The sequence below is a fragment of the Apodemus sylvaticus genome, chromosome 11 (genome assembly GCF_947179515.1).
Source record: "Apodemus sylvaticus chromosome 11, mApoSyl1.1, whole genome shotgun sequence".
NCBI classification, from domain to species: domain Eukaryota; kingdom Metazoa; phylum Chordata; class Mammalia; order Rodentia; family Muridae; genus Apodemus; species Apodemus sylvaticus.
In genome coordinates, this window is record NC_067482.1 from 36,666,902 (window position 1) to 36,738,713 (window position 71,812).

General features: G+C 44.7%; 2 protein-coding genes across 3 annotated transcripts; both read left to right on the forward strand.

Annotated features, from left to right (window-relative positions):
• The first annotated feature begins 3,094 nt into the window (after positions 1–3,094).
• On the forward strand, positions 3,095–17,701 carry Sgcb (sarcoglycan beta). 2 transcript variants are annotated; one of them, XM_052198957.1, is made up of 6 exons: positions 3,095–3,160; positions 6,217–6,426; positions 9,411–9,596; positions 10,306–10,497; positions 10,777–10,908; positions 14,878–17,701. In XM_052198957.1, the coding sequence occupies exons 1-6, from the start codon at positions 3,122–3,124 to the stop codon at positions 15,079–15,081; spliced, it is 963 nt and encodes a 320-aa protein (XP_052054917.1). In that variant the 5' UTR covers positions 3,095–3,121; the 3' UTR covers positions 15,082–17,701. The 2 variants fall into 2 exon arrangements, with proteins under 2 accessions (XP_052054917.1, XP_052054918.1); XM_052198958.1 differs by lacking the exon at positions 14,878–17,701 and adding an exon at positions 11,326–11,716.
• Positions 17,702–20,709: 3,008 nt separating this feature from the next.
• Positions 20,710–46,373, forward strand: Lrrc66 (leucine rich repeat containing 66). The gene is given in 5 exon segments (XM_052198590.1): positions 20,710–21,146; positions 37,385–37,554; positions 42,333–42,522; positions 44,012–45,765; positions 45,767–46,373. Coding segments are annotated over 5 exon segments (2,700 nt in total). The 5' UTR covers position 20,710; the 3' UTR covers positions 45,917–46,373.
• Positions 46,374–71,812: the final 25,439 nt, after the last annotated feature.

A 71,812-nucleotide genomic window follows, 5' to 3' on the forward strand; every position in this document is an offset into this window, starting at 1 on the left:
GATGACCTACCATCTGCCTCAAGTATAAAGTGAAGTCAGAATGGCTTTCAGCTCCTTGGGATCTCACAATCAGTAAGAGACCTAAGAACCGTGATTCAGGGTACAATGCACTAATAGGACTATAGATAATGATTCTTCCTTCCCTGTCTTCTTGGAAGAAGATGACATTCAGAGACAACTCCGTAAGAATGGAAGAGTCTACTAGGAAGAGACAAGAAAGCAGATGCAGAGAAATAAAGCCACAAGGGTAAGAAGCAGTAATGTCCACTGTAACTACAGAGTCTGCAGCATGCCAAGAATTGTCCTGGGTCTGGTACAATGAGTCTTGCATACCAAGAGATTAATGTTTATTTCATAGGCAGTGGAAAGGCAGCCAGGGATAGAATCAGAATAATATGTAATTGGATGTCTTACATGTCATATGGAAGGTTCTAGAAGAGGTGGGACTGGCCTTGGCAAGAGTTCTTAGGAGGCATTGAGTGATGGGAATGCGGTCTTTCTCTGGGGTATTGTATATCGAGTGTGAAAGTAAATCTATGTCAGAGATACTTAAGACAGTTTATATTCACTGAAAAGGACCAGTATTGAGTCATCAAAGCTATTTGGTATTTAGTGTGTATTTGTTTCCCCCCTATGATCAGGACTTGAAGTAATATGTAACAATATACTGCACTCAGTTTGTAAGGAACACATAAGTCTACTGAGGAGAAAATTATGTTAAAAGAATAATAATACAAGATAAAATACTGAATATCAAGTAGGTGTTATAGTAAACTGGTGTAATTCCAGTTAAAATAAGACCGCTATGAGAATCAAAGACATTGCAAGTATACAGCATCCTCCAAATATTTCAGAAAGGAAAGAAAATTTTTCAAAACATCATTAGACATGACTAACTCTGCCCTTGTGGTTAATTCAATGAATTGGTGCTCATGGTTTTTTTTGGGGGGGGTTGTTTGTTTGTTTGTTTGTTTGTTCTTATTTCACTCCAGATTTTATACCTCTCCCGGTCCACCCTCTGACTGCTCCACATCGAATACCTCCTCCCCATCCCATTCCCCCATGCGATCTGTCCTCTAAACTCCCTGAGGCCTCCAGTCTCTTGAGGGTTAGGTGCATCTCTGACTGAATCCAGACCCAGCAGTCCTCTGCTGTATATATGTTGGGGGCCTCATATCAAGCTGGTTTATGCTGCCTGGTTGGTGGTCCAGTGTTTGAGAGATCTCGGGGGTCAAAGTTAATTGAGACTGCTGGTCCTCCTACAGGGTCACCCTCCTCCACAGCTTCTTCCAGCCTTTCCCTAATTCAGCCACAGGGGTCAGCAGCTTCTGTCCATCAGGTGGATGCAAATATGTGCATCTGACTCTTTCAGCTGCTTGTTGGGTCTTTCAGAGGGCAGTTGTGATGGGTCGGAGGGGTGGCTCAGCGGTTAAGAGCATTGACTGTTCTTGCAGAGGTCCTGAGTTTGGTTCCCTGCACATGTTTGGTGGCTCATAACTGTAACTCCAATCCTAGGGGATCTAACACCCTCGTCTGACCTCCACCAGCATCAAGCATGCAGGTGGTGCACATACATATCTTCAGGGAGAACATTTCATACACATACAATATCAAATCTTTAAAACAACAGCAGCCAAAAGACACAGTGGCAATGAGAAAAACTGGGGGTCCTGCCAGTAATGCATCAGCAAACAAGGAATCCAAGGAGAGTAGACTCATCTTCAAACAGCCAAGGGGCATCTGACTTCAGAAAAACCCATTATTAAGGTACCTATGTGGAGACTAGTTAAGAAAAGCAAGGTGGGGCTTCTTTTCTTCTTAGAATCTGGAGTGCCAGGCAGCTCTGGGAGCCATTTAACAAGTTTCGTTATTGTGAGTGATTGAGACATGACGCAAGATTAGAAACAGAATACTGCTGACCAGTGTTTGGGAGGCTCTGAAGGGAATGCGACATTTGATGGGTTCTTGGGAACACAAAGGAATATATCTGTCAGGGAAAAAAAGGGGGTGGGGAGACTTGGACGTAGTGAACAGTGATGCACAGGAGCCCAGGATCAGTCAAAAGCCACATTGTCAAAGTTGATAAATAGGACCAGAGCCAAGCTATTAGACACCGCCAATGCTCAAACCTGTGGGTTGTGATTTATAGTCTTCCTGACTAAAATTCATGTTTGTCCCAATGATGGATCCAGGCATTTTCAGCAGTTGGGGAAGAAGACAGGAGCAGGCAAATGACCACATAGACAGCTTATATCCAAAATCAGACACGGGGGTTAGGGAGGAGGTTGAGAGACATTTGTGTCAGAGTATTTAATTTCACAGCCACCCTCAGAAGTATGCAAAGCAGGGAAGTTAAACTACAAAAGCAAAATGATCCAGCACCTGGAGAAAAAGCTGAGTCAGACATCTCCCCTGGGTGGCCTAGGGTACTTTCTGGAAACTATTCATGATCTGAGGAACAGTACTTGAACTTTGGATGCTACTCGTTCTATTGTTCTCAGATTATTATAACAGAACAACCACTGTGCACCGGTTCCCTACAGTTCTTGAGTGTCTTCCTGGTGCTATGTGTCAAGTTACATTCCTAAGGCCCTAATATAGTCAGCACATCTCCAATATTATATGGACAGACAATCTGCCTCTAATGCCTCAAAGAAAGTGCCAGACTTGACTTCATAGTCCTCTGGGGGTTGGCGGGAGGGGACTAGTTTGATTTAAGCTACCTCAAGTTTCCACTTGATCTGCACCCAAGCCTCACCCACCAGTACACTCAATAACATCTCTCCTTTGCAATTTGTCACAGCTCAGGATACAGCTTTGCGTACAGTTTGCCAAAATGGGGAGTTGATAAAAGATAAAGGCATGTTTTGAATTTTGAGGGCGTCCTTTCCGAAGAACCTGAGGATGCCCCAGAGCACGTGAGATTCCTGCCACGCCCATTCAACCCGCCGGCGACTCACGGTCGGTCGCGAGTGACCGGCCTCCAAGGATCTGAACCTACACAGACTTGCCAACTCTGGATTTCTTTCAGGGGCGTGGCGAGGGCGTGGTAGGGCGTGGCCATCGAGGGTGTGAGCCCCACCCCTGGCTAGAGCGCAAGCGCGGGCTGCGGCGGGCCAAGATGGCGGCAGCGGCGGCGGCAGCGGCGGCGACCGAGCAGGTCTGTGAGCCTGCTGCGGCCGAGGGCGTGGGAAGCCGGGTGGCGGGTCGACCCCACAGAGGGCGGGGACGAGGGCTCGAGGGCTGGGCTGGGGCGGCGGAGCAAGGCGGCAGGGCGGGGCAGCAGGGCGGGAGCTGTCCGCAACCGAGATGCTGGCGAAGGCCGGGCTGGACCCTGGGCAGCAGCTCCCATCGGAGAGGGGAGCTGTCCCTCCGCGGGAGTGACACCGGTCATGGGCTGCGGAGCCTGCGCCTGGACGTGCCTTTCCTAAGCCAGAAACCGTGCGGATAAAAATAACGTCAGCTGGGGCCGGGAGGCTGCCCGATACCAGCCAAGTCGTGGTCAGCTGTTGGCTGGCGTGGATCGTGGCCAGGTCCTGTTCCTGCCATGCCCGCTGTGCAGACGGCCCAGATTGCCCCGCCCACTTTGGTTTCTCGGCGATTCAGACACCAACCTAAAACTGACCCGTGTCTAGTGGGTTTAAGATGACTTTTAAGAAATGTGTTATCAAATGTTTCCTGGTCTCGTAGTAAGCCTAGGAGAGCTTAAAGGCTTCCCCTTCAAATATCAAGTTGTGCTTGAGCATGCACGAATGTGTTTGTGCGTGAAGTGGGTGAATACATGCTTGCGCATGTAGCTGCCAAAGTGGCTTAAATAAAAAGCTATTTTTGTGGTCACTTTACTGTCGTTTCCCTTTTGTAAGTAACCAGTAAAGTGCTTTTCTTTAAAAGTCCCATTCTTCCACATCACTGCGGGGAGAGAGTGAACAAGTGAGGTTGGTAATATTCAATTGGGAAATATTTTCCTACGTGGCTAACATTTTAGCGACAGACCTGTTAAGTCTATGTTTCTGGAGGACTCGTTCTAGGCAGTAGGAAAAATAGACACGGGATCTGCTAAACAACCGACACAGTCCACTGTGACAATAGGCAAGTACAACCAGATTAAAATGAACAGGAGTGAGTGAAGCTGAAACAACGGTGGACTTGTTGGGACTGAAGCTCTCCCTTGGTTTTCCGAGTTTACCCCGTAATTAAATCAGCCTCTGGGTTAGAGGAGCCTTTGTTCCCCGCATGTGTCTTGATGCTCTGAGTTATACAGAAAAGTTACAGAGGTCTGCTCACTGGGCTACCCTAACCAGAGCCGGGCTGACTGAAGTGAGCAGAGGGGGAACACACATTGTGCTTAACATGAAAGATCGCTTTTGTGTTTGGGGTCCCACTCACGATGTAATCTGTTCTGTTTGGGAGCCATTGTAGCCCCTGCTGTGTCCCAGTCACTGGGTCCTGGCAGTTCTGTCTCTTCAAGATTGTCCCCCGGCTCCATCGACAAAGGAAGATGTTGGTATCTTCCTCTCCAGCTGGTCCTCTCCGGTTCTCAGTTAGAGCATGAGTTTGCTTCAACGTAAATGTCTTCTGGAAGGGCTGGCAAGAGGGCTCAGTGATAAAGGTGACAGCCCAAAGTCTGTCAACTTAGTTCCTGAGTTCAATCCTGAGACCCATCATGGTGAAGTGAGGTCCGACTCCCAAACGTTGCCCTTTGACCTCCACATGCGTATATCATGGTGCAGGTGCCCCTCACATGGTAAATAAAATAAAAGAAAGGAATGCAGAAGAAGAGGAGGAAGAGACTGGGAAGGAGGATGGAGAGGAGAGGGAGGAAGATTAGGAGGAAGAAGGGGAGGAAAATTAGGAGGATTAGGGAGGAAGAGAAGGAGGCCACCAGCAGAGCAGCCTCACAGGCACTGCCCCAGGATCAAGTTCATCATCTCCCGTATGGTGACACTGTTGCCAGTTACCACATCTTTCCTCTTCACTTTTCCCTTTCATGTGTTTCTCTAGCCCACCCAGTTCATCTCCTCATTACCTCAAACCTCCATGGCCACATTACGGGCAGGAGCCTGCTGACCTCTGTAACGTGTTTGCCTAACAGTCAACATGCTGAAACACACATCCCATGTGTGCAGTAACCTCCAGTGGCTCCTGGTTAAATAGAACATACGATTAGAAGAGTCTTTACCCCACCGAGAACTGGCTCAACCCGGCGCTTCCACCTTTCTTCCCCAGTGTTGCCATATCTGACCTGCCCGCTCCCCCTGTTCCCTGACAACTCCGGAGTGCTCCCTGCAGTGTGTGTCACCTGTACTCCTGACTCAGGCACTCTGACATACTCTTGTATTTGTATATCGTGACAGGATTGCTAAATGACACTTACGGTCAAGTTGGGAAGCTCTCAAGTTTTTTATCACAAACTCTACTTATCGTAACTATCTGTTGATATTTGCCATATTAGAAACTAACCTGAGAAATTGTGAAAACGATGGAATGCCTGAGCAAATATTTCTTTTTTTTTTAATTTCTTATTTATTTTCTATAGAGCAAATACTTCATTAACTCTTAGAATGATGATGTTATTGTAAATAGTCACATGGCCTCTGGAGACACCAGCGCTCATTCAAAAGAGGGAGTTAAAAAAACAAACAAACAAATCTTAATGTTGTTTTTAAAAACATGTCTGACATTTCAAACCCTAAAGAAAATTCAGTTGACATCCCTCCTAAACATATATCCTCACACAACTGCCCCTGAACACTTCAAAAACTACTGATATAGACTAATATAGGCTTTAATCCATTGGGTTATAAGTAGCGGTCTATGTCAATCATTCCAAAAACCTTTTCATGTAAGTAAAAAAAAATATGAGTAAAAATCTAACAAATCATTAGTAAAGTAATATCAACTGCAATGTGTGTGTGCACTCATTAGTAAAGATAATATTATGAACTGCAATGTGTGTGCATGTGTGTGTGTGTGTGTGGGTGTGTGCACCAGCTCTGCCCAGAAGTGAGCTATACCGGTGTTGACATCAGGATGACAGGAAGCAGAGAGAAAGGGTGCTATATGACAGTAATGACAGTGACCCTGAAACCTGCAATGCAGTGTGACTTGCAACTTATTTATGGGGCATAACCAATTCAGCTTGCTTGAGTTGTGAATTTGAATTTAATAAACTCGTCAATAGGAGAATATAGCTGCTGCCCTCTGTTTTGTTTTTAGCAAGGGTCCAATGGGCCAGTGAAGAAGTCCATGCGGGAGAAGGCTGTGGAGCGAAGGAACGTTAACAAGGAGCACAACAGCAACTTCAAAGCGGGGTACATCCCCATCGATGAGGACCGTCTCCATAAAACTGGGCTGAGGGGCAGAAAGGGCAACCTAGCCATCTGCGTGATTGTCCTCCTGTTCATCCTGGCTGTCATCAATCTACTTGTGAGTATGTGGGACGTTGTACTCTCTCTGGAGTTACCTTGGAAGAAATTTTCATCTTTTTACCATGAGTTCATAGATTCTGCTTGCATGCTCTGTTTGGGGACCAGCTCATCTCTTCTGTTAATGCACTGCGTTTGGGGACAGTCCGTCTGATCTTCTGCTTCTCTAGATGTGTTTTATCTCCTTTGGACTTTAGTTGGTCTTGAACATAAAAATCCTAATAGGCCTCTCTCTCCAGTCCCACAAAAATAAGTAAACAAAACTGAAGATAACTAGTAAGATAATATATCCATATTTTAATCTCATCTAGAAAAACATTGATGGATTTTTCCATTTAAAGGAGTTGTCTTTTAAGAAAGGCTGTGTAAAGTTGGTAGAAGAGAACTTCACTGTGACTTTATTGTCCCTTTTCTCTCCTAAAAAATACAACGGCATTCAATGTTTGTAAAACATGAGCGTTCTGGTGCCTCTGACAGTCCAGTCCGTGTCTTATAGCCTCAGGCTCCAGCGTCAAGCGGAGGGCTCTGCCAGGCCCATTCTTACTGAGGGTGAGGCCCTAGCCTGTGCTTTCCCCTGGATAGTTAATGTTTTGAAGAAGCAGCTTTTTAATATGGTGTTGTAACTCTGGTGGTTAACCCTGGAACCTCTGGCACCAGCTTCTCCATGAATGATACAGTCTATTAAAAAAGAGCCAGTGATTCTCTCCCTCTCCCTCTCCATCCCTCTCCCTCTCCCTCTCCCTCTCCCTCTCCCTCTCCCTCTCCCTCTCCCTCTCCCTCTCCTCTCCCTCTCCCTCTCCCTCTCCCTCTCCCTCTCCCTCTCCCTCTCCCTCTCCCTCTCCCTCTCCCTCTCCCTCTCCTTTTTCCTCCCCCTCCCTCTCCCTCCCTCTCCCTCCCTCTCCCTCCCTCTCCCTCCCTCTCCCTCCCTCTCCTTCCCTCCCCCTCCTCTCTCTCTCTCTCTCTCTCTCTCTCTCTCTCATGTTCTTGAGAAGGCTTTGGACTCCATGTTCTTCCAAAACATTTGTGCCTAATCCCCTACTGAGGTTAGAGCTGTCACACAGTTTAAAGAAAGTTCCATAAATAGCTTTCCTTGTCATTCTAAATTTATTGTGCCTTATTGGAGACTTCTGGCAAGGATGGCTGAATTAAGGCACTTCAATCCCCTTCTCTAAAGTAACAGTGTCAGGAAACAGAGTTATATTTGAAGGGAATGAAGAGTGGACTGAATCCTAAGGTACATTCTGGGAACCTTCTAATAAAAGAAGATTCAAAAAATGAGAACAAAGAAAGCATTGCAGGAAAGAAATCAAATAAAATGATTTTAAGAAAATTCTCTGAAGCCCAGTGTTGTAGCAACAATACTTTAATTCCAGTTCAGTTCTCAGGAAGAAGAAGCAACATCTCTGTGAGTTCAAAGCCAGCCTGCTCTACAGGGTGAATTAATTCCAGGACAGCCAGGGCTAGAGTGAAATCCGCATCAGCTTAAGAAAGGAGAGAGAGAGAGAGAGAGAGAGAGAGAGAGAGAGAGAGAGAGAGAGAGAGAGAGAGAGAGAGAGAAGGAGGGAGAGAGAAAGAGAAGGGGAGAGAGAGGGAAGGAGAGAGAGGAGAGAGAGAAGGAGAGAGAGGAGAGAGAGAAGGAGAGAGAGAAGGAGAGAGAGGAGAGAGAGAAGGAGAGAGAGAGGAAGGGAGGGAGGAAGAAAGGAAGGAAGGAAGGAAGGAAGAAAGGAAGGAAGGAAGGAAGGAAGGAAGGAAGGAAGGAAGGAAGGAAGGAAAGAAAGAAGAAACAAGAGACAGGAAGAAAGAAAAGAGAAATGGAAAGAAAAGAAAAAAGAGAAGAAGAGAAGAGAAAAGAACAGAAAAGAAAAAAAAAGAAGAGAGACTTTTCTGTAGAAAAATTGAAACCAGTCTGGGCTTGGTGTGATATATTTTAAAAGAGAAGGCAACAGAAGGAGGGAGAGACAAACAGACAGACCACACTATCACTATAAAATTTAAGAAAGCTGTAAGTAAAGAAAATATTTAAAACGTTTCTAGAGAGGTGATAACGCGTTCTGTGGGAAGAATATAAGTGCAGAATGCCCCTGGACCTGCCGCGAGCATTGGACAGAGCAGGGCGATAAGGCTGCGGCCTTCAGAAGTCAGAGGTCAGAAGCACGTCTAGCCAGATTGTCTCACAGACATGAGGGACTGTAAGACTGTCTTACCACACACATGTACCAAACATTTTTCCTTTTAAGTAAGCCTCTTTGCTACCAAAAGAAAGTCCTAAAGCTAGAACTTCAGAGATGCCGATACAGGAAACTGGGCATCTCATGTGTGAGAAAGAATGAGAGAAGGAAAGTTCACAGTTCCATCCTGTGGGTGGCTCAGAGACTGGCCAGTCCCCAGGGGAGCAAAACACCAGGTTCAGGAAAATCAACTAGAACCAAAAAACAGAACTGACATTGTCTGAGCAGCTCGAAAATTTATCTTACTGGGAGATTTGCAGAAATATACAAGTGTTTGAGATTTAGCTCAATTTTTCAAATAAAAGACAATATTGAACTATGAAAACATAAATATTAAAAGAAGAATTAGAGTATAGTGTCTGGTATGGTAATGAACAGTAGTTACTGGGTCATAATCAGTAAATGCTGATACATATTTGACTGAATCTGTTTGGAGTTAGAAGACACACAAATTAACAGTGAGCCCAAATTCTCTTCTGCTGAAATAGGAGATAAATCAGAGAAAACCTTATTTGGTAAAGGAAGAAACACAATATATGTTATTTAGAAATAGAGAGATGGAGTCTAGATGAGATAGCGTAAGTTGCTGACCGTGGTTGGTTGTCCTTGGGGAAGCAATGAGGGGAGAACAGGAAACAGTAACATTGCCGTTTATGACGGACCTTCCAGCACGCCTGGCTCTTAGCTGTGCTTAGCGTCTTGATAAAAATGTCCTCTAAGGAGACCTCCAGGTAGTGTAGACACGCCTGTCTTTCAGATCACGCTTGTCATCTGGGCCGTGATCCGCATTGGGCCAAATGGCTGTGACAGCATGGAGTTTCATGAGAGCGGCCTGCTGCGGTTCAAGCAAGTATCCGACATGGGCGTCATCCAGCCGCTTTACAAGAGCACGGTGGGGGGAAGGCGGAACGAAAACCTGGTCATCACTGGCAACAACCAGCCAGTAAGTCGCCACACTAAGGGCAGGGTGTGGAGGTAGAGGGGTGTGGACAACAGTTCTCAAGAGAACCCACAGATTAAAGCTGGAATCTTCCGGTATCTTTTTTTAAATATGCATTATGTACACTAACGTATCCATTTTTATAAATACTCAACAGTCAGTAAGAGTCTGTTGTTGGCTTTATAATCTTGCTAGAGTTAGGTACTTAATATTCCAGGCTTTTTTTTTTCCAGTAGAACCACTGACTGATGTAAGAGTGTGTAGATCACTATTTTCTCTTCCACCTGACAAAGCCATTGTAAAAGGCCCCGTCCAGATCAGAAAGCCCAGATTCTGGGAATCAGGAAGAGAAATGCTACTTGGTGACAGACAAGGCCCCGTGCTGCTAGAGCCCAGCGTTTAGCCAAATGAAACCTCCAGCATGTGTTTACCTTCACCGTGGCCGTCGTAGGGCCCAGCCATGTTCCCCATGACCCGTGCTGTTGTACAGTGGGTCATGTGTAAGCACAGGAGTGTATACGCCTGCCTTTTAAAGATGTATATCATGCGGGGTCTTATGAGCAGGGGCAGTCAAAAGAATTTGAAGTGTGACTGTTACTACCATTTTAGATTCTGCCCTTACTGGTCTGTAGTACTCTTAAAAACAAGTCTTCATTAATTTTGTTTGTAGCATTCTTTGAAAACATACTCATAATAAAACATTTTTCTCAAGATTGTTTTTCAGCAAGGGACAACCAAGCTGAGTGTTGAAAAGAACAAAACCTCCATCACCAGCGACATTGGAATGCAATTTTTTGACCCAAGGACACAAAATATCCTATTCAGCACGGACTATGAGACTCACGAGTTTCATCTGCCAAGCGGAGTGAAAAGTTTGAACGTTCAGAAAGCATCGACGGAAAGGGTTCGGTTCACTCTTTTATGATCCCTAGAGGGGGAATTTGTCAGCAGCTACTCCCTGGGGGGAGGACTTAGGCCACCTGAGAACATGACTTCCAGACCATTGAAGGGCTGCAGAAGCCCTGGCCTTAGCCTGAACGTGCACTAATAAGTCATCTCTTTGTGTTAATCCCCACAATTATAAACCTGCCCTTCATAGCCCAGAGTTGAGACGCTCCCTTCTCTACAATAACGATTCCCTCACTACCCACAAGCTCTCCTTAGTACATGCTTTCATTTCTAGATTACCAGCAATGCTACCAGTGACTTAAACATCAAAGTCGACGGGCGTGCCATTGTGCGTGGCAATGAAGGCGTGTTCATCATGGGCAAAACCATTGAATTTCACATGGGCGGGGATGTGGAGCTAAAGGCCGTGAGTATATTTTTCTGTGTGAATTTAAGATGATTTATTTTGGAATAGTATATAATTAATTACATGTAGAATAGTATATAAATACTGAAAATGACTTTTGTCATGATGAGAAGTTCAAAATAGATTGTGAAATGAAAGAAAATTATAAAATAATTTAAAAGGTATCATTTCTTTCAGAACATGTGCAGTTTATAAAATCTGGAAGAATAAAGAAAAATAATAATATTTAGCTAAGAGTGGAAGAATAACAGGTGATTTGATTTGTGATTGTGCTTGTTTGCACTTTTATGTTATTTTAAAAGGAGAAAAACCATAGCCCGAACAGACCTTCTGATAGAGAATTCTAGGAGACCAAACCATGTGTCCCTGAAATACCGGCTGCTGTTTCACTGAAGGCTATTCCTGTTCTTTTCCAAGTTTTGTGTCCAAGGCTATAAGAAGAATCCTTGAATGGGGCCACATGCTTTTACCGACACCTGTTAGCTGTGAGGGAGAAAGTCTGTCATCACTGTGACGTTTACTTCAGCTTCACAGACTTCCCCAGAGCTTCCTTCATATGGAGGAGTCGCCGCCACTCCCTTCTCACTAGCTTGGAGTTTCAGGCAGAGTGGAGTTCCCAGCATGCTTCTGGGCACCATGCTCCGGTTGCTTACCGAGGCCTGAGGACATTTGTGTTACCAAAGAGCATATGGCGATAGCAGCCGTAAACCCGAGCACTTAGAAGTCGTTCTCCCCTCTCAGAAACAGTTCAGTATTATAATTCTCAGAAATAATAAACTTTAGAAAGGAAAGTAGGTGTTTCTCTTTGACAGTTCCCCATCTCTGGATGATAAAGATGAACATGAGTTAGAACTCCTGCCAAAGCTGTCACAGCCACCTGAGGAGGCGTCACTGTGCTGTGCTAGGGAGCTCTCTGAGGAGAGACAGGCGGCCACACCTGAGGGTTGCAGTTGACACTAAAGGTCAGAGCCCTTTGTGTAGAGAACGTGTGTAGAGAACATGGAGCAACCCATGGCTCCAGCCGCATGTGGGGCAGAGGATGGCCTTGTTGGACATCAGTAGGAGGAGCAGCCCTTGGGCCTGAGGGTGTTCGATGCCCCAGTGTAGAGGAATGCCAGGGCAGGAAGGCAAGAGTGGGTGGTGGGGGAACACTCATAGAGGCAGAGGGAGGGGGAATGGGATAGGGGTTTCCAAAGGGGAAACCCATTGAAATATAAATAAAGAAAATATTCAAGAAAAAAATTCAACATTGGGAAAGATTTAAGTAAAAAGAAAAACAAAAAGAATAAAGTAAGGCAAATATGAAAAAAAGTAGACACAGAAATACACAAAGTGAAGAAATGGAAAAAGACATAAGAAACATGAGAATTTAAATAGGAAAATTAATATTAATTTTAGATAAGTTTAAAGCAAAATTCCTTAAATAGTACAAATAAAGTTGTTTTATATTTAAATATTACAGTTCAATAAGAATATATAACAGGAAACTTTGTTAAATACCAGAACATTGAAATGCACAAAAAAGGTTCTTAGTAATGCAGCAGATAAGAACAATTTGGACTAGTGGCTAATGTGCTGATAGAAAAACATTAGCTTGGGAGTAAATTATAAAATCCATGGTAGCCACTTTATTTTATGATATATAAAATTCACAATCATTTGGCTAAATGTGATATAAAACTAGTGTTTTTTGTTCTTCTCACAATTTTTTTGAATAAACTATTATCCAAGATTAAAAAAAAAAAAACAATTAAAAATATTTTTTTCAAGAAAGTAAAATTAAATGACCACAAGATGGCAGCATAGAAACAAAATCTGAAACAGCCCTTAGCACTGCATTTCCTACATGCAACTTTCAGGATAATACTGAGTGCTTTGTTCTGAAAAGTTGCATGTTCTCTCAGTAAAATCCATGCAGGTATTCCAAAATAAATAAACTCGGAAGTATGAAATGGTTCTATTCCAAATGCTCTAGACGAAAGCCTACTCATAGCAGTGGCCATTCTGCCCCTCTGGCAGTTCCCGCCCCTCCCTAAAGTGATGGCACCCATGCTCACAACCTCTGCGCTGGCCTTTTCTGTTAAGTAGGGTTCTCCAGTCCAGCTGCCTGCCTCCTTTCCCCACTTCCACACACGCAGGCATCTGGACTCATCCTGGCTCCTAACCAGATGTGCATTTCTATCCGCGTTCTGCCCAACAACCATTGGCAACGCTCGGCTGCACCTGCCGGGCACCTGCAGCCCCTGGCTGCTTCCGGCCAATGTGGCGTATGTGGGCAGGCTACTACACTGCCTGGCGGTCGGAGCAGCCTGTGGGCTGCCCCTTGCTGCTCATCCATTAGTCATGAGCTGCTTCTCTACACAGAAACTAGTAGACACTGGCATTTTTTATGACATAGGGTCTCACCTGTACCTTAGGCTGGCTTGCACCCAAATCCTCCTGCCTCTCAAGCGCCGAATCAGAATGCTGGGGTGCAGATTGTGCCACGGCACCTGCTCCAAAGGAACCTTTCAAAGAGACCCCGTCTCTTATCACCCTCTAAGTGGGCTTTCCTCCCAGATAAAACCCTAAGTCTGTCTCCCAGCCTTGCAGGTCTGCCCCCATCATTTCTTTGTCTCACATCCTACTGTGCCCCTTCCCTTAGCCTCTGAGCTTCATGTTCCCTGAACATGAAGACAGACCCTCACTGTGACCCTTCCGGTCAGTGTGCTCCGCTGGAGTGCCTTCCCCAGTGACCCACATGCCCCACTCACTCACGGCTCCACTTCCGTTGGAATGTGACCTTATCAGGAAGACTGTCGCTGGCACCTTGTGTAAAAACTACAGTCCTCAGCCACCCACCCTCCGTCCGCTCTGCTTGTCTTCCCTTGTAGCATTTATCTCACCCCGTGCCCTAGAGCTTCCTGTGTGTTGGTTTACTATCTGCCTCCCTCCACTGAGTGGCATTCTATAAGAACGTGTCTACTGCCCATGTGTTTACCGACATCTCCCCAGTACCTAGGATGGTGTCTGGCAGATGACAGTAATTAGTATTTGTTAAATAGTAGAGAAGAAAGGAGAGGAGGAGGAGGGAGACGAGAAGAAACTTACTGGAGGCTGAGATGGCTCAGTGCTTCCAAACAAGGATGGAGACCCGAGTTCAGAACCGTCACGCACCCAAATAAAAAGCCACGCACGGCAGTGTCATGAGCCTGTGACCCTGGTGCTAAGGCAGGCAGATCAGACAGAGAACCTGACCTCCTAAGTGCTAGATTCAGTGAGAGAGAGAGGCAGACAGACAGACAAACAGACAGAGACAGACAACAAGGAGTATGATAGTGAGCCACTAACAAAGGCACACATGATCAACCTCTAAGCTCCATGTGTGCACACGCTCACATACACACACATGCATACACACTCACATATACACACATACATAACACACACACACACACACACACACACACACACACGGTGTTAAGACCTACCATATGAGAGTGATTCTCTAGCTATGAGTTTAAATAAAAAACCATCAGTTTCCTTGAAGGCCTAGTCTGATAAACTATATAGTTTTAATATTTATTTGAACTTCTACTTACTAAAATTGTTTCCTATAAGAGAAAAATACCCTTTTCTCCCAATCAATATTAACTAATTTTAGTCAGTAACTAAAAATTCTCTGGAGTCAAAAAGTGAAAATTATCCAAGACATTGTCACCATCAGTCACACTGTGAACAGGATGTGATCTTGACTAGTGCTTGCAGACTATGCCACAGGTTTGTTGACACACAGTATGGGTTAAGCGAGGAGTCACCTTTGTATCCTTGCGTGCGTTTTGATTTTACTGTGCCACAGTTGTTTTGATCGTGGCTTTGTTCTCTGACTGCCAGCTCTTCCTCCTTGTAGTTCCTAAGTCCTGTCTAGTCTAATCTCTTTCTCCTGGGCCCACTGGTGGGAGTGGCTAAACTGTGTCACTGTCCCCACAGGAAAACAGCATCATCCTCAACGGCACCGTGATGGTCAGCCCAGCACGCCTGCCCAGTTCCTCCAGCGGAGACCTGTCGGGGAGTGGTGACTGGGTACGCTACAAGCTCTGCATGTGTGCAGATGGCACACTCTTCAAAGTACAAGTAACGGGCCACAACATGGGCTGCCAGGTCTCAGACAACCCTTGTGGAAACACTCATTAGGAGGTGCATCCGCAGCGCTCAGCGTGTCCAAATCTAACTTGACCTTGCCCTTTTTAAGAATGCATGTGAACAGTGTTTCTACAGAGTTTGCCATAACTTTTAAGCATTTTAACTCGGAAGCACCACTGTATCTATTATGTACTCTATATTTAAGGGATTTTTGAGTGCCTACATTCTAATACATTTTAGTAAGTTGCACTGATACTCAAAAGACAGTTCTCTAAAACAATTATGAGAAATTAATAAAATCAAAATTAATCTTTGAAGTGTTTTTAACATTCTACTATCTCTTGTCCTAAAGGACAAAGGGCTGAAGCAGTTAAAACACGCCATCAGCAAGCCCTTGGTCATTCTAATGGAGAGAGATCCACTAGAGATGTTTGGAAGGACAGGACACTGTCTGTGCTCTGTCTTTGGCTTTTAAAGGGGAAGGCACAGATTTTTAATGCATTAACCCAAAGCCACATTTTCACAAACAAGTCATTAAAGAACTTTCCATATATAAGCTTGTAAGAAACTATGTTTCCTTATTTTTGCACTAAAGAAAATACTGTCATGGTATGTTTACTTGAAATAATGATACACTTAAGTATTTACAGTGTGTGGCCCTTAAACACAACCACAGTTCTCATGTGTGTGCAGTAACAGTAGCTGTCATCATCAGGCCTCTTCTTGCCGATCACTGTCCTGGGCACTGTACGCTTGATCTCTCTGATTCCCACTGCACCTCTCAAAGTAAGTGCACAGTGAAGCTGCACTGTTAATTCTAGCCACCAGGGGGCGTGTTCCTTCTCATGTGCTCATTTCTGTTTTGAACATACCACATGGAGAGGTACAGTAAAGGATACAGTAAAGGATAGACTCAGGGTTGGAAGTCACGTACAATCCCAACCCAGGTAAACCTGATTCCAAATGTGTTTCTGCCTTTTTTACTATCTACACTGAATTTTCAACTACTTAAAAATCTCAAAGGATGGGAAAAGCCTAATCCTAATTTACCTAACTGGTGAAAATCAAGCCTGTGTGCTACTCTAGTTAAAATACTAATGCTAGCAACCATGACCAATCACTGTCAGATTTTACACTATCCTGAGCCAGTTCTAAGCTGTTATTCAATAGATCTGCTTGGTCTGCTTGTCGTGTGGGAGTTATAAAGAATGAGTTATAAAGAAGCTGGCATACTTTCCCCTAAGCCCTCGGGAGGCTCAGTGGAAAGGGGGGAAGCTAGGCCTCAGCTATCCCTGCTTTCCAGAGGTGGTTCCTTCAATGCCCCATACCAGCATCACCCTTTAGAAGTATTCTGTGCCTAGAAACTAACATACACCAGAATAAAGGGTGCTAATTCGGGAGATGATGCAGGTCATTTTAGCTAGGTATAAAACCCTTATCTCTGCTCCTCATCTCAGTCTCATTTCAAGTAATTACATCCCTCAAGCCAGTTGATTATTAGCACAGTTTATACTTGATTTAAAAAGAATTTATCGGCCTTACTAAGAAACATGGGATCAGGGATGAAGAATACATAACTTTAAAGTAGATGGTAGGGAGGTATCATGGCCTAACCTAATAGATTGTAAACTCAGGCTAAGGTGAGAGTTGACTTGAGACCTGACACTAAGCGCAGATTTTAGATATAAAGAAAGAACAATGTATACCTCTGGACCTATTCACGTATTGTCTAAGAACTAGGTAATGCTCAGAAAAATCACGCTTGGAATTCTCATTTCCATGCTCAGTGTATTTTTAAATTGTACATTTGTTACATGTTCTATTTAAATTTGTTTTGAGAATTTCTTTAAATAAATATTTTTACTAAATCCACAGAATACTATATTACAAACTATTATTTAAATACTATTCATGGAAAAAAAGTGTATTTTTACATGTCTGTGAGAAACACTTGTGTTTTGGTACATCTCCATTGAGCACTTTGAAGTTGGAGACTATCCTGATGCTTTGTAAAGCTCACGGTTACTAGGTATGGTATTTTAGACCGCCTTGCAGGTAGACCCACTGACACACTGACCCGGAAACCCTGCTGAGACTCGGAGCTTGGTGCACAGTGAAGCTGCACTGTTAACTCTGGCCACCAGGGGGCGTATTCCATCTCCTGTGTTCACTTCTGTTTCGAACTTACCATGGCCAGAGGACTTAACTGCAGCCCTGGGGAAAGTAGATGCAGGAGGAACCCAGGCAGGAAAACAAACACACATTTGAAGGGACAGTAGTCCAGAGGTGAATACCAAAGCAAAGAGATAGGAGAAATAAAAAGAAGACTCCTTCCAGATTGTCCCTTCGGGTCAGGGATACACAACATGAAACAGAGGCTACCTGCCGTGGTGGGCGGCCTTGAAAGTATGCCTTACTGGCAATCTTTTTGCATTGTGATAGAAGCAAAATAAACAGTTTTGATGAGAAAGGTAGAATTTCTACCTGGGTTTGATGAGTGTCTTTTTTAAAGGGGTTAGAATTACTGTGTTAAACTTGATGAAGAGGAGGTCATTATAATCTTTTAACATCAAGAGGGGCAAAGGTTACAAGTTATGCCACACAAAAATATACCTATGTATTTATTTCAGATTGATGACGGCTGTTTACAATAAAACTCTGTGAACTTGGCTATCAGTTTCTTCATGACTTTATTTATTAGCTTCTACATTCGCACAAACACACAGATTCTAAATATGGCCGGAGGCTGGGGCGTCGAGACTGTTTATGCAACCTCTCTGTAGTCAGAGGTAGAAAGCTGCTCATTCTTAGTTTCGATACTCTCATCTTCTGGGCCTCATAAGAAGGCTCCCCGCCCCGCTCCACCCCACCCCACCCCACCCCGCTCCACCCCCACCCCACCTCCACCCCCATTGGCCGAGGAAAGGGTGTGGACTCAGTAAGGGAAGAGCCCAGAGATGAAAGGGTTGGGCTGGCTGCAGAGCTGGGTAAGATGGGCGGAGCCTCAAGGGCACAGATTTAAAATCCTCCCCTGGCTGGATCTGCTGGAGACAGACCAGTTAGAAACTACCTAAGGTAGGCCCCAGGAGCAGAGTCCTGTCCTTCCTGGGTCTCATTACCCGAAGGGCTTTACTCACTCTTTCAAGTTTCTTTTTGTAATTTCTTGGAGAAGAATTCATCATCTTTTCTCTACTTGGGTTTTTCCTGTTACCTTCTCTGTCTCACCCTGACGTACACGCTCCCGAATTATTTCTGCTTCCTCACACTCCAACCTGAATGAGTCTAGAGAGTCACATTCTCCTTAATGATGTGCACTTTCCTCTGGAGTTCTCTGGTTTGTGGGGTGGTGGTGGTATTGCTGTTGGTGGTTGGTTGGGTTGGACTTTTGGGGGTTTTGGGAGGCTTGAGGGTTTTGTTTGGTTTGGGGTTTGTTTGGTTTTTTTGCCTCACACATAGACATTTGTATGTAATGTGTTTCTTTTCTTATTAGACATAAAATTATACCAATCTGCCTGTTTTTAGTGCAAATCTATTCATGTATCAATGACTTTACCTTGAAAAGGGACAGACTATAAAAACCTTTCATGTATATCCCATTTTTAAAATGTATCTTTGAACCCCATCGTTTTCTTCACTGCTGAAAGAATGTACATGCTTATGACCACTGTTTTTTCTGCTACTATTACATTATCTTAGTGTCCAGTTGTATGCACAATGATTGCCGCGTTAGTGTCAAAATGAATCTCTCTCTGACCAAGAAAATGAATTCAGCTTTTGGTATTGCATAAGGGGTACACTATAACTCACCCCTTGCTGTAGGCAGGGCACCTTTGCAGTTTATGTACCTAAATTTAGATGCCCTCTGAGAGATGGCAGAGTTGACCTTGCATGAAACAAAAGTTTAGAAGTTGCAGCGACAATGTCCTTCATTCTGGACATTCACTCATGCAGAAAGTATAACCAGTGACAAGACTCCAGAGTCTTAGCTCTAGGAGGTACAGGGGGTGGGGGATGAGGGGGAGGAGCTGGGGTGGGGGAACTGGGGAGGTGAGCTGGGTGTGAGCTGGGGGAGTGAGCTGGGGGAGAGCTGGGGGAGGATCTGGGGTGGTGGAGCTAGGGGGGAGCTGGGGGGGAGCTGGGGGAACTGGGGGAGGAGCTGGGGGAGCTGGGGGGAGCTAGGGGAAGAGTTGGGGGCAAGCTGGGGGCAGAGCTGGGGAGGAGCTGGGGGAACTGGGGGAGGAGCTGGGGGAGAAGCTGGGGGGGAGCTGGGGGAACTGGGGGAGGAGCTGGGGGAGGAGCTGGGAGGGCAAGCTGGGGGAGCTGGGGGGGGGGAGCTGAGGGGGAGCTGGAGGGCCAGCTACTTGCTCTCCTGCTTTGTGTGTTAGCACTGTGTGATGGCATTGACATTCTGTCAAGTGGAATGGAATTGAATGCACTCACTCTATTTACTGAAAATATCTGGAAAGTAAAGGTTAAGCATTGGCTACTGTGAGGAAAACAGACTCAGACCCTACGAGTTGAGATGACACTTGACGGATGTGCACGACTCAGCCTGCAGAGGGGAATGGCATTGATTATGGGTTAGAGGCAGATGGAAAACTCATTTCTCTGTGAGGCAGACAGACACATCCCCAGCCCAGGCCACAGCTTGCAGCTACCCAACAAGGTAGCTACAGTTTGGGAAGTTCTGAATGCCTACCTTGGGGATTTGGACTACAGGCAATTAAAGAAACACTTAAAATTTTTTGAAGGAGAAAAATGTATACGGAAAATGTTATTGTGTGTGGGGGGGGGTGGCGGGCAGAGGAATGATCCCTGGAGTTACCTAAGATGGAGAGAAGAGTGGAAGCAAGGGCAGGACACTCAGCAAAGCTGGTCTAGTAGTACAGACTAGTACAGTAGTTTTGTCTCCAAAGGGTTTAGCTTAGAGCAAATGTCAAGAATCCATTTCCCCCGCCTCTTATGGGCGCTTTCCGGCATGCGGTCCGCCTTTGTAACGTGTACAGAACCTGCAGTTGCTCCCCAAGAGGGGGATGGGGGAGACTCGACGTGTCTATATTTTGACATCCATGGCTTGGGGGCAGGCCATCCTTTTCATGATCATTTTTGTTTACTTTGTGTGCCTTTAAAAGGTTTTAAAATTATGTGAAAGGTAGCAAAAGCCATAAACATAAAGCTTTAGCCAGGAAAAACTCTGGTGTCCGGCCTGCGACTGCACTTTCTGGTTGTTTGTGAGGTTCCTGCTTTAGTGGGGCTGCAGTCCTTTATGTCATAAACCACACGACTGTTCTAGATAAGCGTAGTGGACTTTGCCCGATGCCAATGACACAGAGCTGAGGCTTTTTAAAAGCGTGAGGAAGTTGGACTCATTAGAGAGCAGAGCACAGGCTGGAGGACACTAGGAAGGTGGAGGTAAGGCTTTGGTCAATGTGTATTTCATGAAGACAGGGGGGAGGTCTTTCCCTTAAACGCACAATCGGGTGTTCTTAGTCTGCAGCTACACCTTTTAGGTGGTTTCTTTTCAGAACCCAGTTTCTAAGAAATCAAATGTTCACTTCGGTTGATAATTAAGCATGTTTTCTAAATCTTAAATTGGAGATTATACTTCCTGTTTTGATTTGCTGCTTGCTTTTATGTGTTATTTTGGATGGTCTGACTGGCTCACCCTTTTCCAGGCATTATGGGAGACTTCTACGTCAGAGTTACTATCGTAGTTACAGGTCTTTGCTTTGTGGAAACAGTGACAGACCCATCAAGAAAAAGCAATATTTCCCTCCATCCTGAGTACCAGAGCAATGGGGATCTTCTGGCAAACTGGTCTTCTACAAGACACATCTCACAGAAAGCAGACACCATGGATGGGAGTTTCTATTTCTTTAGAGTTCTCTTCCAGCCTCACGCAAAGAAAGAACACCACAGAAAACTTCAGGACCGTACTAGTCGCGTATCGAAAGTGACCCTCGGCCCTCTCTCGCATTTCCGTGCTTTGGAGATACTAAACCTCAGCAACAATGCTATCTACTCCCTCTCGCTGCACAGAAGTCGCTCCCACAGCCAACTCCCTTGGCTAAAGGTGCTGATACTTCAAAGGAATCAACTCCGTGGTACTCCTGAAGGTGAGCAATTTGAAAGGATCCTCAAACAGAGAAAGAGTAGGTTGGGAACTGGTGTTTTATGTCAACAAGAGTTCTGTATTTATGTTCGGTTTCAAGGGAGAGGCTGAAAAAGCAAAGCAGTGACCGAGCAAATACAATAAAGGCGTTCCCGAGAGGCACTGCCTGCCAGAGCGGAATTTACAATTAGTGCAGCAAAATATCCTACTTTTTCACTCACATTAATGTTGTATGAGTTTGTCAAGAAACACCAGGATTTATCTAGATGCTAGATCTCTGATATATTTAGTTTGGGGTTTGGAAGTTGTTTGTTTGTTTGTTGTTTGGTTAGTTGGTTGGTTTGTTGAGAGAGAGTCTCACTCTGTAGCCCAGGCTGGCCTGGAACTCCCTATGTAGACCAGAGATCTGCCTGCCTCTGCTTCCCAAGTGTTGGGATTAAACATGAGTACCACCACGCCTGGCTACACTACCTATTTTGTTTGCTATATATATTTATTAATATGTGCAAGCAGTGAGAAATAATGTATACAGGTATTTTTAATATATAAATTAAACACGTTAGCATATTTACAAATTTTTTTTTCTTCTTGAAACACATTTTGCCTTTTTGGTTGTCCTCCAAATGGAGACCAGGACGATCTCAATGTTATATAGTTACATGTAACACTTCCTACTGTGAAACCAAAACCAGAATTTCTTGCTGCAGCTTAGGCTGGGCCCTTCAGTTTTCTGGAACAAGGGAGAGTCTGATTCAGAGCCCCAAGGAGGGCCTTTTCAGGGGTTCATAAAAGAGCCTTACACCAGCCCTCCTCTTCCCACTGCAAGTCCTGGTCCTCAGCTGGGGCAGAATTTTAGAGAACATTCCGCATCAGACTCAGTTTGGAGAAAAGACTCCCTTTGCGCTTCTTCAAAGCCCTTTGAGAAAAACCCCTGGCAGTTCTCTCCTCTGAGGTTTGGGACTTCTCTGTCTCAACTCTGCCTGGGTCTGTATCACAGCCCTGCTTCTCCACGAATGGAGAGAAAAAGGAACCTGGAGGCGGGGGAGGGGAGCGAGCGCACAGGATTAGCAATTGAAAAAGAAGCAAAGAGAACAGATGTGTTCTCCAAGGGGCTGGAACCAATATAATTTCACTTCAGGGCCAAAAGGTCCAGGGGAGAGATGGGCTTCTTACTTGTGAGGTTAAATTTCTGGCTTCAAGAATAGGAAAGGGGAAATGGTAAACTTGTAGAGGAAACAACAGGAAAACAAAACAAGTCACTCCTGCCTCTGGAATCCTGTTAGAACTCTGGCAAATGATACCTTCAAGACATTCAGACACCACAAGTCCACATAATGTGTGGATCTGTTTAGGCATTATGGTCATTTTATCCAGTCCTTTCGTGATGTGAACTCACGGCCTGCAGTCAACCAACGTACACTTGAAGGCTGCCACAGGTTGGATTCCCTGCCACACCCCTTGCAGGTCTCTGATTCTGACTAGGGCCAGCCACACAAGCTTGAATCCTATTTCCGAGGGGATGCATTAGTGAGATGTGGTGCTTGGGGCGTGTCCCAACTTATGACCTGCCCTTTTCTTATTGGCTTTTCTGTTCATGTGTCTAATGACAACGTTTGATAATGCAGATGTTCCCTGGGCTATAATCACCATAAACCCATCACAGGTCACAAATACCGTAAGTCAGAAATGCATTTGTATACACCTGTTGGTGTTCCCATAGTAAATGACTCCCACCAAAGGCTCATTGGAGCACTTGGGTCCTTAGGTGATGACAGTGATGGGGAAGGTCACATAAGTTAACCTTAACCCACTGGGAACTGCGGCTTGGCCCACCTTCCCTTGGACATTCTCAGCTGACATTAGCAGGCAGCTTGAAGAAAACCATGGAGCACCGAATCCATTTTCTGATAAAATCTTGGGTAGACATCGAACACAATACTGAAGGTGTGAACCAGTGGCTGTGTAGTTGTGTGACACACTTTCATACCATTGTAAGCCAAAAGTAACTCACACCATCGTAAATCAGAGGCTCCATAGGCTTTATTCAAGTTGTTAAGATTCAGTGTAAAAGATCCCGCATGCCACTGCAGTGCAGTCAGTCATGCGCGGTGCGTGGTAGCCATTAAAAGATTCGAAGGCACTTTGGAAACCTGAAAATAACTTGCAAATATTGTTTTTTACTTCTCTCTTGGCACAAGTTGAAAGCGACAGTATACTTAGAAATAAGTGATTAGTCTGCTTCTCTCTAAATCTCAAACTGTCTTTCGAAATGTTAAATAGTTATTGCTGTGGATGGGACCCGTAACCCGCTCTAATCATGAGCAGAGCTCTGTGAGCACCTACTTAGCTGTGTTTTACTGGTCTCGAACAATAATAAATTAGAGACACCACAGAAGGCATCCCCCAAGCAAGTAGCCCTATAGCACACACAGTTTCCTAACTCGTGGCTTTAAACAGTGCCTGTTTATATGACACTCAGAAAAACCCATCGCTATAAAGTTAAAGCGTCACACTGACTCCTCTGTTGTCGGGTCATCTTGTGTGTTGAGTCAGCTTCGATGTCACCAATAAGCCTGTATTGAGGAAACACCCTGGTCAGGTGTTGTCAGCACAAAAGGGATGCCAGACACGAATTTCACCTTAATGACACTTCCACCTACCACCCATAACTTTTGAATAGATTAACTTAATTAACTTTTAAAAAGTTAAATAATATTTCATAGCCTGAAAAAATCAGCATACTGGTTCTTCTATGATATCTGAATAACAATATCTGAAATGAGCAACTTAAAAGAAAGTTTTAGGTCATAGTTTTCAGCTGGCCGCAGTTGGTTCTGTTGCTCTGTTTTGAGCATCAGGACAGAAGCACTTGGTAGAAGTGTCTGACCCCATGGAATCAGACAGTGAGAGAGCGCAAGAACTCCACGCCCAGCAGTCTCCATCAGGGCCATGCCCCCAGTGGCCTCAGGCCTCCTGGTGAGTGCCATCTCCTCAAGGTTCCACTTCCTTCCAGTAACTCTGAGCTGGGGACTAAGCCTGTAACAGTGTCGGCTTTGGGACACACACCCAGGCCACAGCCATCAGGATTTTAGAGGTTTAAAGCAATGGGGTCAGCCTCTAAGTCCCTCACCAAGTGGTATTTCAGTGCTCAACAGAGTGAATATGCTGGAGCAAACACGTTTCTGGGATCCCAGGGAGGCTGGTAGGTCAGACTGGTGACTTCATGTTAACCCCCACCCCACCCCCAATTTTCAGAAACCAGATGGCTGCAGTGAGATACGACATTCAAAATGAACAGAACTGAGCAAGAAAGAAAACGCAGTGTCTTATAGAACCAAAGCTTTCTGTATTCTTTTACCCATAGGATTTGGATTATAGACATACAAATAACCATTGTTCTCAAAATCAACTCAATTTCTAAAGACATCAAATATATGGGTGACATTAGGCTAAGAGGACTTTGGGTCACTTACACACCTTGGTCACAATAAGGGAGAATATACTGAATAAGATGTCTCACCTTGGGTCATTTTAGACACTACTCCAACGTTTAGGGCTTGGAACATGAAGCTGTAACACCAGGGCAGCAATGTGCTGTGTTATCTAATGAGCACTTGGGAAGGCATGCAGAAGTTCAGAGTTCAAAGACAGTGTTCACTGAGGTGGTGGCTAGACTCCAGCCTCCGCCCTTTTGCTTACTGACCTTAATATAATTTCCAGGAAATAGTAGGACTGTCTCTAGCCACTTAGGTACTGGATGATTCAATTCCATTCCTTCCTAGCCTAGGTAATCATCAGAATGAAGTTCTGCAGTTAATTCCATTTCCTCAAAGTCGCTTCTAGGTTTTCCCCTCAGCACTGAATGTTCCTCTCTGAAAACACGGAATCTAACTGTGGTGGGATGTCCCGGTACCAGCCAGCACAGCACAACTTTGTTCATTTCACCTGCCTATCATCAGTGGCTCAGATAAGGAGCACATTTTTCCCCACTTAGAAATGCACCCTGGAAACACAGGTGGGTTTATTTGAATCACCTAACTCCATCTTGGGAGAATGTAAGTAGGCAAGGCCATTTGCAAAAACCGTACCTTAATAAAACAAAATTTTAATCTTCTAAAGTTAGAAGAGGTTCCTGATACTAAGTCCCTTGTCCACAAGAAATTTACCCTTCTTGGGAAATCTTGGGTTGGCTTCATGAGGGAAGTTGAATAAAATGTCTTACCATATTCTGTTTGCTTACTGACCTTAAACAACTCACTTAACATCCAAAAGTCTTTTGGTTTTTTTGAGACAGGGTTTCTATGTGTAGCCCTGGCTGTCCTGGAACTCACTCTGTAGACCAGGCTGGCCTTGAACTCAGAAATCTGCCTGCCTCTGCCTCCCAAGTGCTGGGATTAAAGGCGTGTGACACCACTGCAGGGCTAACATCCAAAAGTCTTATCTCCGAGAATGAGGAGTATATAGGATCAGCAAAGATCACAGACACTGTGTGAAGACCGGAATACAGAGTGACGTCATAAAATAGCTTACCACTGTTGGCTCCCTTTTTTTTTAAGTATAGAGTTTATTTATGGCATGAGGGAGTTGAGAGGGTAGTAGAGACATGGAATGAGGAGAGAAGGGACAGAGAGGGAAGATAGGAACAAGTAAGAGAGCAAGAAAGCAAGAGAGTGTGTGCTCCCTTTGGCGTTGATGGACAGCCCTGCAGCTCTTACTGTGAGGCCCACCCAATCTTTTCTGCCCTTGTTTCATCTTTGATTTCAGGTACAGTAGAATATTAAGTTATTCAGATGATGTGTCCAAGGTCTGTAGGCACTTCAGGGCTTTCTCAGCTTCCATGCTGCTATGTTCTCGTTTGTGTAGGCCTCCACCTTGTCAGAGGCCCAGACCCTTGCTTGTTCAAAGCGTTCTTGGATGTGCTCTGATGTAAGCCACTCTGACCTGGGAAACCAGCCATCTCCCCTCTGCAGGTAGGACTGAGCTGTCACCGCAGGTGTTTCTCCGTTTCTCCACACCCTTCTCATTCTCTGTCCTTCCCTTCATCTCACCAGCCCCCAGCTCTAGCAAGCACTGGTTTCTCTCCTGCCTTGTAAGCTCACTTTTATATGGATGGAATCATACAATACAGAAAGAGCTTGATTATGCTGGGCTGGTTCAAACTGAATATGTCTTTGGTTTTACAGTGATGACAGAACAATGAACAGTCAGTACAAACTATACTTTCATTGTAGAAAATTACTTAAATCCTGGTCCAGGGTTTCTTCCCCGCCTTTGTTATTGAGTTCTAGAGTAAAAAACACATATAGCCTTTGTATTTTTAATAATCTTAAGCAGCACAATAGCTGGGCAGCTATCTACCTTTTATGTTGTTAGATTTTTACTTTCCTATCAATAACCCCAGAGTTATTACTTACCAGTTCTAACTGGACTGCTCTTAACTCTAATTGGGCAGCCCTCAGGGTCATACTGTCTTGACCCTTAAGCCATGGTGGCTTCTACTTCCTCTCCTCACATTCTTCTTCTTTGTGGTCCCAAGCCCCGGAAGCCTAACCCCACTTATACCTCTTCTGTCCAGTTATTGGCTGTCAGCATCTGTATTCACCAATCAGCGTCAACTTGGGAGCATGGTCACAGGGGCTATGTGCAGACTCCAGATCTTGGGGACCCAAATTTAACACTGAATAGACAGTACAAGACAAAACCTAAACATACTTTGCATTTTGCAAAGGTTCCCCTGGGACCTTTGATACATGATATGTAGTTCTGTATGCCACTGGACAGTGGCAGAGTCATGGCTTCCAGTCAACCTCTTGATCATGTGGGTAAATAGCCAAAGACTCTGTGTATTGCATATTGTTATTATTTGGTAGGTTAGTTATATTCAAGACATTTTTAACATGATATTTTTAGCCTATGATGAGTTTATTGAAATGCAATATCTTTGTACATCAGGGAGCATCTGAATGTACTTTTTGTATTAGTCCAGCATCTTTACTTCAGTGTAATTACTGTGATGTTTACTCATATTATCATAAATATTATTTTTTTTATTCATGAGTATAAGTCCATCATTGACTTGTACCTAACTTGGTAGATAGGCTACTATAGGGAGGGGCTAAATGCTGCAATGAAGTTGGGCGGAGAAAGATAAACTACCAGATAGGCACTCACTGAAAGAAAGGAAAAGTGTGTGTGTGTGTGTGTGTGTGTGTGTGTGTGTTTGTGTTATATCAGGTTGACTCCAGATATTTTCCTCTATTGCTTTCATGCTTTAGTATGTTATACATATATGCATGAGGTATGCATGTGTGTATGTGAATGCATGCTTGTACTAAGTGGGAGCACTTATGTACTATATGTATGTGTGCATATGCATATGTATGTGGGTGCATGTGAAGGCCAAAGTTTGCCACTGACTGTTATTCTAATTTTATTTTGTTGCTTTGATGAAATACCCTGACCAAAAGCAACCTGAGAAAGAGAGGTTATTTGGCTTCAACCTCCAAGTCACATTCCATCATTGAAGATGTCTGGGTAGGAACTCAAGGCAGAAATCTGAATGCAGAAACCGTGAAGGAATGCTGCTTTCTGGATGACTTGAAGGCTTTTTCTTAGCTAGCTTCCTTACATGAGCAAAAATTACCTGCCCAGGAAATCGTGCTGCCTAGAATGGGCTGGGCTATCCTATAACAAGCAAGATAATCCTTCACAGATCTGTTCACAAACCAACCTGATTAGACAGTTAACAAATTAAAACCCTTTTTAGGATGTGTCCAGTGTGCAGTTAATGCTAAGTATGATGAGTGACTTCCTTGAATGATCTCCACCTTCCATTAAGCAAGGTCATTCACTGAACCTGGGGGTTTCCTGGTTTGGCTAGTGTACCTAGCCAGCCTGCTCCGGAGATTCTGACTCTAGCCACTGGTTGCTGAGTTTATAGGTGGCCTACCACCACCACCTGGCTTCTTCCCCACCCCCACCCCCCATTATATTTTTTATTTACATTTCAAATGATTTCCCCTTTTCTAGCCCCCCACTCCCCGAAAGTCCCGTAAGCCCCCTTCTCTCCCCCTGTCCTCCCACCCACCCCTTCCCACTTCCCCGTTCTGGTTTTGCCAAATACTGCTTCACTGAGTCTTTCCAGAACAAGGGGCCACTCTTCCTTTCTTCTTGTACCTCATTTGATGTGTGGATTATGTTTTGGGTATTCCAGTTTTCTAGGTTAATATCCACTTATTAGTGAGTGCATACCATGATTCACCTTTTGAGTCAGGGTTACCTCACTTAGTATGATGTTTTCTAGCTCCATCCATTTGCCTAAGAATTTCATGAATTCATTGTTTCTAATGGCTGAATAGTACTCCATTGTGTAAATATACCACATTTTTTTGCATCCACTCTTCTGTTGATGGATACCTGGGTTCTTTCCAGCATCTGGCAATTATAAATAGGGCTGCTATGAACATAGTAGAGCATATATCCTTATTACATGGTGGGGAATCCTCTGGGTATATGCCCAGGAGTGGTATAGCAGGATCTTCTGGAAGTGAGGTGCCCAGTTTTCGGAGGAACTGCCAGACTGATTTCCAGAGTGGTTGTACCAATTTGCAACCCCACCAGCAGTGGAGGAGTGTTCCTCTTTCTCCACACCCTCTCCAACACCTGTTGTCTCCTGAATTTTTAATCTTAACCATTCTGACTGGTGTAAGGTGAAATCTCAGGGTTGTTTTGATTTGCATTTCCCTAATGACTAATGAAGTTGAGCATTTTTTAAGATGCTTCTCTGCCATCCGAAGTTCTTCAGGTGAGAATTCTTTGTTTAACTCTGTAACCCATTTTTTAATAGGGTTGTTTGGTTTTCTGGAGTCTAACTTCTTGAGTTCTTTATATATATTGGATATTAGTCCTCTATCTGATATAGGATTGGTGAAGATCTTTTCCCAATTTGTTGGTTGCCGATTTGTCCTCTTGATGGTGTCCTTTGCCTTACAGAAACTTTGTAATTTTATGAGTCCCATTTGTCAATTCTTGCTCTTAGAGCATACGCTATTGGTGTTCTGTTCAGAAACTTTCTCCCTGTACCGATGTCCTCAAGGGTCTTCCCCAGTTTCTTTTCTAATAGCTTCAGAGTGTCTGGCTTTATGTGGAGGTCCTTGATCCATTTGGATTTGAGCTTAGTACAAGGAGACAAGGATGGATCAATTCGCACTCTTCTGCATGCTGACCTCCAGTTGAACCAGCACCATTTGTTGAAAAGGCTATCTTTTTTCCATTGGATGTTTTCAGCCTCTTTGTCGAGGATCAAGTGGCCATAGGTGTGTGGGTTCATTTCTGGATCTTCAATCCTGTTCCATTGATCCTCCTGCCTGTCACTGTACCAATACCTGGCTTCTTTTATATGAGGGCCAAACTCTAGTCTCCATGGTTGTATGATAAATACTTTACTCACTGAGCCATATTTCCAGCCCTCCACCTTATTTTTTGAGTCTGGGTCTCTCACTTAACCTAGAGCCCACCATAATGGCTAGACCAGATGACCAGAAGCTCCTAGGGAACACGTGTGTCTGCCTCTCTGCAATGGGGTTCTAGACTCGCACTATCATGCTCTGCATTCATGAGCGTGTAGAGAGTCTGAACCCAGGTTCTCATGCTTTCGCAGAAGCTCTTTATCCTCTGAGCCACCTCCCAGCTCAGAGAAGTTACAGTAATTCCAGTCAAAAGCCTCAGAATGAGAAAACTTATCAGGGTAAAGAAGAGTGTTACATAGTGATAAGGAGGCTAATTCTTTGAAGATAATAATAACCTGTAATAATCCTAAACATAAATCCTAGACAATGAAACATATGGATACTTGGGGGTGAAAACCATAGTTCAACATCCCTCATCAATACATCAAGGAGACAAGCAAGAATCTTGCTAAAGTGATAGTCTAATCAAAATGCTTGATCCAATTGGCATATACAAAATGATACATCCAGAACTAGAGTGATGGGCTCATAGGTTAAGGGTTCTTGTTGCTTTCACGGAAGACCTAAGTTCAATTCCCAGCACCTGCATGGCAGCTCATAACCATCTGTAACTCCAGTCCTAGAGGACCCAACATCTTCTTCTGAGTTCCACAGTCATCAGGAATGCACATGCTGCATATATATACACATGCATACATATGTACATACGTACACAGGCAGGCAAAAAAATCACACACATAAAATAATAAGACAGAAGTTGGTATGAGGGACCCTGGGATACTGCTGTGACATAACTGACCATGCTGTTTGTTGGAGGAACATGGAAGACTTTAGGACTTTGTGAACACACTAAATGGGGCTTAGTGGACAATCCTAGCAGGAACACAGAAGACAGTACTAGGGGAAGCTGTGGGGGCCCAGCTCAAGAAGTTTCAGAAGGAAGAATGTTAGTAAGTGGCTTAGAGACCATTCTTGTGTTATTTAGGCAAAGACATGGCTGCTTTTTGCCCTTGTCCAAAAAACGTCTGCCTTAGGCTAAACTGTGGCATTTTGGATTCATGGCATTGGCAGGAAAGATTTCACGACAGCCTAGTATTGACTGTGTCGCACGGTTACTGGCGGTGACTTGTATGCAGATCCTCAATGAAAAGGAGCGTGTGGGACAAGAGGCAATGCAAAGAGAACACTGAGGAGAACGTGCGTTACCAGGAAAGGTAATGGAGCTAAATCCCTGCTCAAGGAGATAAAAAGCTTAAAGAAAACCCTGATGCTAAATGGAATAAAGGAAGTGGTGACCTCAGGGCAAGACCCCGCCCAGCTCAGCTTCCAAGTTGTGAAAAAAGAATTAAAAGCTTAGGCCACAGTTTCTTTTCTATTAGCTTCAGAGTGTCTGGCTTTATGTGGAGGTCCTTGATCCATTTGGATTTGAGCTTAGTACAAGGAGACAAGGATGGATCAATTCTCATTCTTCTGCATGCTGACCTCCAGTTGAACCAGCACCATTTGTTGAAAAGGCTATCTTTTTTCCATTGGATGTTTTCAGCCTCTTTGTCGAGGATCAAGTGGCCATAGGTGTGTGGGTTCATTTCTGGATCTTCAATCCTGTTCCATTGATCCTCCTGCCTGTCACTGTACCAATACCATGCAGTTTTTAACACTATTGCTCTGTAGTATTGCTTGAGGTCAGGGATACTGATTCCCCCAGATTTTCTTTTGTTGCTGAGAATAGTTTTAGCTATCCTGGGTTTTTTGTTGTTCCAGATGAATTTGATAATTGCTCTTTCTAACTCTGTGAAGAATTGAGTTGGGATTTTGATGGGTATTGCATTGAATCTGTATAGTGCTTTAGGCAAAATGGCCATTTTAACTATATTGATTCTACCGATCCATGAGCATGGGAGGTTTTCCCATTTTTTGAGGTCTTCTTCCATTTCCTTCTTCACATCGGTACAGGGAGAAAGTTTCTGAACAGAACACCAATAGCGTATGCTCTAAGAGCAAGAATTGACAAATGGGACCTCATAAGGTTACAGAGTTTCTGTAAGGCAAAGGACACCATCAAGAGGACAGATCGGCAACCAACAAATTGGGAAAAGATCTTCACCAATCCTAGATCAGATAGAGGGCTAATATCCAATATATATAAAGAACTCAAGAAGTTAGACTCCAGAAAACCGAACAACCCTATTAAAAAATGGGGTACAGAGTTAAACAAAGAATTCTCACCTGAAGAACTTCGGATGGCGGAGAAGCATCTTAAAAAATGCTCAACTTCATTAGTCATTAGGGAAATGCAAATCAAAACAACCCTAAGATTTCATCTTACACCAGTCAGAATGGCTAAGATTAAAAATTCAGGAGACAGCAGGTGTTGGAGAGGGTGCGGAGAAAGAGGAACACTCCTCCACTGCTGGTGGGGTTGCAAATGGGTACAACCACTCTGGAAAGCAGTCTGGCGGTTCCTCTGAAAACTGGGCACCTTACTTCCAGAAGATCCTGCTATACCACTCCTGGGCATATACCCAGAGGATTCCCCACCGTGTAATAAGGATACATGCTCTACTATGTTCATAGCAGCCCTATTTATAATTGCCAGATGCTGGAAAAGAACCCAGGTATCCCTCAACAGAAGAGTGGATGCAAAAAATGTGGTATATCTACACAATGGAGTACTATTCAGCCATTAGAAACAATCAATTCATGAAATTCTTAGGCAAATGGATGGAGCTAGAGAACATCATACTAAGTGAGGTAACCCAGACTCAAAAGGTGAATCATGGTATGCACTCACTAATAAGTGGTTATTAACCTAGAAAACTGGAATACCCAAAACATAATCCACACATCAAATGAGATACAAGAAGAAAGCAGGAGTGGTCCCTGGTTCTGGAAAGACTCAGTGAAACAGTATTTGGCAAAACCAGAACGGGGAACTGGGAAGGGGTGGGAGGGAGGACAGGGGAAGAGAAGGGGGCTTACGGGACTTTCGGGGAGTGGGGGGGGCTAGAAAAGGGGAAATCATTTGAAATGTAAATAAATTATATCGAATAAAAAAAAAAAAAAAAAAAAAAGCTTAGGCCACGAAGGCAACCATCCACAGCCGGAAGCCACTGCAGATGTAACTGCACAGGGGGCCGAGTTCATCCCCATCAAGCAGTAGAGCTTGTTTGCTTTGGCCACGTGGTTCAGGCTCTAAGAGTCAAGGATACAAGAAAGGAGTTGTGGAATCTCCCTCTGCAGCTAAGGAAAGCTGCTAAAGCCGGGCTTGGGTATGGGTGTCCCTGCATGGAGGCCCGGAGACCAGACTATGTGAGGCTGTGAAAACAAAGCCTTAGTTTCCATGGAGACCGTAGGACCAGAGTCCTGGGATACAGCTGAGGAGAGCTGCTAACAGGAAGTGGAACCAGCCTAAGAGAAAGAAGTGTGTTGCAGTCAACAAAGATGAGAGAAGTTAGAGATCTGAGGAGCATTTTGACGTCAGACATGGACATGCAGTTTGGAGTTTGCTGAGCTGGTTTTAGGTCTTACTTTAGTTTAGCATTTGTTTACTAAGCTCCCTTTCCTCCCTTTTGGAATGATGATGTATACCCTGAGCCGTTATATGTTATAAGTATGTGATCTGGCCTTTAATTTTGATTTTACAGGAGTTACAGCTAAAAGATTGCCATGAGTCTCAGAAGAGACTGAATTTTGGACTTTCAGACAGTACTGAGACTGTGAGATTATAGAGACTTTGAAGTTGGACTGAATGCAGTTTTGCATTGAGATATGACTATAATTCTATGGAGACCAAGGAGTAGAATGTGGTAGGTGGAGTAAGAATAGCTCATAGGTTCATATATTTGAATGTTCGGTCTCCGGGGTGTGGCTCTATTTGAAAGGATTAGAAGGTGCAGCCCTGTTGGAGAAAGTGTGTCCCTGGAAGTGGGGTTGGAGGTTTGAAGCCCATGCCGGATCCAGTTTCTCTCTGACTGTAGATCTGGATGTAGAACGATCAGCCACTTCTTTAGCACCCTGGTGGCCTGCAGACTGCTATGCTCCCTGCCACGATGATGAAAGACTAAACCTCTGGAACTAGAAGCAAGCCTCCAATTAAAAGCTTTCTTTTATAAGAGTTGCCTTGATCATGGTGTCTCTTCACAGCCATAATCCAGTGACTAAGACACCAGTGAGTTCTTAAAGAATTCTGTCTTTACACTCAAGTTCTTTTGGTATCTGCCCATGCCTGTTTTGTTGTTGAGTACAGTTTTGAGGCACAGATATGGGGTCATGAATAGTTAAGAGATCTGAGCTTTGACCCAGATCTTTCTACCCTGTCACTGGGAAAGTTCTTGCCTTGGTGTTTTGTTTGTAAATGACAAGAACCCCCGGCACTCTGTGAACATTTAAAGTGAAAGATGGTTGAAGTCTTAGAGTATAAAAAAGAAAAAAAGTGGCCAATTAGCTGGTCCATGGTGACACATGCCTTTAATCCCAGCACTCAGGAGGCAGAGGCAGGTGGACCTCTGAGTTCGAGGCCAGCCTGGTCTACAGATTGAGTTCCAGGACAGCCAGGGCTACACAGAGAAACCCTGTCTTGAAAAAAGAAAAAGGAAAAAGAAAAAGTGCCCAGCTAAGCAGGGCCTTCACATAGCTGTTTTTCCTGCCCTTCAAAGCTCTTCCCCTACTGAGCTCCTAGAAGCTTACTCAGTGCAGTCAAGCACTGGGATATTTTAGGAAGCATGAATTCACATTTCTAAATAGGCCAGACAAGCACAGGAAATGTCAGAGAACCTGTGGTGCTCTTCCCGGCACTGCCTTACATGCCCCTCCCAGTCCCATATGCTTGCACAATTAAATGTGGAGGAATATCCTCTGCATGAAGAAATGTGTTTTCTTTAAAGGTTGTGTTCAACTCTAGAGGGTGTCAACAACCTGCCTTCCTCCTCACCCTCCATTTGAATGCCTCCTGGCACTTGTGATAGAGCAGAGAAAGAGCTGAGTGAATAATTGGGAAGAGTTGGCAGAAGGGGCACTGGCTTCCCAGGACAGTGGGCACCACACAGGGACTCCAGGCACAGACATTTACCAAGTAATATAGTATTTCACACGCATGTACGCTAAGGAATATCAGCTTTGGCTCTCTCTCTCGTCACTTTTTGATATAGTTTTCTTGACCAATTCTCTCTCTCTCTCTCTCTCTCTCTCTCTCTCTCTCTCTCTCTCTCTCTCTCTCTCTCTCTCTCTCTCAGCTCATGCCCCATCTAAAGCAGGCAGTCTTCCATCAGTTCCAGCCAAATGTTCCACAAGCTGGAACTCCTAATCTTTCCAGAGAAGCCAGATACTAAGATTTCGTATTGATTCCTTAAAGTTAGCTAGATGATTTTGGATCTCTGTGTAAGCCAAACACAACATCCCAAGCATCACAAGAGTTCACATGATTCTGCGCAGGAAAGATTTGATCATTTGATAGTCAGGAGGACAAGCAGCCAACTGTATAGAAGTGTGGTGGACGATGAAGCACTCTGCCTAACAACTGATGTTTCTTGTCTACATGTCTTTAGTCCTCCGCAGCAAGCTTTCAGGGTAAGGATTTTTTTATCAGCACCAAGAGTCTCCATGATTATCTTTTAATAAATGCATTAATTTAAAATTCTCTTGCCTAATCTCTGCGACTCAATTGAACATGACTGCCTGGTACAGACATTTTTGAAGTGAGAATTCTAAAATTTTGGTTTCTCTAAAAATGAGAAATATAAGGATATGTTTTTGTTTTGAGCCCAAGTGTGGGGGATATTGGGGCTGCTTCGGACTGTTGGCAGCAGCTGTCTATGATTTGCCTTGTGCTCTAACAAAGCACAGAGGTTTACCAGCTGCCAATAATTTCTGCGATTGTGTGATGTTTGGGATACTGGGAACTTTTAAGAGGGTATAGAAATGCTGGGACTCAGATAGATGGGGGTGGTGGTTGGTGGGAATGAATGGAGTTTGGTTGCAGTTTGTTAGTAGTCATGCTCAAAGAAAAAACAAGAAAAAATTAGATTCACAGATCCTTTCTCTCTCTCCCCTTCCCTCCCTCCTATCCTTCTTTCTCTACTCTCTCTCTACTAGGTGGGGGTGAAACAGGGGAGTGGATAAAGAGTAGAGAAGAACCCACAAAGTAGCAGAGCCTGGCTACATATTTCAGTTCTGTTACCCTCTCTCTCCATAGCCAGTCTTGCCATCAATGCTGTGTAGACAGTAGGCAGGAAATAAACCCTCTGGCACCAAACCAACTTGATCTGCCACACACAAGTTAAAGACTGGTGTTTGAGAACAGCACTGGAGAAAATGGGAAATTGCAAGCGCCTCCCTGGGAAACCCAGCTGGGAATTAGGTCTGCAAGGCTGCTGTGACTGGCACCTCGTTCTCCGTCTAACCTCTCAGTGCCAATGGGAACTTCTGCACACGTCCCAGAACAAAGTGGAACAGGAAGATCTCCGCCTGATTCTTGTGCTGGGAAACAAAGCCTACCTGTCATCTCTTTACCTTAAAAAAAAAAAAATCTAAGAATACTTAAAATAGTTATATAATACACAATGAGAACCTTTTATTTTTAAAAGGCTTTAAACACTGAATAAGAAAACTTTAAAATTGGAAGAATTCAGGTATATAGTAATAAAGCCTCTGGCTAACCTTTTCCTGTGCTAACGTAGGACTATCACTCATTTTTACTCACAGGTAATCAAATTAACAAACATCTGTCCGTCACCTCACTGAATCGTGGGTTGATTTTTAAAATGTTGATTCTTGCCAGGCGGTGGTGGCACACGCCTGTAATCCCAGCACTCTGGGAGGCAGAGGCAGGCAGATTTCTGAGTTCAAGGCCAGCCTGGTCTACAGAGTGAGTTCCAGGTCAGCCAGGGCTATGCAGAGAAACCCTGTCTCAACCAAATCAAAAAAAAAAAAAAAAAAAAAGTTGATTCTTAGTTTAAAAAGAGCACACATCGGACTAGTGAGACAACTCAGCAGGTGAAAAGGTGCCTGCAGCCAAGCCTGATTGATGATCTGAGTTCAAATCCCGGGGCCTCCATGGTGGGAGAATAACTCTTGATAGTTATCCTCTGCCCTCTGCACATACACTGCACCATGAACATACAAATATACAATAGATAAATTAATAAGTGAATGTGTGATAAAAATAACACATGAATGATGGAGAGATGGCTCAGTGGTTAAGAGCACTGACTGCTTTTCCGAAGGTCCTGAGTTCAAATCCCAGCAACCACATAGTGGTTCACAACCCTCCATAAAGAGATCTGATGCCCTCTTCTGGTGTGTCTGAAGACAGCTACAGTGTACTTAGATATAATAATAAGTAAACCTTTAAAAAAAATAGAACATGATCATTTGAAAAAAAGAACCAATGTACATAAAGTTGAAAGAGCTTTCTCCAAGTCCCTCTTCCCCTCCCTCAGCCATCTTACACCAGACTGCAATGACTATTAATAATTGGATTCACATCCTTATTTCTACCTACTCAAAATACATACTTACATATGCTTGTAATGTGTATTCCACCACAAACATTGTGATTATGGTCTATACTACTTTGACTTCATTTTTCCCCTTCCTGTTCAATAAGTTCCCATGCTAATTGGCCCTGGTCCCTCTTAAGACCGCTCACTTTTCCCCAGTATTAATACACTCTGACAGCTTCCCACTGGAGAGCCATTAATATCTCCAGTTTTCACCGCACACCACGCAGCAGCAAATAGCACCAGTTTAGGTTTTAATCTGCTTTTCCTTTTTGCAGGACTGTGGAAGCTGAAGTCATTGCAGAGTCTGGATCTGTCATTCAACAGGATAGTTCGCATCGGGCTGGCTGATTTCCGTGGCTGCCTGCAGCTGGAGAGCATCTATTTAAAGAGCAATAAGATCTGCAGGATTCACCCAGAAGCCTTCAAAGGGCTCAAAAGACTACAGGTTCTAAAAATCTATCTTACCACCATCTTAAATATACGGGGTTGCAGTTAACTAGATTAGAGGACTGTTTCCTTTTAAGAGTGTCTCTGTGTGCAGGGGTATTGGCTGTTGAAGTGTGTGAGTCTATTTAAGACCTCCTGGAACAAATGAAGACTACAGCTCAAAAATTAAAGACACAACAGTGGCCATGAAACTTAATAGGAATTCTCATAGCAAGAGGTCACATATCAGGCTGAATATGGCTCTGTTGTTAAGGTGCCTGCCTAGCGTGCCATGAGCCCTAGGTTCAGTCTCTAGCACACAACTGTATTCTGGGATGGGGGTAGAAAACGGGGGATCATTAAGTTCAAGATCACTCTCAGCTGCATGTTCAAAGTAGCACTGTAAGAAAGAAAGAAAAGAAAGAAAGAAAGAAAGAAAGAAAGAAAGAAAGAAAGAAAGAAAGAAAGAAAGAAGAACAGAAAGAAAGAAAGAAAACAGAAAGAGAAAGAAAGAAAGAAAGAAAGAAAGAAAGAAAGAAAGAAAGAAAGAAAGAAAGAAAGAAAGAGAGAGAGAGAGAGAGAGAGAGAGAGAGAGAAGGAAGGAAGAAAGAAACAAAGAAAGAAACAAAGAAACAAAGAAAGATGTCATATTATTTACCAAATCAAACTAAATTCAACTCCAAGTGCCCGTTGACCAGTTGGCATGGAATTAAATGTGTTCTTTAAGAGTTTGAAGGCAGCCTGGTCTACACAGGGAGTTCCAGGCCAGCCAGGCTCACAGAACAGGACACTGTCTTAAACAAGCAAGCACACAAACACATGATGCCACCCACCTAGGCTGCACCAGGACTCTTGTACAAACTGGACCACTTGGGAGGTCTTTCTGAGCCTCCGTGGCCAGTGCTAAGATGTCACCAGCTCAGGACCATCCTGGCTGCTGCTGGCCCTGACCCTGTAGGTTTTATGTCCAAAGTGTACATGGGCAGTAAAAACAACCAGTGATACCATGTGTGCGCCACTCACCACACGCCACGTGTTACTCCAAACACCACTGGCATTGACAGTGGGGCAACATGAAATTATCTTCTACATGAATGATTAATATAAAAATATCAATTTTATATTATTTATTAATATATAATTATTAATATGTAAGTATTTATCATTTTATTAAGGTGTAATATGTAAATTTTATTAATATGTAATTTTATTAATATGTAATTAGTAATCATTTTAATACAATATTAAGATGATTGTTTTACATTCCATTTTCCAAGCATAGCCCTTGATCTCTATTGTGTGTTTGAACCCTTCCAAGACTTTAGAGCCAGGGCCTGACCCCTGCCTGCCTCTCCAGCCTCATTTCAAGCTGCTGTCCCCTTGTGCGTTAGTGTCCTGCCTGCTAGCACTTCAGGTCTCTCCTACCCCGACTTGTTCCTCCTCTTTACCCAGAAGAGCTAGGGCTAGGAGTCCTTCCAGCCTTGATTGAATGTTGCTTTCTGGAGGAGTGTTTCCTTAGTCTCTTTTTTCAGAAGCCCGCAACATGGCTGCATGTTTCCTCGCTGCACTGGTGCCAGCAGAGGCAGTTCTTCATGCCTAGTCCCCCTCCCCGCCAACACCGAAGGGTAATCATGAACTTGCAGAGCCACATCATACCTCATTCTGTTTCCTAGAGCTACGCCGGGTACATTTTAACACCCCTGCTGAATAAACAAAGGGATGAATAATGGGAGATGCTCCAGTGTAGCTGCCTTGGTTGTCTATTGATGTATCCCGATTTACCATGGTTTTGGAGCTAAAGCTGTACACATAGATCACCTTGCAGTGTCTGTGGGGCAGGGATTCAGGCATAGCTTAGCTGGGGGGGGGGGGGGAGTCTCCACCTTATGGTCGCTCAAGAGACTTCACTGGTGTCGCAGCTGGAGTCACACCCACTGCCTCACTGGTGGTGAACAGACCCCTCAGCCAGGTGGGCAGGACTCACTTCCTTCTTGAGAGGTTGGACTGAGGACTCAGCTCCCTGTCAGCTGCTGGGTTAAGTCTGCCCTCAGGTGTCTGCCCTGCAGCGTTCTCCACCAGGCTGTCTGTGATATACCATCCTTCTTTGGAGGTGGTCGTCTCTCTGACATAAGAAAAGCATCTCTGTTTTATAGAGTGTCATCATGAAAGCAGCACCCCATTGTTGCTGCTGGAGAGGACTGGCTAGAAACCGAATCAAACCCTCCACCCACACTGGAGGGAAGAAATCGCTTAAAAGTCTGAATACCAGAAGGTAGGATTATGGGGAGCCGCTTTGGTTTCTGTCTGCCATGGAAGTTATTAGAGCAGAAAAGCCCCCCCATTCACTTGGCTGTGCTCCCTGCTTCTCTTGGCTGTGCTCCCCACTCACTTGGCCGTGCTCCCCACTCGTTTGGTTGTGCTCCCTACTTCAATGGAAAGAGACTGGTAGGTCGTGAAGAAACCATGACTAGTGTGTACTGGTTATGGGCACATCTATATGTGGAATTTGTCCTGTGTGTTCCCTCCTGTGCTTTTTAAGATGCTTTATGAGTCTTCAGAGCTCAAGGTTAAAAAACAAAAAAATTAGCATAGGCAAGCTATAAATCAGCTCTGAGCATGTTGGGATAAAAGCCATAATCCATAACTCGCCAGAACTGGGAATCCTCTCCCAGTCCTGAGCTTGGTATTCCCTTGTGTGCAGTTGGCAGTAGCCCCAAATACCGGCGGTGGACGGCGATGAAGATGTTTGATACCAGGAAGCTGCATATCACAGTGGTTGGCTTCTCCCCTCCGGAAGATGAATTTCACATTTTCCCTGTTAAGTTTGCCTTCCCGTGGGGTTACCTTCCCAGAAGCCAAATAGATTTTCAAAACATAAATCCATCAGCATACTTCAATGGGATGAAATAAGTTTTGCTGACGTTTCAAATTAGCTTTTCTTGTCTTAATCTTATCTCGTTTTTCTCTGTCAACAGTGATTTGTGCTGTAATACACTGCCCGGTCTCTCAGCCTTCCCGGAATCTATGTACCTTTCAAATGCTGCAGGATGGGGATTTCTTTTCCTAAGTTATAATTCCGTTCTCATCTTTTCTCAGAGATTACTCTTTCTGAATTATTTCATTCATTTCCTTTCCTCCAGACTGGCTTTCAGTGCCATGTTTTGTAATTAAAAAAAAAAATCCTAAGATGCAAAAATACACTAAAAAGAAAATGTCTGCTCAGAGAACATGAGAATTCAGCGTGATGCTGAGACCAGGCACCCATGGGAGGAGCTTTTGACCCTGGGCAATGCCAGGCCCAAGCAAAGTGCTTTTCCTCCTAGTCCTGACCCCCTGCCTCCTATTTTCAGGAGCCTTCCATGAGCTTCAAGATTACATAGCTGCCAAACACAGGAAAATTACCTGCATTACATTCATGAAAAACTCAACTCTATTTCTAGTGATTTTCTCTCATCTCAAGAATTTGTATAATCTAAGATGCTTATTTAAAAACTGGCCTCAGTCAAGGGCATGAGCCTGAAGACAGACTGGATCATGCAGTGAATTGCTGGCCATTCTTGGCACACGGGAGAGAAATTGTTGACCTTGGCAATATTCAATCTTTCTAGTTGTCACACCAGTCCTCTTTTGTGGCATTTTCTGTTTTCTGTTCGGCTGTCACCACCAAAGAGTCTTCAAATGTCTTCTTCAGACATATGCGGTGGCTCAGAGAGGGTTGTTTTGAAATGAAGACACATAGCTACAAGGTCAGAAAACATTGAAACTTTATCCTCTCATCCTGTGGCATCTCCTCTCATGGTTTTAGAGTCTTATGTAGCTCAGGATGGTCTCGAACTGTGCAACCTCTGTCTTGTGATCCTCCTGTCTGTACCTCCAATGTGCTGGGATTACAAATATGTACTACCACACCAGATTTATAATTTGCATTCTTTACTGCATACATGTGCAGACCCAGACCCCTATACCAACTACATTCTATGTGAAATACATTGTGTGGCTTGAGCTTCTTCCTCTGTGGGAAAGGGGACCTGTGGAAGTTGTTGGGAGGCTATGAGGTATATATATATATATAAGCTCTCAGCAGAATGTCTGCCATACAGTACACCAGGGTAGCACTAGCCACTGCCACACCTAACATAACTTTCCCTGCTGTGACATGCACTGTGGTGTCCGGCTTCAGCACACCCTGCCCTGCCACTTGAGCCACTGAATCATTTCTGTCCCCTGCTTCTGCACACATTTGTAACTCTGCAGGAGAAATGAGTCATCTTGCAGATACTGAACAGCCAGACACAAATGCACAAAGAACCATGTGCTACTACCTGAGATAGTAAATGAACCACAATTCTCCTGGGTTCCAGGACCTCTTCAGTAAACATGCTCTGCTATTTCCAAGAAGATGGTGTTTTGAGAAATTCTTGACCTGGATGCTATTCTGAATGGTAATAGCATGTGAGTTTTGGGCTTTACCATAGATAATAACTCATAGGAAGCAAAGAAGATGAAATGTTGGCCTGTCTGGAGAACTTTTTCAAGCATCTAACACGTGCAGCAATGCTGGGAGGTGGGCTCCCACAAAGCAAACAAGTGCCAAGACTGCAGAGGCTTAGTGGTCAGAACAGAGATTTAAGCCCAGTCCTCACTGACTTCTCTAGACCTGAATTTGTATTGCTTTTGCTTTTATAAACATAGATGTATCTCTGTACAGCTCCATATGCATCCAGCTCCATATGCATCTATATTTTTACCTTACAGTCCTGTGCACAGACTGATCTACATTTGTTTCTTTTCAAGCAGGTGGTAGACCTCAGAAGCAATGCACTGACCACTCTTGTACCGATTGTGAGCATCGCTCTAGAGTTGCCCCACCTGGAACTTGGCTTGGCTGATAACCAGTGGAAGTGTGGTGAGGGCGATGCCAACTTCCAAAACATCACCTCTGCATCCTGGAGGGAAATATGGGAAGCTGTCTGCAACATGTCTGTGGGTAAGGGAGAGGTATCTCTTTTGCTTTCTTTCTGAACTGGTTTCATTTCGACCTGGAGAGTGAATATAAGTAGGCAGTCTCCTTAAAGGTAGTGACAGTCTCTAGAAAGGGCAAGGAGTACCTACCTGCCTTAGTCATCGTTCTACTTCTTTGAAGAGACACTATGACTACAGCAACTCTTATGATGGAAAACATTTTGTTGGGGTTAGCTCACAGTTCTGAGGTTTAGTCCATTATCATTAAGATGGGTGCTGTATTGGTGTGTAAACAGACATGGTGCTGGGGAAGTTCTACATCTGGACTGGCAGGCAGAAGAAAGAGAATGCCACACTTGGCTTGGGTTGAGCATCTGAGACCTGAAATCCTGCCCCCAGTGACATACTTCCTTCACCAAGGACACACCTCCTAATTGTGCTACTCCCTATGAATTTATGGGAGCCATTTTCTTTCAAACCACCACACTGCCCCCAGTCAGCATAGGGCTGGGTCACAGGACAACCACTTTACTGTTTTCCTTAGCTTCTGGTGGTTTTCTTCACATGGTCAAAGACACATATAAATGAATCAGTTCTTGAGCTAGAAAAGAAATTTTGCCTAGAAGCTTCCAAAATATCACAAGTTCATCCCAATTCTTAATGATTGATTAAAAAAATGCCTTTTAAAGTCAGAAATATTATCCCAAATGCTGGTTAACCTCTACAGTGTGACCTCTGTGTACAGAACACATGTACAGAGATTTCAAAAGTAAAGTTACATGTGATCTGATCCTCACCCCTTCCCCATGAACAAATTATACCATGGTGGCAGGACAAACTGGGAAGGGTTTATCCCCCTGCAACACTAACTATCCTGAAAACAAGATTTATGACAGACAAAAAACTTTGCCTCTGACCTATTTGGGTCTGTCATTAAATCAGAAGGCCATAGCTACCAAGTTAGAAGACATTCATGAAGGACAGAAGCAAGCAATCAGCCAGGACTGGCATTCTGAGTGCAGAAGACAAAGGTGGATATTTTACTGTTTACTAGCACTGGAGAACAGTTATAATAATAATAATAATAATAATAATAATAATAATAATAATAATACAAGCCTATAACAAATAAAGCACTAGAATAAGACAGGTGCAATAAAGTGTTCATAGAATGTTCTAGCAAATGCGAAGTAGTTGAGGGTATGGAAGAAGGAAAAGTCATGTGTTAGTCCTCTCATCCTGCTTCTTCCTCTCTGGGCATCAGTGAGCCTCCTGGGCCTGTGAGTAGCAGGCTTATGTTTCATAGTCTTCTAAAAATGTATGCCCTATGCATACAGAAGGCTTTGAACAGGAATGAATGAATGAAGAGTGAATGAACACATGAATGAATAAAATTACTCTTCATCTGATATATGCTTGAAAAATAGAAAGATTTAAAAGTGTTCACAGAAGTTCTGAAAGTCAGGGGTCAATCCAACATCTCATCCATGTGTCTTTCTGTCTCCCTCTAGCAGAGAATGAGAAGCCATATGTGGAGACTCCCCAGATCAGAATTTCAAGGGATACACACCTTCCTCGCTCTCCTCCAAGTGACTTGAAAAGCCTCATCCAGAGCAAAACAGAGAGGCCCCAGGCAGGAATGGACATGCACCTCTCCACCCTGGGGAAGGAGGCACAGGTTGGCTATGGTGATCTCAAAGGGATGTGGCCACGGCCCCCGTTAGAACTCAGAGACTCCCGGGATGAACATGTCACTGATAGAAAGGATGGTGAACCCCCAGACCTTACCCTGGCCATCTGCCTGTCAGTGTTCATCACGTTTGTGGTGGCTTTCTGCCTGGGGGCTTTCACAAGGCCCTATATTGACAGATTGTGGCAACAAAGATGCATGAACAAAAGGTCTCGCTCAGATAATGGCTACTCAAATGAGGGCTTCCATGACGACATTGAAGGTACCCAACATGTACAGCACCAAGGGACAGATCTACGCCAAACTACCCACCACCTACATCTTTTTGAGAACCAGAACCCATCCTGGGTGACAGAGCCAATCCCGCATGGTGCTGTCCTCTCAGAGCAGATGCTGGGAAGCAACAGAATGGACCCCAGTAGTCAGCAGAGCCCAGAGCAATTCGAGGACAGCAGTGAGTCAAGAGGTGGAGATGGCAGTGTGTTTCCAAATAGCTATGGAGCCCATTCTGCACTCCGCGGGCTTCCAAACGCAGATGCTCAGAAGCTGATTTCACCGGCACAGGATGACCATGCTGTTCTTGAAGAACCACATTATGACACGGTGGCCCAGGAATATTCTCTCACTGATGATATGGTGGGTAGGTTTTCCACTGCTGGTCCTCTGGAAACTTTCCCTAGCTCTATCAATAGTGGGAAGGATGAATTGCACCTGTCACAGCCAAGAGACATTGTGGCTTCCTTCTCAAAAACTCTAGCACATACAAACACTCAAGAGGCTGGGGAGAGTATGGGAAAAGGGTGCCCTGAACCTGTGAGAGCCGTGGACTCACAGATGGAATCTTCTGAGGAAAGGCAAGTGAACAGTTCCATTAGGGAGCTGGCCACACTGCAGCCAAGCTTCCCGGAAGTTGATGCTGAGGAAAGACTTTCTCATGTCTACAGTGAGGTGCTATACAATGACCTATCCTCCCTTATGCCAAGGTGGGGCTATGGCCAATATGTCATCCCTGCTACTGAGGAGCCTGTGGAGAGAGATGCTCCTTTTGACCCTCATTATGACTTAGTGACCAACTACGAGTCTGATTCCGATGAGGGATCTTTGTTTACCCTTAGTTCTGAGGGTTCTGAAGGCACAAGGAGCTTGTCTGAAGAACGGGTATCTGTGGACAATGGTGGGGCCAGCCAGCCCCTGCCAAGCAGGAACTTGGGGGAATACAAGGACAGTGTGACATCAGCAGAAAGTGTTGAGGACATCACATCACAAAGGATTTTAGAGAAATGTGAGGCTCAGGAAACTCACCTTAGAAACACTCTCATTTCTGGTCCAGACTCTTGTGTATGTGAGACAAATCTAGAAAATGACTCTAGCTCCCTTGACCCTGAGAATATATCAACATGGCCCCAAGCCCCAGGGCATAAGCTATCAGATCATGAGACTCTGGGCACATATGGTGACATAGGACCCCAGTCTGAGGCAGTAGACTGGTACTACTCCCTTAGAGACCCGGAATTCCCAAGTGTAGATAGTTCACCATCATCACCATATTCTGATCAAGATCTCTCAGATCCTGAGGAACAGGTCACGAAAGAGAAGTAAACACTGGGAAAAGGGCAACCTTTCAAGGCTGGGAAAGAGCTCTGTTGGTAGAGTATTTGCTCACCATGCACAAACCCCTGGATTCAAACCACAGCACTGTTTAAATTGGCCACACTGGCACGTACTGTGAGCCCAGCCTTTGGAAGGCAGAGGCGGGAAACAGGCGTCAGATGGAAACAGCTTTTTTTATGGGGTAGATGATGGAATGCTCGGGCAAACGGGGGCTCTGTTGCTCCAACAATCAGCTCGTGAGAGATGTCAGCTCTACAATGGCAGTCTCCCACTCAGATTCCAGGATCACATCCTCCACGACAGTTGCCAGGATCTGCATGGTCATCCTGGAACCTAAACGTCATCCTTTCTCTTTGCAAATATGAGCGCCAAGATTCACACTTTTAGTCAACAGCATCACAGTGTCAACCCAGTAAACCCATTTACAGATTTTAGTCTTGACTTCTCTTTTATTTCCATCATCTGCATAACCTCAAACCCAGTCGTTCTCAACCTTCCTAAGGCTGTGACTCTTTAATACAGTTCCTCGTGTTGTGGTGACCCCCAACTGTAAGCTTAGATTTTCCAAAACCTACTTTAATTAGGGTTCTTAAACGCTTCAACCTCCCTTCAGGAACACCAACCAGAGGTAGTGGAGAAAGAAGGTTAATAGGAAAGGGGGGTTGTGGGCCTGTTTAGAAGTAGTTCTTTGGGACAATTCCGATCTTTGTTGTTAGGATATCAGCAATCCAGTCCAATAGCAAGCACAAAACGTGAATCAGCAGCAGCAGCAGCAGCAGCAGCAGCAGCAGCAGCAGCAGCAGCAGCAGCTCCATCTGGCAGAAATCACCATGCTCTGAAGAATCAGAGGAATCAGCAGCAGCAGCAGCAGCAGCAGCAGCAGCAGCAGCAGCTCCATCTGGCAGAAATCACCATGCTCTGAAGAATCAGAGGAGTCAGCAGAAGCAACAAGAATCAACTGGAACACTACAAGCAGTTCTTTGACACATAGCGATGCAAGAACATCCTCTCACTGTCTGTGGGGGTTATATTTATATTCTTTCTAAACATCACACACCTTCTCAAGTGTCTGCTCCAGCAAAACATCAAATGTTCTCTTAAAAGACAGCTTCCAGAAAGAAATAATGTGACAAAACTGAGCTTCCAAAGCAACCAGAAATTTCCACTCCACCCAACCATAAAATTAGTTATTACTTCATAACTATAATTTTGCCACCATTACAAATCATAATGCAAATCTCTGATATGCAGGATATTTGATATTTGACCTCTGTGAAGAGGTCGTGACCCACAGGTTGAGAACCACTGTTTTGTATTTGGAAAGCCCAAGTATACTGTGAGTTCTCAGCATCTGTGTGAGGGCACAGTTGTCATGCAGTCTGGATTCAGGCTAGACAACTTGCATTGAATTAGGGTTTGCCTGGAAGATGAAAAGTAATGGAGTTTGGAAAAGGAGCATGGAGAATCCCCAGTCCACCTCACGGCATCACTGCTAGTCTTCCAGGTTCTAGTTCCTCAGTAACTCTTGCAAAAGGCTCAGGCCATCATCTCCCTAGCCTCCCACTCCTTTGTAAGAGTTCTGAGGTCTCTGGGCTTTCACCACCATGCCCTCCCTCTCTGCTAGCATTTCCTACTTCTGTAACTCTAGCTTTTAAATCTGCTCAAGGTTCTATGCTCACACCCAGGTGCTTATCCAGTTTCAAGGTGAATGTGTCCACACGGAAGTTTGCCCCCAATCACCACCAACTCTGGTCCCTTCACACCCTCATTGCTTCATTCACGCAACGGCTCCACCCAGATACCTAAGGATTATCCTGTTGACATTTCTCTCCATGACCCCCAAATAAAACTTCTGTGTCATGAGGTACAAACAGTTCAGATGCTAAATATCCATCAGGTCCGTTCCATCTTCCCTGTCCATTCTGCGGTAATTTTAGCCCACACTTTGATCTGTCACCAGATCTGTCACAACAGCACACAAACTGCCTCCTACAAATTCTGTATTAGCAGAGAGTCTCCAAAGAAATAGAATCTGCAGAGTTACCTGAAGACGTAAGGAAAGGTTTACTGTGGGAAAATGACATGCATGATGATGGAGGCACAGACGACTCTTGATCTGTTCTTCCCAAACTGGTGCCCATGTAAGCCACTCCTCCAGTCCCATCCAGACAATGAAAGTTAACAACAGGTGGATCTGATGCTGTGAATCCCAGTCTGAATCCAAAGCCTTAAGAACCAGGATCACTGACGTCCAAGTGAGGTGGTGAATTGGTGGTCCCTATGTATGATGGAGACATTCTAGTCTCAAGTGGGCTTGACTCAGGGGTCAGGGTCATAGTCACCAAAACCTCTGCCAGATCTGTGATATTCCAGGTTCTCTGTGCTGCAAACTCAAAGAGTGAATTTCACAGATGATGAAGATAACTTTAAGGAGCTTGATAGCAAGAGAGCAAGTATAGAAAAGTGACGAGGTCTCAGGAGAATGTTGCCATGAGAGGCTTTGTCCAGGAGTTAATGAGACTTTTGACTAAAGAAGTACACAAGTCTTTGAAATGTCTTGGCTGAGAAATAAGGAGAGATGGGCTGGTCATCCCAGCTGGTCCAACCACAGGTCCCCACAGAGTGTCCATGTGCCTCTCCATCCTTGTGACTGGGCTAAGATTCTGGCACAAGTCTTCAAGGACCAGGGAAGAACCTCTTCATGCATAGCTTCCGGACAGCTGTGTTCATTAGATTGTTATGCAATAGAAGAAAGATTAAATAAATATATACATAAATAACGTAGGGCGTGAACCAAACCAATGCCTCCTGGCCAAACATTTCTGGCATTTCCAGCCAGATCAGAATAGCCATAGACTCAAGAGTGTCACCAGTTCCTGGTCAGGAGAGAGCAGGATGATTTTGGAGGTCTTGCCCTAACCATCTGTCAAGTTTTCCTCATCACAAGGGTGAAAGGAAGGTGGAAGATGGAATCTCCAGCCCATGGAGTGAAAACTACTTCTTCCTTTGCTTTGTTTGTCTTCTTAGACCCTTGGTGGCCTGGATGCTGCTGTCTACCTTATGAGGGTGATGTTTGTTCTTCACTAGGTCTATGGAGTCGATTGCTAATCGTTTCCAGAGACAGCCACTAGGCACACACAAAAGTGAAGCTTTGCCTGCTACCTGGCCATCCCTTTGCCCTCAAGACACAAAATGACCACCATGCTCTCTGGCCTGTATCCCTCACAGTGCAGACAGCATGGCTGCTGAGATGCAGATGTGACCGCGTGACTTTCCCTCCTGCCGGTTTCTATAAAACTCCACCTAATGCTGTCTCCCGGCTTCTGTCCGTGTCACATCAGCCCCAGCTCCTCTTCCTGAACCCTCCAAAGGAGCCTCCTTTAGCTGACTAGCATCTACACAGGGCTCAGCTTTCTTGTTACATCCTTGGGGAACTCTTAGACCCTAGAATTAGTTGGATTCCCCTATTACAACTCTCACTGCACATCGTTAATTTTCACAAAGAAGACACGTATCACGTGTACAATTAAATGATTGTACGATCATCAGCTTAATGTCTGTCTGCCCCTTTCATACTAAAAGCTTCATGAGAACAATAACAACCACAAAACCCCACACGTCTGTCTCACTGAGACTTCACATTTAATAGGTTCTTAATATATGCATTTATTGAGTAAATAATGAAAGAGCAGTCTCTGTAGTACAGACCAGGGAATCCCACGACCAGGCCCCGTTTCTATACAGCTTGCTAATTCTTTATTATATCTTGCCTGCTTATGTCAACCTGAACCAAGCAGGCCAGTCATACAAATTCTCATGCTTACCAGCACCAGCCTATGTCATGACGTGGGCTGAGCTGTGCAGCAGCCTACTTGTGGTAGTGTTTGTCTGTTTTTTCCAATACACAGCATCTATCTGTCTACCCATTCCAGACTCCATTAAAGGTGTATCTCCTCTATAAGTCTTTTCATCCTCATTCCATCCAGGTAGAAAAGTTCACTTCGTTCACCACTTGGCCACTACAGTACCATTCGTCTTGTGGAAACAACAAGACTTAATATGGCTTGGTTGGAAGCCACTAGACTCTTCCATTAGCCACTCTCCAACTGTGGGTGGATATTGAATGTCCACTGGGGTTTCAAACTTTTTTGTGTCCTAGAACCAAAAACCTAGACAGAGACACATGGGTCATAGCAGAAGCAGAGGGTGTTTATGGAGAAACAATGTGCATCCGAGAGCAGAGAGGAGCCGGAGTTGGGAGGAAGTTCAGAGGCTGGTGCACTGTACAAACTGCTGTGACTCTCATATCCCAGGATTTAGGGTCATTCACACAGCATGGTCCTTTTCTGTTCATGCTCTATTTGTTACATGTGGGCCTTGGTGGCAAAGAGCCGCCAGTCTCTGTGCCAACTGTTCCTTTAATATGCTAATGTTGACCCCACTCGCTACTCCCCTGCCTCATAACAGTTGGGTGGGATTCAGCTTTAGTGTGGAATCAAAGAGGATCCGTTGGAGAAGCTCGCAGAACACTGTACATGGGGCTTTGTCTCTATTTATTTGTTCTCTCGTTTTCTTTCCAACTTCCACAAAAAGATCTCATGGTGGAGCAGAAATAGTGTGGCAGCCCAGTTCCTCAGCAAGCCCTAGTCCTTTGTGAAAACACATTTAACCCCCTCTCAGGGTGCCTGCTGTCAGCTTGGCTGGGACTGGAAGCCTACAATTCCAGATTTCAAAACTCTCAAATCCTCAGCCTGAGTTCTGTGGAGCCCTCTCCCTCGGCTTCTCCTCTGTTTATTTTCTCTGAGATTATGTCTCCAGTTCTGTTATTCTCCAGATGACTTTTAAACAATTTGATTTGATTCAGATTGCTCTTCTGCATTTCTATAGCAGAATTTTATAATAACAAATACATATTGTTTACATATGTATAAATGTATAACAAATGATATAACAATTATAATTTTTGTCATAACAAAATTATAACAAATTTTCCTCAGGCTTATAGTCCCATACTAGCATGCCTTAACCCAAGAAAAGCTTTAAAGAAAAATCCCTGGTATGATTTACCTTCCTCTGTTTCCAAAACTATTAAATAGAACCGAAGCCCATTGGTTCTATAACTAAGTCTTGGCCTGGGCTGAAACCCAAACATGAAGACAGCACTCTCACTCTCTGAAGATCAGCAGGTGTCAAAAATCACTTGTCCTTTTACTGTCACCTCCAAGTGAAGCTTGGGTATCTGATTGACAGCATTTTCTCTGCAACCCCTAGGAAGGCACCAGGTGTGCCGTTTGGGCTCCATGTTTCTTCTAATGAGTGGTTGTTGTGAGTGACCATATAGGGCAAGGCCAGGGTCAAGTCACTGGGATAAGCAGGATGACCAGAGATGGCTACAGGAAACAGAAAATAGCAAATAAATGCACTCACACATTTCTGGTCTATTTAAAATATCAAGCCCACTCTTCCCTAGGCTACAGGCCACCCTTGAAATTCCCACATACCGCAAATTAAAAGGTTTGCTGAAGGTCAGTGGTGCTTATAGTAGACTCTGCTGCCAAGTAGAAACAAGCGTCAGGCGTACCCTCCCTGGTCTCAGAAGCCCATCTGTTAGCACGAATGGGAGAGAGGGCCCTATCCATTCACTTTCTGGGAATCTCATATTTCATATTCCAGAAGTTCAGAAAAAGACCTATAACTGGCTAAATCCCATTTTCGCACAACCCTTATCCAGATTTTATGTCCAGATACCTACTTTAATGTTTCTCTACTAGCTCAAAATTCTAGGCAATGTGGGTAGCAACGGGATTACTGTATCTTAAGGTTTTGCAGACTCTCATCATAGCTTAGCAAATGGCAAATGTTCTTTAGTTACCACATCCAAGGACATTCCAAACACAGACAAGAATCCGGCTCAGCCTTTGATCATTTCACCTGCTTTTATGTGTGTAAGTATGTGCATATGCATATGAGTGTGCCCTTCCCGTGTGTGTGTGTGTGTGTGTGTGTATGTGTGTGTGTAAGTATGTGCATATGCATATGAGTGTGCCCTTCGTGTGTGTGTGTGTGTGTAAGTATGTGCATATGCATATAAGTGTGCCCTTCCCGTGTGTGTGTGTGTGTGTGTGTGAGTGCATGTGTGTGTATGTGCGTGTGTGTGAGTGCATGTGTGTATGAGTGCATGTGTGTGTATGTGTGTGTGTGAGTGCATGTGTGTGTGTAAGTATGTGCATATGCATATGTGTGTGCCCTTCCTGTGTGTGTGTGTGAGTACATGTGTGTGTATGTGTGTGTGTGAGTGCATGTGTGTGTGTGTGTGTGAGCATGCATAAGACTAAATGTGAATAGCATCCTTGTTTATTTCACTAAATACAACCCAGATGTAAGTCTTGTTATTTAAAAAGAAAATTCTCATTATTTTCCTTTGGCTATCATTACTGACTAGATTTTTACAGCTCGACACAATTTTAATTCACCATAATTTTTGTTTTATCTTTAGATGTTCAAATGTTCACAAATAGACCCATAGACTCCCCTTCCCTCCGCCACCTTAAGCTATTTTCTGTGTCTTTCGCTGTTATTCCTGAAGTATTATTGCTTTTTGGTAATAAATATTTCAGTGCAGTCCAGAATGGTCCTCAAGAATAGAAATTGCTCTCGCTCCAGGGAGCTCTGCTTTCTTTTAGTAGAGAATAATGGCTTGGGTTTTTCTGCTGTGAAATTTGCATCACTGAAAAGGCTCCCATTCTGTAAATCACACACTACAAACCAAGGGCAGAGCAAGTAGAGGAGACTACTGACAGGGGCGTGGCCTCAGGAGCAGAGTGCTAAGCAAAAGTCACTGGTCCCTTGGAAATCCTTGGGTACTACCCCAGCAGGCTAGGAGATGTACCCATAGTGTTAAAATGCACACCAGCTGCCATGGGGTAGGAGATTCTGACGGTAACATGCTTTCTGCACACACAGGCCTGCAATCCCATTGCTGGGCAGAAAGAACAGAAGGATCCCTGGGACTTGATGGTCAGCTAGTATAGATGAAATGGTGAGTTTCAGGTTCAAAGAGAAACCATCTCAAAAAGGATGATGGGAAACAATTGAGGGGGATGCCAGATGGCAACCTCTGGTCTCTCTCTCTCTCTCTCTCTCTCTCTCTCTCTCTCTCTCTCTCTCTCACACACACACACACACACACACACACACACACACACATCCCAAGCCATTGAATGGAATACTGACCCACCGAGACCAGAGCTGTGGGATGCTTAGACAATGTCTCCTGAAGGACTCAGTCTAGGACTTCCCTAGGCATGAGACCCAGAAGTGGCCTGGCATGGATACATACGTCTTTGTGTGTGTGTCATGTCTCTGTGGGCTTCCTGGAGGCTTTTGTATACTCATTCCTGCACTAATTAACATTATGGAAACATGCTTATGAAGCTATCAACCTCCTTCCTCTCTACACATAAAGCATTTCTGCTAGTCCTGATCCTGAACCTGAACTAACCTGCTTTGACCAAGGGACAACAGATGTGGGCTTCTAAGAATATCAGGAGAATATCAGGAGATGCTTTGCAACCTTGGCTGGGTGTCTTGGAATGTTCTGGATGAAACCAGTCACCGTGTAACTGTAGCTGTGCTTCAAGGGGCCCCAGATACTGGTCAAGTTAGCAGCTGACCTTGGCATGAGCCATGTGATGCTGGTTTTCTAGGTATATAGAGAAAATTACCAAGATCATGAAGATGCAGGCAACATGAGACCAGGTTAAGGTTCCTGCATCTGGGATGCATTAAGCTGTGAGGTTGAAGCCCAAGCTGCAACAGAGACCTCAGTGCGTTGAAGATGCCGATAGGGTGGGATGTCTGAGGAGGAAAGCCATGGGCGATGAGGGGAGTGAAGCAGGACTGAGGCCAGCTGAAGGAGGGCTGCCCGGGCCCACGGAATCTCATCCTGCCAGAACGTGCCCCAGACAATGGGGATGGAGCTACAGGACTCAATGTCTATGCTACTGGGTTTGGGTCTTGCTTTTGTTCAATCCTGCTTTCCTGGTCTCCCCTCTCTCCTTGTAAAAATAAATGAATAAATAATTTTTCCTCTCAGTCCCTGATCCCAGAATGAAGACTCTTGAGACTAATTATTTATTAATAAATGCCTAAGCCATAAGGTATTTTTCTCTGACTTATTCTTTATTTATTACCCATTTTATTCTAACTTGGGTTCAGCCAAATGGATGGTTTCCTCTTCTAGGCTTCTTACATCCATCTCTTGAGAGTTCTTGAGGTGAATCTCTCCTTTATTCTAGCCTGAATGTATCCACCTGCTAGTCAGTTACTTCTCCCTCAGTACCCACCCGCTTCTTCCTTAGCATCTGTCTGGTGAATCTCTTGCCTCTTAATATTTACCAGAATCGCCCCCTCCCCTGCCTCTCCTGGATGTCCCACCTCCTATTTCCTGCCTCAGCTCATTGGCTATAAGCTTTTGTTATTGACAGTTGATGCTTATGAGAGAGTCTCTCTATACCTCCTCTTTAGGATGGGGGTATTTACATTGTGACATTATATTCTGGAAGTATTTTATAGAGACCCATAGCTAAAAATCTGCCTTAAGTATCAGAAGAAACCAAATCTGGATTTTTTTTATCCAGAAATATCAGAGCTATTAAGGTTTTGAAGATGGCCTAAATACATTCTGCATTATGAGATTTTCATAATGCAGATAACTAAGAGCCTTTGGGGACTGGATGTCAGATGGATTGTGATTTGAATACAGAATGTGTCCCTTGTGTTTTTGGATGCTTATCCTCCAGATACCAATACTCTTTGAGAAGGCTATGGGAACAGAAGGGCTAGCAGTAGGCACTAGAGGTGCGTGCACCTTTGAGAGTCCATCAGTTCTCCAGTCTCCTTGCTCTCTGCTTCTTATCTGTGATTCGATGAAGATGCTTCTACACCCCTGTTTCTGTTGCCATGGCATTCTACCTAAATGCCAATAGCCACAGGCTGAACTTCTGACACCAGGAACCAAAGTGACTCAAACTCTTAACTGGTTTCCATCTGGGTTTTTTGGTTACAGCAATGCAAAAGTAACTTAATTCAGACACCAAAGTATCAGCAAAACCTGCCCCCTTCTCTCATATATTCTATGATATACCCAGAAAGGTACTGAAGCTGGGGGTGTGGTGTTGGTTCCTGTGCCTTCTCTGTATAGTGAGTTCAAAGTCATCCTGAAACTAGTAAGGTAACACTTAGACTATTGCAATCTGTGTCCTGCAGCATCTATACATCTGGAATACATAGGATGTCCTGGCTGTTTCTTCTTCTTCTCCTTCTTCTTCTTCTCCTTCTCCTTCTCCCTCTTCTTCTCCTTCTCCTTCTTCTTCTCCTTCTCCTCCTTCTCCTTCTTCTTCTTCTCCTCCTCCTCTTCCTCCTCCTCTTCCTCCTCCTCCTCCTCCTCCTCCTCCTCCTCCTCCTCCTCCACCCTCTTCTTCTATTAACTTGACACAAACCTCTATGTACTGGGGAAGAGAAAATGCTTAATTGAGAAAATGTTTCTATAAGATTGGCCTGTAGGTAAGTCTGTAGGGACATTTTTCTTGAGTAATATTTGAGGTTTGAAAAGCCAGCCACTGTGGGTGGCACTGCCCCTAGGCATGTGGTCCTGGGATGTATAGGAAAGCAGGCTGAACAAGCCGGGAGAAGTAAGCAGTGCTCCTCTGTGGTCTCTGTTTCAGTTCTTGCTTCCAGGTTCCTGCCTTGACTTCTTAGTTTCTGCTCTGATGCCCAGTGATGGGGAGTGACCTAGGAAGTTAAGTCAAATAAATAAGCTCTTTCTTTTCTCCCCGAGGTGATTCCAGATAGTGTTTTATCACAGCATTAGAAACCATGACTAAGAATGAGGTCAGGATCAAGTCGAATAGCTTCTCTTGCCCACTGAACTCTAATGCCACACCTGGAACCAATCTCAAGGGAGCAGCATTTCATGGAAACTTGCCTGTGATTTAATCCTTTCAATTGAAGAGTTGATTACTTAGATTTACTGAGTTTTACTGATTTGTTGCTTTAAGTAGACAAAGAGAGCCTGCAAAACTTCCTCCACAGTTACACTGTCACTTTAAGTAGACAAAGATTGCCTGCAGAATGTCCTCCAACACTGTGGCCATTAACCCCCTATCATAACACACTCAGTAAAGGGGGCGGGAGAGAATGGGACCAGGAGTTCCCAAAATTATCAAGCTATGGCTTGGCATAGACGTTAGAAATGCTTCCAAAGTCAGATGGAAAGTTCCAAAATGTATATATATTTTGTGTATGTATGTATGTATATATATATATGTATATATGTATATATATTTTTTGGGGGGAGAAGGATGGCTGGCCATGTGTGAGTGAAGGGGCAATGCACCAATGAAGGAGGCTTAAAAAGAGAGAATAGGGGTTAAGGGAGTGTGGCACGGCGGTGTGGGGGAAGGGGGTGCCCAGGCGGGCCCCTACCCAAGAAACTCTTCCCCCTGAGGGACCACACGCACACAGGTATGGTATAGAATAGAGTTTATTCAGGGCAGAGGATGGGAGTTAGAGAGAGGCAGAGAGAGAGAGAGAGAGTAGAGAATAGAGAAGTGGAGGCCAGCCATGACCATGTGGAGAGGGGGGAGGGGAGAAGAGCCCAAGAGGGGCAGAGAGGTGAGAGTGGGATGAGAGAGAGAGCATGTAGAGAGCGAGAGGAGGGGCAAGTAGCCCCTTTCATAGTGGGCCAGGTCTATGGGGCGGGACATACCTGGCTGTTGCCAGGTAAGTGTGGGGTGGAGCTTAGACAGAATACTAACAATGAGTACTTGAGATGTTCTTCATTTTCATGTGAAATTAACCCATCCTTTACAAAAGATGCCCTTAATAATCCCAAGTGTAAATATTGCTGTCATTTTTTATATATATCTCAGTCATGAATTTTCTACCTGTGTGAACCTATGAAGAAAACCTAGAGTTACTTTACCTTCACTGACTGTGAATGCATTATGATAAAATATTACTAATGTTTTAGTAATGTCTAAGAGGTGGAACTCTTGCCGAACTCTTGCGGGATGGCACAGCCAGAGTTGATAGCACACCTTGGGGCCCACTGAGGATGGCTCTCCTTCTGTGAAACTGGTCTGTTTGACCTTCCTTGAAGAGAGCAAAGGAAAGGTCAGCCTTTCTTGCCTTGAATTATCAACTTTTACAACCAGCAACAAGGGATGATAAAGACACAGGGAAAGCAGGAAGAATATTGGTTCCCCTTAACACTAGGGGAAGCACTTAGATTTATTTCCTTAATGTGACACTAATACATTATTGGTGACTCCATGTATTATAAGTGTGTTCGAAGTGACCACAATGACCATGGATTTTTTTAAAGTAATAACCAGTGTGTTGCTGGTGATGAAAGTCAGGCTTCCAGGATGCAAAATATGCAGTGAACCTCTGAGTTACATGCCCTGGATTATAGACAAATTTTAGATTTTTTTTAATAAACATTTTTCCCAGAACTTGTTTTCTTCTCTTTAAATATATTTTTCTGCCTCTGGAAAAAAAGTATTTATATTTTCTCTTTTTACATAAATGTGTCATTTGTGCTTAAGATAGAGTCTTTCTACATAACCCAGGATGGCTTTGACCTCACTAAGTATCACAGGCTTGCCTCGAATTGATAGCAATCCTCCTGCCTCAGCCTTCTGAGTTCTGGGGTTAAAAACATAAACAGCCATTCCTGATTCATAAATCCACATATAATAAATGTTATATACACTCGTTGGATACTGACAGAAGATGTTGATTATACCAAGAGGCTTTGCTGAAGGCAACATCAAATGTTTTCCATCGGAAACAATATTACTATAGGTGTTTCCAGATTCTTCGGACACCTCGTCAGTGTGATGACTGCCTCAGCATCAATTCATGACTGTTTGTCCCATTGTCTGGGTGCCCTCTTCACAACCTTCAGCACTTAAGAAGTCAAGTGGCGCACGCCTTTAATCCCAGCCCTTGGGAGGCAGAGGCAGGAGAATTTCTGAGTTCAAGGTCAGCCTACAGAGTGAGTTCCAGGGCAGCCAGGGCTACACACAGAAACCCTGTGTAAGAAGAAGTCAAGTTCTGGTGCTGGCCGGTGGAAGGAAGTATGAGAATTATGCAAGATAAGAACACATCGCCTCTGCCTCTCTGTTTTCTGACGTACCCATCTGTTCTTTCTCACAGCATGGAGGACCTGAACTGACACCGGGAAGGCATAATTCTGGCTTGAAGCAACTCCTAGTGGAACAGTGAGATCAGTCTGAATTAATCAGCCATTAACGAGAACCTGTTCTCAGGATGGGAGATCTGAATCACAGACTGTCACATCGTGTGCCCGGGTTGCCTAGTTAGTTCCTGGTTCCAACCAGAATTCCCTTGGAGTGCCTGGCATCAACTAAATCCACCCCTTATCCTCATGGTCACTGCCCTTGCTGCTTGTCTGCCTGCTGGCTTTCTGCTTGATAGAGAGAACCTTGGCACAGGGCATGATATTAAAAGGACTCTTTGCAGGATATCACAGCATGCTACAGACAGTCCTTCCTGGAGTTCAGCAGCTATCTGTGGTGGCAGATGGTCCTGATTGCCCCCTCACTGTGACAGACAGCTAAGTCTTGCAAGTAGATTTCATCCACAGTTCCCAGCCTAACCCATCATGTTCCTGCCTTCTAAGTTGACCTTGTAGCACTTAACCACTTCAAACGCCAGGACTTCTGCCTGCTCCTCCTCCTCCCTCTCCATCATTCCCCTTCAGATGCAGGGAGTCCTGTGGCTCACTCCCTCCTGCTTCCTGCAGTGAGTCCCCACTGGTTTTCCCCCAGGTTTTCCTGGACACAAACTCTACCAGGCCCTTGACCATGAAGGGAGCATCAGTCGGCCCTTCCCCCTTCCCTTTTATTTTTAACGGCTCAAGTGTGTTAGTGTCTTCGGCAGCTGCAAAGTGGCAAGCAAAGGCCCTTTTCTCTCTAACAACAGTCTGCCTGCCTCTGTATCCATCTCTCTGCCGGCCCAACAGGCCTTGCTCGCTTCCCAAGGAAAGTCGGAACAGAGCAGAAGATGCTGAGACAGAAAAATGGCCCCATCAATTCCTTCCTGTTTCCTGAAGGAGACACTTAGCCAACAGTTCTGGCTACAGCTATGAATTCTCTTCTCTCTTCTCTTCTCTTCTCTTCTCTTCTCTTCTCTTCTCTTCTCTTCTCTTCTCTTCTCTTCTCTTCTCTTCTCTTCCCCTTCCCCTTCCCTCCCCTCCCCTCCCCTCCCCTCCCCTCCCCTCCCCTCCTCTCTTTTTTCTTTAATTCATGCCGCCAGATTCAAGAAATAAAGACACAAGCTTCCCAGTTAAGTTGCATTTCATATAAACATTGTCTTCTTAATATTTAAGCACATGCCATGAACATTATATCATATGTTGCTTATTTGAAATTCAAACAGCTTTGTGGTCTGTATTTTATCTGGCAACCCTATTTTAATATTCAAACAAACAAAGTGGAAAAAGAAAAAAAAAAAGAACCCTCCCACGCGGTGTGAGGACCGGTTCCGCAGTCATGGGAGGTGGAGGAAAGCAAGGTCCAAGAGCTTCCCTCGTGCAGCAAAGAGGGAACTTCTGTTCTACACATGGCACCAGCGTGCCTGTCTACAGAAAACGCACAGTATTCCCTCACACCCAAACCTGGGTGGGGATCTCAGAGTACCAAGTCTTTCTCTCTGGTTGCCAAGGAAAAACTAAAAAATGTGTCAAAACAAAATGCTTGTAAGCATGATTGGTCTCTTGCCTAGAAGCAGTTATTCAGAAAGAGGCGGGAGGGGATTAGGTAAAACTCACACAGTTTGCAAAGAGCTTTCCTGAGAGCCTTCTGATTTATTAAGTTCTAGCTCAAGGCATCAGAGCCCATCCTTCAGTTCCCTGTGGACCTCATGGCTTCAAGACGCATCAGCTTTGACTATAGCTAACTCAAAAAGATAGAAGAAATTGCCTTCCTCCATTCCATCTGCTATGCAACACATGTAGAAACTATACTGCCAGGCTGGGATGTAGCTTAGCTTGGTAGAGCACAGAATTAAATGCCCTGGTTTAATTCTCAGCATCCCATTAACTGGAAGTGGTGGTGCACGCCTGGAACCCCAGCGCTTACACATAGCATTTAACATGCTTGCAATCTCAGCACTCAGAAGATGGATCTGAAGGTCAAGGTCACCCTCGGCTATATGTGAGCCTATCTCAAAGAGAAATAAGAAAGCACACCCCTACACTACCACAAGCATTGCTCTGGCTGGCTAAACTGTGTATGCACGTGTAGGGAAACACTCTGGCATTGATCAGTCAGTCAAGCTGAAGACCACTAAGGTGCACAGTGCCCATGCCCACGATGCTCCCACAAACCCAGGATGCAGGTGGGATGTGAAGGAGGCAGGGTGTAAAGACTAAACAGCACAGCCTTCAGAGAACCTGGAGTCTTAGTGTTGGTGGGAGAGACTTCCCAGAAATCCAGGCATGTGCTGTTGAGGGAAATCAGCTCCAGGTTTGGGGACGAAAGGATGAGTGAAGGGGCCCCAAAAATGAAAGGCAAGGGAGGTGGATGCCCGTGTACTAGACTGCTGTCCATTTCTTAATATAATTCATGGATTTATGCAGAAGGAATGTCACTGTATTGCTCAGGCTAAACATCTAAATAATAGCAGTAAAATTGCATGCAGAAGAAAATGGGCTACAGGCCCACATGGGTCACTAAAGAGAAAAATCAATTTGCAAATTCATGAACAAAATTCTATTTACATTTAGTTACGAAGACCCAACAACTTACGACAATCTAAAACTACAGATGAGATTGCGCAGAGTCTGTCTTTTGAATACGTAATCTCACAAAACTCAATATGTGGACAAAATTCAACATACTGGAAGAAATGAAAATGTGCATTCATTTGTTTATGAATAAGATTACCATTAGGCAAGAAATAACATAATTCCTCTAAGAGCACTGTGAATCCTGACCCCGAGGCGAATGCACAGATGGCCTTGTTCTCCATTAAAACAGCAGAGCCATCTCCACTGGGCGGCCTGAGCCAGCTGCTGCCTTGTAGAAAACCTTCTAACTCAGCTCCTCCCACGGCCCACAATGCTCTTTGCTGGTTGGCCCGGCCATCTCTACCCTGGCCTCATCGTTTGCTGTTCTCCGGGGTTCACCACTTAGCATGCATTGGCTCTTTGCTCCTGGCGCGTAGCATTTGCTTCACTATCTTCTCCACACGGAGCATGCTATCTGTGCTGCCTACTGTGGTGGACTCCTTGGTGTGTGTGTTTGCGGGAAGTGGGGGACGTTCGTGTGTGTGTGTGGGGGGGGGGGGGTTTGTACATGTGTGCATGTGGAGGCCATTCCTCAGGTTCTGGCTACTTTGTTTTGCTGAGACAGAGTCTCTCCCTGGGATCTGGGGCTCTCTAATTAGATGAGGTTGGCCAACAAGACCTAGTGATTTTCTTGACTCTGCCTCTGATGTGCTGGGCTTACAAGTTCATGTACTACATCCGGATGTGGATACTAGGCTTGAACTTGGGTCCTAACATTTGTGAGGCAAGAGCCTTGTGATCTGAACCCCCTGCTATTATATTTTCATTTTTGTTTTATTGTAATGAAGATTTCAGGACACATCTCACATCTACATACAGCCCTTCCTATCTTACCTTGTCTGGGACAGTAAATCCTAAAACATTTCTCCATCAGCTTTGGTACGTACTGTCTTCCCACTCCCCCCAAATTACACTTTCTACAGCTGTCTTCCCAATAAGGACAAAAACCTTATGTCCTATAGCAGACATAAGTAAGTAGGCCAGCATTCTCAGGCCTAGGATAGGGACTGACAAACAGTTATTATTCAGTATATTGATTTATTGATTGAACAAATAAATTTGAATATGAAGGAACCAAGTAGAAATAGTACTTTTCACTGGCTCAGGGAACCCAGAGAGGAGGAAGTCTGCCTCATCTCCACCAACTTGGTCTCTGCCTAGGGCAGTGTCACTTCACCCCACAGGTTCCTGGAACAGTGTCCCATGTCCATCAGATGGCCATCTCTTTCAACATGGCCACCAATGGGTTAGACTCAGAGTTTCTTCCATTGATTATGCCCAGACCACAGGCCTGATGAAAGGGGAGAATGTGAAGAGATGGGAGGGAGAGGTGGGGAAGCCGCTCTCGCCAGTGGTTCTGAAGGATTGTGGGAAATCCTCCAAGAAGAAGAAGGGGCAGAGAGTGAGGTGGAGATCAGAAAAACACTGGGGCCTCTGCAAGAACTCAGGGAAGGTTGTGCTGTGACTTCCTCAGAAGTCACACACACACACACACACACACACACACACACACACACAGCAACCTGGGACAGCTGAGGAGATTCAGTAGTGTATGTGGTAAGGAAGTTGGAGGGCAGGCAACGAGTTTTCCAGAGCAGCCATTTGGAGGTCAGCTCAGGCTCAGGCAAGTCTTCAATGAATGACCCCATCATCAGGTTAGTCAGGGAAAATTTTAGGCCTTAAAAAAGCCAAGGCCAGTGACTTCTGATTACAGCTAGAGAGGGACAATGGGATGAGCAGCCATTGGACGGTCCAGTGTGCTTCCTGAAGGTCCTTCTCCATGATGCTCAACAGAGCGTGGCCCTCTTCTCCTCAGACCTGAGAGGTACATGGAGAGTAGGTAAAGGTCAGAGAAATAAGTCATCCCGGTGAGACTGTCCCAGCACTGCTGAAAGAAAGTCGATTAATTTCAATGGATTAATGTTTTAGTAAAAAGCAGACAATTTAGATGGAAAGATCATTGCCCAACCTAAGTCGCCCCTGCTATCTCATGTGATGGGGGCCAAGAAGGAAATAGACATGAAATAAAGAGATGGTCCTTGCTCAGCAGGTCTGAGTGCCTTGGGTGTGGTTCAGTGACTCTAACCCACTGAAGTGACAAAGAGATCCTTTGCTGTAGGCCAAGGTTACAGAGACTGGGTGGCCCAAAATGGTCCTGGACAGACAGAAACTGGACGTGCTAGTATGACAAAGAGGCCATGGAGGGGTGCTACTTACTAGCATAGCCCAATAAACCTAAGTCATTGCATGCATACCTTGGCAGTTTTCAAAACAGTTTTTTAATTTAAAAAATATTCCATTAACATGAAAGCCAAAGTAAAAGCTAAATACAGTCTCTGGGTTTCCAGTTTGTGCTTGGCATTCCCAGAGAATTGCTTATGAGATATCCTTGGAAAGCAATGCTTCTTTGTGTGGTGGTGGTGGTGGTGGTGGTGGTGGTGGTGGTGGCGGCGGCGGCGGCGGCGGCGGCAGCGGCGTGTGTGTCTAAAAACTCACAGCACGGTTTAAATTCACAACTTCCTTTAGAGTAGCCACGTGGTAATACCTGGAAACTTTTGCCAGATAGAACTTCCATTGCTTAAAATATTCTCATATGTCTTACATTTGAACCACGTTCAAAGGGTTTACAAACCACCTAGAGTGTTTTGTAGATGTATCTCATTTTCTGATGGAACTGGCATTTCCCTGCATGGTACCCATCTTCTTCACCAGCTGTGGCTCTGAACCACTTCTAGCTATTTTCAGACTTCGCATCCATTCTGATTATGCAGTGTTACACTGCCTAGGGAACCATTCAGGGGAAAGTGTCCCAAATCCATTGAGCTTTGCTCAGAGCCTTCAAGGCAACAATGTGTCAAGATACACATCAATTCATCTGCTCACATTTTCATTAGTACAAAAAAGCCACAAATGTAAATCTCATCAATTTGACCTGGGCTGGCAGGTCTGAATCATGCTGTGATATTATCCCGTATAGATTTTGCCCTATGAGATCCAACATCTTTCATTCTGGTGCTGAGTTGTCCACAAGGTCCAGAGCTTGAATGCTTGAGACCCACAGTAGGACAGCACCTGTAAAACAGCAGGCAAATGGAAAGGAGGATAATCGTGACAATGGAATAAATATATCTTTTCAAAACACACCCTTTATAATCATATCTACCGTGACAGCTACTGTTAAGAAAACTGTAAAATATAGCAAGTGTTTGAGAGGATATGGGGATACAGGAAGGCTTGTGTGCATAATCAGTACGGATATTAAATACTACCGACACTGTGCAAAAGTGTGCCGGATCCTCAAAACATAGAAAATGTAATTATCATGTTCCAGCCATTCCAATTCTGGGCATATATCCTAAAGAACTGAAAATGGAGACTCAGAAAAACACATGCACAATCATTATAAAACACCCACAAGAGCCCAAAGGTGGAGGCAATCCTGTTCTGTGTCTGATAGAAACAGCAAAGGGTAGCATGTGCATGCAATAGAATATTAGTCATCCTGGTTAGCTATAACTGTCAACTTTACAAGCTTTAACTTACCAACTCCAAGTCACTTGGAAAAAGAGTCTCAATTGAGAAAATTTCCAGATCAGATTGGTATCTTTTATTACTAATGGATATAATAAGTTTATTATATATCATAATATATAATAATGGATATAGAAGGGCCCAGTCCACTATGGGAGGCTCCATTCCCTGGGCATGTAGTCCTGGGCATGTATCAGAAAGGAAGCTAAGTGTGAGTCTGCAAACTAGTCAACAAGTAGTATTCCCCTGTGGTTTCTGTTTAAGGTACCTATTTGATTTCCTGCCCTGACTTATCTCAATAATGGACTATAATCTGTAAACTGAAACACACCCTTTCTTCACTTAAGTTGCTTTTGATCAGAGTGTTTTATCACAGTAACAGAAAGGAAAGTAGAACACAAGTAAACCTGTAAAGGAAGGGGGTTGGGTGTGGTGGTTGGCTCACACCTGTAATTTCAGGACTCTGAAAAACTGAAGCTAAAGTACTGTGGTGGTCAGCCTAGGCTACATTGTATGGTCCAAATCAGCTTGAACTATATTGTGTGTGTGTGTGTGTGTGTGTGTGTGAGAGAGAGAGAGAGAGAGAGAGAGAGAGAGAGAGAGAGAGAGAGAGATTCTGACACCCACTATGTAAATGAACTCGGAGGCTATTGCCTAAGTAAGCTGAGGTGGTAACACAGAGAGAATGCTATGTGATTCCCCTTACACATAGCACCCAGAATAATCAAGTTCATGAAGAGGAAAAATAACAATTGGCAGGGCCTGGGTAAAGAGAGAACTCAAAATTATTTAGTGGATTAAGAGATTCACTTCTAATGTAAAAGGTTCTAGAGAACCACTGTCCGTGTGCTGGTTTGAATAGGAATGGCCCCCATAGACACTTGTGTTTGAATGCTTGGCTCATGCGGAGTGGCACTATTAGGAAGTATGGCCTTGTCGGAATATGTATGGCCTTGTTTGAGGAAGTGTGTCCCTGTGGGGGTGGGCTTTGAGGTCTCCTATGCACTAGCTGTGCCGTGTGGCACACGATCCCCTTCTGCTGCCGGAAGATCAAGATGTAGAACTCCCAGCTCCTTCTCCAGCACCTTATCTGCCTGGACACCGCCATACTTCCCACCATGATGATAATGGACTGAACCTCTGAAACTATAATCCAGCTCCCGTTAAATGTTTTCCTTTTTAAGAGTTTCCTTGGTCATGGCGTCACTTCACAGCAATGAGACCCTAACTAAGACTGCCTAACAATGTGAATACAGCAATACCCTCTCCAATGGTAAGGATGGAAAGTTCTATGTTGTGTGTGACCATAAGTAGAAACAAATAAAATAGATAGAGCCACCAACCTCCTTTTAAAAAGTAAAACCTTACATGAGTATGTCACTCACATCTCAGTAGGCTGACAAAACCACCCTGGCAATGGGTGTGACCTCAGGGCCTGCTTGGGAACTTTCTGACCAATGAGCTTCATGCGGGGCAGAGGCTTGCAGAGGGACAGAGCAAAAAAAAAAAAAAAAAAAAAAAAGCCTGGACTCAACCAGAAAGGAGCACAAGTCTCATCGAGTCAGCTCTGTGGGAGGAGCCTTGGTATGTGTCCCAGGCAGGGGAAATATGTTTGTAACCATCCTTGACCCCAAGTAAGGATTCTGTACATGGGAATGCATGATTTAATAGCTAGATGACAGATGAAACTCTACTCTTCGAAAAGCTAGGCTCAAATCCATTGAATGGGTGTTTGCCACCTACTAGCACAGCTAATGTACCAGGTTGGTGATCACCACCATTGATGAGAGCCTTTCCAGGGAAGAGGAGGCTGTGCGTGGGTGCCACAGTGTTTCCCATTGCCAGGACCACTGGAGTCATAATGCTGAATACAACACTAGCTCTACCTTTGAGTTTCTTAACTAAGGCACTTCTGAAAATTTCCTAGCCTGCTGCTGGGGACCAAGAGCATCGTCTGTTCTAGCTGCTTGTTGAGAGGGAGCAAAGTGGCCTGGATGAGCCTCAGGGGGGACAGAGGGAAGGAGAGCGAGCCAGGAGAGAAACAGTAAGGATATGGGCAGGGAGGAGGAGCCGGACGGAGAAAGTGGAAAAACACCTTTCCCCTACCCTCTTCCCAAGGGCACTCAGACAAGTCTGGCATAAATAATTAACCTTATGAACTTTTAAACCAAGGGCAGCTACCATTTTCTCCCACCACTCCAGCAGAGCTCATACAGAATTGTAAAGCATGTTTTGGAAGGAAGCAAGCCAATAAAACATCTGGTTGCTTCAGGGAAATGTTAACATTCATACACACTCAGCTCAGCAACGTGCTGGCACCATAGGGTTTGACCTGGCCTTAGTGTGATCAGTCTCCCCCTCTTCCGGACAGAGGTAAGTAAGGTGAAGAGGGGAGGGGACCACCTTGAAAGTCAGCTGTGGGTAGATCTCAGTGTTAGAGCCTGCTCAAGGCCCTAGCACACAAAATAAAAAAAAAGAAAGGAAAGGAAGGAAGGAAGGAAGGAAGGAAGGAAGGAAGGAAGGAAGGAAGGAAGGAAGGAAGGAAGGAAGGAAGGAAGGAAGGAAGGTAATAGAAAAGAATGCAAAGAGACTGCTACAAGGATTGGGAGACAGGCAGAGTACCTTCCATGGAGAATCCCCAGCCTCATGGCTCAGAGCTCCCCACAGTTGATGCATCGCTGTGCCCAGGGACAGCTGCTCATCAGTGCTGGCAGTTAAATAGAGGCATGTAGAGAGCATCACATTGCCAGAACAGCAAAGAATTAGTGGATGAGTCAACAGTAGAATCCAGCCTCCTGCTGACTCACTCTCGCATTCCTCTCGTGAGTATTTCCTCTCTTGATTCATTCACGAAACTCATGGTTTCAAACGCAACTGCAATATTGTTGAGTTTGAGAAAATTATCATAGGCAGTGGGAAGGCGAGGGGAAATGGACATACAACAGAGTATCTGGAACCATTGTGATGTTTACTGAGTGTAAAAAAAAAAAAAATGATTCCCCTCAGGCTTCAGGGTAGCAACTATGCCAAAGGAGAAGAGAAGGATGTGACTGGGCTTGGTTTGTTTGTTACATGAGCCACTGGGAAAGACAAGTATTTTTCTTTTTTTGGTTTTCATCCAGGAAGTCTGAAGATCCAGAGATCAAGATCAACAGCCACTTCACACGCATCCCGCTGCCAAAAGACCAGTCTGAACACTTCAGAGGAGACAGGCTCCTCCTGGTTAGAGGCTTCTGAGGGAAACTTGCTAGAGCCTGACAGAATCCTTACAAGACAGTGGGGAGAACAGCATGTAATAATTCATAGGACTTCCCCTATACCGTAGAGGGCAGTGCACGGAGAGCATCTCTGTGACATCTCTTAAGGACAGGAAGATAAAGAGTTAATTTTCTGTAAGCCCTCCAAAGCCAAGGACTATGATTGTGTTGGCATCATGTCCAGGTCCCTCCATGTGCTCCTGGGTAGCCTTCTGCGTTCAGCCCTGGTCACCCAGCTAGGGGAATCCTAGGCTCGACTGGGGCCATGGACACCTGGTTATTTAACATCCATGAAGTTCCATGTGACTCACTAGAAAGAGCTTTGGATTGCATTCTAGTCACGGCCTTGACCAGTGGCCCAGAGAGAGTGACCTTGGCTCCAGGACTCTGCACTTGGCTTTAATACACAAAATCAGACTGAATCATTGCCATTCCCCCCCACCACCACCACCTTGCTCAAAAAAAGCTATGATTCCAAGACACTTAAGGATTTTCATTTCCTAAATGACACCCTCCCCGCAGAAGCTAGTGAAGCAGAACTAAACTGCAAATAAAATACCAATAACAAGAAGCGTTCCTGCGGAGCTTGTTACTGCCTCCACGTAGCAGATATTTTGCCCACTGTGAAGATTAAACGGTGTTCCCACCTGAGCGACTCTATGTTATATCGCTGTGGCTTGTCCGGAGTGACTCCATCTTGTCAGTGTGAATGCTCCGCAGAAAGACTCTGCACATTGTCTGTGTGAGCCAACAGCCACCATCTCCCCCGGCATAAGCCACAAGGTACAGACTGATCGATAACATTCACACAAGTTAACTATGAGCACTCAGAAATCCATTCCATATAGGACACAAGCCAAACCTGTAGTGGTGTTATCCCCTCGTGCGGGTCTGTAAAGAAGGAACAACACCTCAAGACTGAAGGGCAGCGAGGACCCTGACCCTCCCCTAGTCACTCTTCTCAAACCTCATTCAGAAAACTTGCCACAAGTAAAGGTCCAGTCTCTCCTGCCTGAGACAGTTGTGATGGTTGCCATGCAGACGTCTATTAGACAGCTCTGGGCGCTAACCAGCTCTGAGGCCAGTCCATGGAGACTGTGTCTGGACCGTGTTGCGAGAGGCAAGTGCCACGTGGTCTGACTGAGTGTCAAGAACATGAGCCTCTCATTTCTGTCCCAGGCTACCTTTTCAGGGCCCTGTTACCAAGCAGTTGCCTGAGGTGACATCTTTCCCAGTAGCTTAGCCATAGAGGAGGCTAGCTCCCTGAATTACTTGGCTGTGACACAGATGTTTCCTCCGCTGCTGCATACTATCTGACAGACGGTTCTTCCACTGCTGCATACTACCTGGTGAGTGTTCGGCAGAATCCAGTGAGAGCCCCACTGGGAAGCTCTCCCAGTGACCTCTGAAATTCTACTAGTTCCCACTCAGTCTTCCACATTGTATTGGGTACATTAGTGGCATTCTCACAGATTTGAATGGCAAACGAAAGCAGCTGCTCAGTTCCTGGCCTGCTCCTCCTCAGAAACACCCACTGTGATGGTTTATACATGCTTGGCCCAGGGAGTGGCACTATGAGGAGGTGTGGCCTTGTAGTAGGTGTGTCACTGTGGGTATGGGTTATAAGTCTCTCATCCTAGCTGCTTTCAGGTGAAGATGTGGAACTCATGCCTGCCTAGATGCTGCTGTGCTCCCACCTTGATGATAATAAACTGAAACTCTGAAATTGTAAGCCAGCTCCAGTTGAATGCTGTCCTTATAAGACTTGCATTGGTCACGGTGTCTGTTCACAGCAGTAAAGCCCTAACTAAGTCACCCGCCTTCCTTGGGTTTTGAGTCAGCCGTTGGCCTTGCAGCCTGGGCCTTCTGACAGACTCAAAAATAACTGGATTTAAAGATATTTCTGGCAGCTGAGGAAAATTAAGCAGTAGGAAACATGCACTGGAGAACAGATGAGCAATTGGTAAGAGAAAGCTCTTGGTTATTAAAATAGGCAGGTGGACCAAGCTGAGATTTGTGCTGTAGAGGGCTGTGGCTTTCATTGCAAGCCTTAGTGACTCATGCAGTTCATGGATCCACAGTCACACTACTTTGATAAAATGACAGTGAAGCTGTGGAAGGGACAGAAAATTTAACTTAGTACTAAGTAATTCACAGTAAGCAAAGGATCTCAGGTACACGTTATAGTCCATGGCTTCTGCCTGGGTCAGTGTCGGCCACTAAGGCCTTCAGGGTCAGACTCCTGTGTTTGCTGTCAAAGAGCCCCTTTCATTTATTGGAGTTAAACATTATAGTACCAACCCTGAGACTGCCCATCACTTTAAAGTCCTGTCTTTGCTTTCATCTCCATGACCTTAATCTGAGTATGTTTAGGAATGGACACGCCCCTGTGTGAACGCGTAGGGCTCCTGAATGAAACAGGCTGCCTTCGTTGGAGGGAAGCTCTGGTAATAAATCTTTCCCTGCTCCTTTTTATCTCAGATGTGCTGACATCATCTTTGCTCTCACTGAGATGGGAACCCATCTTTGGTTCCAGCTGTAGCAGAACAGAGCCCAAACCCCTGGAGAAAATCTGAGTTACCTCCTGTCCAAGAATCCAATGTTACAAGCCAAGCAAGTACTGACTCTTGTCCACTTGACCTTTCTAAACCTCCGCTTTATCGATTTGGCAATTGGAAAAGAAAGTGGCCTTGGTTGTTACATCAACTCAACATGTTAGGGTGTCCTTAAAATCAGTTGTTATACTGTTAAATTGCATGCAGATGAGCCCATACATAGCAGGGGCCGTAAGTGCTGGGCTCAGTGCTGGTCAGTGTTTCCAGGAGTATGTATGGCCTTCTGAGCTTCATTCCAGTGAGTCAATGCTCAGCGATCTGCTGATGCCCAGCTCTTACCTGGCTTGGAAGCAGAGTCTGTGCCAGGTCCTGCTAATGGATGAGTCCTCACATAGAACATTCTCTAAGCAAACATTTCCAGAAACTCAGAGTCCCATGCGTCAAAATGATCCAGTGACATCCCATTGGCCACCAAGCTCCGTGTGCACCTTCCGTTTAGTTTCTTAGACAAACATTTGAAGAAGTCCCTAGTTTTCACCTACTGTAAGAGGAGGCCCAACCCGGTGGATGTGATGCTTTGGAGGTAGGAAATGTTCTTAATGTTCTCGATTTGGGGGGCAGTGTCTGTGGTGATTTGACTACGTACTATTAGGAGGTGTGGCCTTGTTGGAGGAAGTGTGTCACTGTAGGGATGGGCTTTGAGAGAGCTTCCTCCTAGCTGCCTGAGGTGTCAGTCTTCTCCTGTTTGCCTTCAGATCAAGATGAGGAACTCTCATCTACTCCAGCTCCACACCTGCCCAGACTCTTGACACGGTGATAATGGCCTGAACCCCGGAACCAGTAAGCCAGAATCAATGAAATGTCATCCTTTATAAGAGTAATGGTGTCTGTTCACAGCAGCAAAACCCTAACTAAGACAGTGTCCAAATCTAAGTCACTAGTTCCCACATTCCTGCACTGGCGCCGCGGCTCATGAGAGAAACCAGAGTGAAAAGCAGATGTCATTTATGCCACGTATCCAGATATACAGGCCCACAGGAGCTAAAACCACCCAGACCAAAAGAAACTACATGGGGAGGCACACAAAGCAAAGTCTTTTATTGCAACTTGCCCCTCTTCCCAATTCACTCAGGGACCTCCCCGCACCCTCTCTCCCATTGTGTTTATGCTTGTCTTTCTGTGCTTCCCCCCAAACCCGTTCTTCAGATTGGACAGACTGAGCTGACTTTGGATCCACTCCACTGGTCTACCGAATACCCCAGTCCACCTCTGTGTCCTGACACCCACATTTTTATTTTAGTAGTTTTACCAGGGCTGCTTGCCGATCAGCCCTGCAAGATGTAGTTCAGGGATGAGTCAGAGGCTTGGACAGGATTTATACTCCGTGTTTGAGGCTTCCCTTTGGTCAGCTTTACCGTGTGGTCACTGTTTTACTGCTGCAAGTTGTAGTTCTTTGCCCACCATTTCAGGAGTATTGTTCTATACATTGTAAGCCCCGGGAAATATAAAAATTCAAAGCCAAAAAGGTGTGTTTTCCACTAAATGTGTATTGCTTTTACACTATTGTAAATTGGAAAAAATAAGGTGACAAGTTAAATCATCACTGAGGTTGGAACCGTGTATTCCCGTTCCCCTGAGATAGTCGTGTGCTCTGAACCAGTCATCCTTGGCAGGAAGATGCGAGGGAATATTCAGGGGAGACAGATGATAACACTTAGATGAAACCTCAGTAGACATGGAAGGAACAATGTCAAAGTTAGCTGAAATGAACTCTGCCCCTGTCACTAGACTTC

What these genes read in the sequence shown, in the direction of transcription:
- Sgcb (XM_052198957.1), top strand. Translation starts at nt 3,122, where the DNA reads ATGGCGGCAGCGGCGGCGGCAGCGGCGGCGACCGAGCAG. An exon ending in TGGCTGTCATCAATCTACTT is followed by an intron (nt 6,427 to 9,410) that starts GTGAGTATGTGG and finishes CCTGTCTTTCAG; the next exon opens with ATCACGCTTGTCATCTGGGC. An exon ending in AGAAAGCATCGACGGAAAGG is followed by an intron (nt 10,498 to 10,776) that starts GTTCGGTTCACT and finishes TTTCATTTCTAG; the next exon opens with ATTACCAGCAATGCTACCAG.